The following is a 64879-nucleotide window of genomic DNA, read 5'->3' on the forward strand; positions in this document are numbered from 1 at the left end:
TTCATCACAGCTTCTCCTATGAGGTGAACATGTCTTCATCACAGCTTCTCCTATGAGGTGAACATGTCTTCATCACAGCTTCTCCTATGAGGTGAACATGTCTTCATCAGGGCTTCTCCTATGAGGTGAACATGTCTTCATCAGAGCTTCTCCTATGAGGTGAACATGTCTTCATCAGAGCTTCTCCTATGAGGTGAACATGTCTTCATCAGAGCTTCTCCTATGAGGTGAACATGTCTTCATCACAGCTTCTCCTATGAGGTGAACATGTCTTCATCACAGCTTCTCCTATGAGGTGAACATGTCTTCATCAGGGCTTCTCCTATGAGGTGAACATGTCTTCATCAGGGCTTCTCCTATGAGGTGAACATGTCTTCATCACAGCTTCTCCTATGAGGTGAACATGTCTTCATCAGAGCTTCTCCTATGAGGTGAACATGTCTTCATCACAGCTTCTCCTATGAGGTGAACATGTCTTCATCAGAGCTTCTCCTATGAGGTGAACATGTCTTCATCACAGCTTCTCCTATGAGGTGAACATGTCTTCATCAGGGCTTCTCCTATGAGGTGAACATGTCTTCATCAGAGCTTCTCCTATGAGGTGAACATGTCTTCATCACAGCTTCTCCTATGAGGTGAACATGTCTTCATCACATCTTCTCCTATGAGGTGAACATGTCTTCATCAGAGCTTCTCCTATGAGGTGAACATGTCTTCATCAGGGCTTCTCCTATGAGGTGAACATGTCTTCATCAGGGCTTCTCCTATGAGGTGAACATGTCTTCATCAGGGCTTCTCCTATGAGGTGAACATGTCTTCATCAGGGCTTCTCCTATGAGGTGAACATGTCTTCATCAGGGCTTCTCCTATGAGGTGAACATGTCTTCATCAGGGCTTCTCCTATGAGGTGAACATGTCTTCATCACAGCTTCTCCTATGAGGTGAACATGTCTTCATCAGAGCTTCTCCTATGAGGTGAACATGTCTTCATCAGGGCTTCTCCTATGAGGTGAACATGTCTTCATTCATCTGAGTCTCTGGGTGGTTTGGTTTCCAAGGTGACCATCAACCGCTGACAGGTCAGTTTACCGCTGACGGGGTTCAGGATGAGAACCAGTCGGGTGTAATTCTTGTCAGATTAATGACCAGCCGGGGGACACAAGTCACCAATGTCCCAGCTCGTTTACCGGCCCCGGTAACGGTAAACCTAATTAACGCTGCAAATTGTCAACTGCCTGATCTCCATGGCAACCACAAAAACAGGGTGTGTTGTTGTTGTGTGTGTGTGTGTGTGTGTGTGTGTGTGTGTGTGTGTGTGTGTGTGTGTGTGTGTGTGTGTGTGTGTGTGTGTGTGTGTGTGTGTGTGTTTGTGGATGTGTGTGTAACACAGTGAGACGTTGACAAATGAAGGACTATGTTCACACACACACACTAACACACACAACATGTCACTTAGGGCCCTTCTGCATGGTGTGTGTACAGAGACCAACAAGCCACTGCATCCCCTCATTATGAGTCTAGATGTTTTGTGGGGCCCTACCCTCCATCACAGTCCCTCATGATGAGTCTAGATGTTTTGTGGGGCCCCCACCCTCCATCACAGTCCCTCATGATGAGTCCAGATGTTTTGTGGGGCCCCCACCCCCCATCACAGTCCCTCATGATGAGTCCAGATGTTTTGTGGGCCCCCACCTCCATCACAGTCCCTCATGATGAGTCCAGATGTTTTGTGGGGCCCCCACCTCCATCACAGTCCCTCATGATGAGTCCAGATGTTTTGTGGTGCCCTACCCCCATCACAGTCCCTCATGATGAGTCCAGATGTTTTGTGGGGCCCTACCCTCCATCACAGTCGCCCATCATTGATACTGTGGTTTCCATTCGGGACGTAGACCAGATATGAGAAAACATTAGATGTTAAACTCCCGTGTGGTTTTGATTTTACCCATAATCCTTTTAGAGACTGAAGGAACACAATAACATTTCTGTTGCATGATGGATGAGTTTGTTTCTTTCTCTCAATCTGTCAGTTTTACATTCTGTCTCTCTCTCTCTCTGTTTTTCTATCTGTCAGTTTTACATTCTGTCTCTCTCTCTCTCTGTTTTTCTATCTGTCAGTTTTACATTCTGTCTCTCTCTCTCTCTGTTTTTCTATCTGTCTGTTTTACATTCTGACTATCCCTCTCTCTCTCTGTCTGTTCCGCTTTTTATTCACTCATGTGCCTCTCTCACCCGTACCCCCCCCCCCCCCTCCCGCTCCATCTCTGTGACTTTCACATCCACTCTGCAACCCACCAGCTTGGGGGCAACTTCCTCAAAAGCGGAGAGGACTTCAGAAGATGTTCTTTAATGGTACTAGAACACAATGTGCCTTTAGGGGAAGAAACATTAATACTTCAAAGAAACGCTGTTTGGATATTTACTCTCCTCTGGGGTTCAGATTCAGTTCATCTTTGAACCAGTCAGAAGCAGAATTAGTGAAGAAGCCATCGGCCGTGTCTCAATAGTCTACAGTGGCTTCCTCCCCTCGTCTTCCTTCCTCGACATACCATCCCTTTTGAGAGAGAGAGAGAGAGAGAGAGAGAGAGAGAGAGAGAGAGAGAGAGAGAGAGAGAGAGAGAGAGAGAGAGAGAGAGAGAGAGAGAGAGAGAGAGAGAGAGAGAGAGAGAGAGCGAGAGAGAGACGGTTGCACCTAAACACACACAGCAGATTGGACATCATTGACTATGCAGAGTCAAGATTGATTCATTACCGTCTTTTAACGAGCTCATATAACAAGGACAAAAACACACAAACACACAATTACTTGGCTAATATAAAGTGGACTATCTTTAGTACAGTCATTTAACCATGACAAATGTTACATGGGAGAATGTACAGTAATTAGCATTGGTTAGCAAGCCTATGATGTTGCATGGGAGACTGAACAATAATTAGCATTGGTTAGCAAGCCTGTGATGTTACATTGGAGACTGAACAATAATTAGCATGGGTTAGCAAGCCTGTGATGTTACATTGGAGACTGAACAATAATTAGCATTGGTTAGCAAGCCTATGATGTTACATTGGAGACAGAACAATACTTAGCATGGGTTAGCAAGCCTATGATGTTGCATTGGAGACTGAACAATAATTAGCATTGGTTAGCAAGCCTATGATGTTGCATTGGAGACAGAACAATAATTAGCATTGGTTAGCAAGCCTATGATGTTGCATTGGAGACTGAACAATAATTAGCATGGGTTAGCAAGCCTATGATGTTACATTGGAGACTGAACAATAATTAGCATGGGTTAGCAAGCCTATGATGTTACATTGGAGACTGAACAATAATTAGCATGGGTTAGCAAGCCTGTGGCTGTTACACCCTATTCACTAGCTAGTACACTACTTATGACTATAATATACATTAGTTTAACTAAGGCTGGGTCCTAATGGGTATCAGACATTAAGGCTGGGCCCTAATGGGTATCAGACATTAGTTTAACTAAGGCTGGGCCCTAATGGGTATCAGACATTAGTTTAACTAAGGCTGGGCCCTAATGGGTATCAGACATTAGTTTAACTAAGGCTGGGCCCTAATGGGTATCAGACATTAGTTTAACTAAGGCTGGGTCCTAATGGGTATCAGACATTAAGGCTGGGTCCTAATGGGTATCAGACATTAGTTTTGTCTCACAGTGAGTTATCTAACTGCAGTGTCACCATTCCTCTGTCCTCACAGTGAGTTATCTAACTGCAGTGTCACCATTCCTCTGTCCTCACAGTGAGTTATCTAACTGCTGTGTCACCATTCCTCTGTCCTCACAGTGAGTTATCTAACTGCAGTGTCACCATTCCTCTCTCCTCACAGTGAGTTATCTAACTGCTGTGTCACCATTCTTCTGTCCTCATAGTGAGTTATCTAACTGCAGTGTCACCATTCCTCTGTCCTCACAGTGAGTTATCTAACTGCAGTGTCACCATTCCTCTGTCCTCACAGTGAGTTATCTAACTGCAGTGTAACCATTCCTCTCTCCTCACAGTGAGTTATCTAACTGCAGTGTCACCATTCCTCTGTCCTCACAGTGAGTTATCTAACTGCAGTGTCACCATTCCTCTGTCCTCACAGTGAGTTATCTAACTGCTGTGTCACCATTCTTCTGTCCTCACAGTGAGTTATCTAACTGTAGTTTCACCATTCTTCTGTCCTCACAGTGAGTTATCTAACTGCTGTGTCACCATTCCTCTGTCCTCACAGTGAGTTATCTAACTGCAGTGTCACCATTCCTCTGTCCTCACAGTGAGTTATCTAACTGCTGTGTCACCATTCCTCTGTCCTCACAGTGAGTTATCTAACTGCAGTGTCACCATTCCTCTCTCCTCACAGTGAGTTATCTAACTGCTGTGTCACCATTCTTCTGTCCTCACAGTGAGTTATCTAACTGCAGTGTCACCATTCCTCTCTCCTCACAGTGAGTTATCTAACTGCAGTGTCACCATTCCTCTGTCCTCACAGTGAGTTATCTAACTGCTGTGTCACCATTCTTCTCTCCTCACAGTGAGTTATCTAACTGCAGTGTCACCATTCCTCTCTCCTCACAGTGAGTTATCTAACTGCTGTGTCACCATTCCTCTGTCCTCACAGTGAGTTATCTAACTGCTGTGTCACCATTCCTCTGTCCTCACAGTGAGTTATCTAACTGCAGTGTCACCATTCCTCTGTCCTCACAGTGAGTTATCTAACTGCTGTGTCACCATTCTTCTCTCCTCACAGTGAGTTATCTAACTGCAGTGTCACCATTCCTCTGTCCTCACAGTGAGTTATCTAACTGCTGTGTCACCATTCTTCTCTCCTCACAGTGAGTTATCTAACTGCAGTTTCACCATTCCTCTGTCCTCACAGTGAGTTATCTAACTGCAGTGTCACCATTCCTCTGTCCTCACAGTGAGTTATCTAACTGCAGTGTCACCATTCCTCTGTCCTCACAGTGAGTTATCTAACTGCTGTGTCACCATTCTTCTGTCCTCACAGTGAGTTATCTAACTGTAGTTTCACCATTCTTCTGTCCTCACAGTGAGTTATCTAACTGCTGTGTCACCATTCCTCTGTCCTCACAGTGAGTTATCTAACTGCAGTGTCACCATTCCTCTGTCCTCACAGTGAGTTATCTAACTGCTGTGTCACCATTCCTCTGTCCTCACAGTGAGTTATCTAACTGCAGTGTCACCATTCCTCTCTCCTCACAGTGAGTTATCTAACTGCTGTGTCACCATTCTTCTGTCCTCACAGTGAGTTATCTAACTGCAGTGTCACCATTCCTCTCTCCTCACAGTGAGTTATCTAACTGCAGTGTCACCATTCCTCTGTCCTCACAGTGAGTTATCTAACTGCTGTGTCACCATTCTTCTCTCCTCACAGTGAGTTATCTAACTGCAGTGTCACCATTCCTCTCTCCTCACAGTGAGTTATCTAACTGCAGTGTCACCATTCCTCTGTCCTCACAGTGAGTTATCTAACTGCTGTGTCACCATTCTTCTCTCCTCACAGTGAGTTATCTAACTGCAGTGTCACCATTCCTCTGTCCTCACAGTGAGTTATCTAACTGCTGTGTCACCATTCCTCTGTCCTCACAGTGAGTTATCTAACTGCAGTTTCACCATTCCTCTGTCCTCACAGTGAGTTATCTAACTGCAGTGTCACCATTCCTCTGTCCTCACAGTGAGTTATCTAACTGCAGTGTCACCATTCCTCTGTCCTCACAGTGAGTTATCTAACTGCTGTGTCACCATTCCTCTGTCCTCACAGTGAGTTATCTAACTGCTGTTTCACCATTCTTCTGTCCTCACAGTGAGTTATCTAACTGCAGTGTCACCATTCTTCTGTCCTCACAGTGAGTTATCTAACTGCAGTGTCACCATTCCTCTGTCCTCACAGTGAGTTATCTAACTGCAGTGTCACCATTCTTCTGTCCTCACAGTGAGTTATCTAACTGCAGTTTCACCATTATTCTGTCCTCACAGTGAGTTATCTAACTGCAGTGTCACCATTCTTCTGTCCTCACAGTGAGTTATCTAACTGCTGTGTCACCATTCTTCTGTCCTCACAGTGAGTTATCTAACTGCTGTTTCACCATTCTTCTGTCCTCACAGTGAGTTATCTAACTGCTGTGTCACCATTCCTCTGTCCTCACAGTGAGTTATCTAACTGCAGTGTCACCATTCCTCTGTCCTCACAGTGAGTTATCTAACTGTAGTTTCACCATTCTTCTGTCCTCACAGTGAGTTATCTAACTGCTGTGTCACCATTCTTCTGTCCTCACAGTGAGTTATCTAACTGCTGTGTCACCATTCCTCTGTCCTCACAGTGAGTTATCTAACTGCTGTGTCACCATTCCTCTGTCCTCACAGTGAGTTATCTAACTGCTGTGTCACCATTCCTCTGTCCTCACAGTGAGTTATCTAACTGCAGTGTCACCATTCCTCTGTCCTCACAGTGAGTTATCTAACTGCAGTGTCACCATTCCTCTGTCCTCACAGTGAGTTATCTAACTGCAGTGTCACCATTCCTCTGTCCTCACAGTGAGTTATCTAACTGCAGTGTCACCATTCCGCTGTCCTCACAGTGAGTTATCTAACTGCTGTGTCACCATTCCTCTGTCCTCACAGTGAGTTATCTAACTGCAGTTTCACCATTCCTCTGTCCTCACAGTGAGTTATCTAACTGCTGTGTCACCATTCCTCTGTCCTCACAGTGAGTTATCTAACTGCAGTTTCACCATTCCTCTGTCCTCACATTGAGTTATCTAACTGCAGTTTCACCATTTCTCTGTCCTCACAGTGAGCTGACTAACTGTAGCGTTACCATGCCAACTCTATGACGCAATAATAACTGGTTAGATTCCAGAACCGGTTCTGGTTAGATCATTACCCTGACAACATTGACATCTGGTGGCCAGTCGTTGTCAGTGCACAACCTCTGGTAAAGGAGAGATAGTCATGCATGTTATTACCTGACTGGGTTCATACCTCTGTTCTCCAACAGGGACATCTACCATGCATGGTATTACCAGACTGGGTTCATACCTCTGTTCTCCAACAGGGACATCTACCATGCATGGTATTACCTGACTGGGACCTCTGTTCTCCCAACATGGTTTGACTAGACTGATATAATTTCTAACTGTCGTGTCACAAAAGTCTAAAGGAAGTTTAAAGGAACACTGATTTTAGAACAGAGGTGGGCAACATCCAGCCCACGAGCCTGATACAGAATTGTCCTGGTATTGAAGGACCACAGAAGTTTCTTTAAAAACATGTACTTTACTGCCACCTAGTGGACATGAATTATATTACTTTTCTCCCAACATAATGTAGTTGATTTTGTGTTGCCAAAATGCACCAAAACCCATAAATATGCAGAGTATTTCATTAGAAATAGTAGATTCATTACCTTAACACCTTCAATGTTGAGTTTAAATTAATATAAGTTAGGCTAATCAGTGAGCAGACACACACATCAGCACCCTGCACCTCTACTCCATCCATCTAATCAGGTCTTTATGACCTCACAGAGAGACACATGGAACGGTACTGCATCACAACACACGTTGCCCCTGGATACAGAATGGCTCTAGAACGCACTTACAGAGTCCAGTTGTAAACTGAAAGCCTAGGTACAGTGAGCAGTGTGTAACACTAGTCTGGTACTAGTCTGGCACTTCTCTGGCACTTCTCTGGCACTAGTCTGGCACTAGTCTGGCACTAGTCTGGCACTAGTCTGGCACTAGTCTGGCACTAGTCTGGCACTAGTCTGGCATGGGAACGTGAAGGAAGCAACACTTCCAGAAAGGATCAGATGAGAGACAAGTTCTGCTGTCTTTTTAGGGCTGGATAGAAGTGTAAACAGAGAGGTAAAGAATATCAATATAGATAAATATAGAGTTGTTTAGAGAAAGAGAAAGGTAGTGTTCGATAAAGAGAGGAAAGATGATAGCAGTTTAGAGAGAGAGGAAAGATGATAGTAGTTTAGAGAGGAAAGATGATAGTAGTTTAGAGAGAGGAAAGATGATAGTAGTTTAGAGAGGAAAGATGATAGCAGTTTAGAGAGAGAGGAAAGATGATAGTAGTTTAGAGAGGAAAGATGATAGTAGTTTAGAGAGAGGAAAGATGATAGTAGTTTAGAGAGAGAGGAAAGATGATAATAGTTTAGAGAGAGAGGAAAGATGATAGTGGTTTAGAGAGATGAAAGGTGATAGTAGTTTAGAGAGAGAGGACAGATGATAGTAGTTTAGAGAGAGGAAAGATGATAGTAGTTTAGAGAGAGAGGACAGATGATAGTAGTTTAGAGAGAGGAAAGATGATAGTAGTTTAGAGAGAGAGGACAGATGATAGTAGTTTAGAGAGAGGAAAGATGATAGTAGTTTAGAGAGAGGAAAGATGATAGTAGTTTAGAGAGAGGAAAGATGATAGTAGTTTAGAGAGAGGAAAGATGATAGTAGTTTAGAGAGAGAGGAAAGATGATAGTAGTTTAGAGAAAGAGGACAGATGATAGTAGTTTAGAGAGAGGAAAGATGATAGTAGTATAGAGAGAGGAAAGATGATAGTAGTTTAGAGAGAGAGGAAAGATGATAGTCGTTTAGAGAGAGAGGAAAGATGATAGTAGTTTAGAAAGAGGACAGATGATAGTAGTTTAGAGAGAGGAAAGATGATAGTAGTATAGAGAGAGGAAAGATGATAGTAGTTTAGAGAGAGAGGAAAGATGATAGTCGTTTAGAGAGAGAGGAAAGATGATAGTAGTTTAGAGAGAGGAAAGATGATAGTAGTATAGAGAGAGGAAAGATTATAGTAGTTTAGAGAGAGAGGAAAGATGATAGTCGTTTAGAGAGAGAGGAAAGATGATAGTAGTTTAGAAAGAGGACAGATGATAGTAGTTTAGAGAGAGAGGAAAGATGATAGTAGTTTAGAGAGAGGAAAGATGATAGTAGTTTAGAGAGGAAAGATGATAGTAGTTTAGAGAGAGGACAGATGATAGTAGTTTAGAGAGAGAGGAAAGATGATAGCAGTTTAGAGAGAGAGGAAATATGATAGTAGTTTAGAGAGAGGAAAGATGATAGTAGTTTAGAGCGAGAGAGGAAATATTATAGTAGTTTGGAAAGATGATAGTAGTTTAGAGAGAGGAAAGATGATAGTAGTTTAGAGAGAGAGGAAAGATGATAGTAGTTTAGAGAGAGAGGAAAGATGATAGTAGTTTAGAGAAAGAGGACAGATGATAGTAGTTTAGAGAGAGGAAAGATGATAGTAGTATAGAGAGAGGAAAGATGATAGTAGTTTAGAGAGAGAGGAAAGATGATAGTCGTTTAGAGAGAGATGAAAGATGATAGTAGTTTAGAAAGAGGACAGATGATAGTAGTTTAGAGAGAGGAAAGATGATAGTAGTATAGAGAGAGGAAAGATGATAGTAGTTTAGAGAGAGAGGAAAGATGATAGTCGTTTAGAGAGAGAGGAAAGATGATAGTAGTTTAGAGAGAGGAAAGATGATAGTAGTATAGAGAGAGGAAAGATTATAGTAGTTTAGAGAGAGAGGAAAGATGATAGTCGTTTAGAGAGAGAGGAAAGATGATAGTAGTTTAGAAAGAGGACAGATGATAGTAGTTTAGAGAGAGAGGAAAGATGATAGTAGTTTAGAGAGAGGAAAGATGATAGTAGTTTAGAGAGGAAAGATGATAGTAGTTTAGAGAGAGGACAGATGATAGTAGTTTAGAGAGAGAGGAAAGATGATAGCAGTTTAGAGAGAGAGGAAATATGATAGTAGTTTAGAGAGAGGAAAGATGATAGTAGTTTAGAGCGAGAGAGGAAATATTATAGTAGTTTGGAAAGATGATAGTAGTTTAGAGAGAGGAAAGATGATAGTAGTTTAGAGAGAGAGGAAAGATGATAGTAGTTTAGAGAGAGAGGAAAGATGATAGTAGTTTAGAGAGAGGAAAGATGATAGTAGTTTAGAGAGAGAGGAAAGATGATAGTAGTTTAGAGAGAGGAAAGATGATAGTAGTTTAGAGAGAGAGGACAGATGATAGTAGTTTAGAGAGAGAGGAAAGATGATAGTAGTTTAGAGAGAGAGGAAAGATGTCTGAAAACAAAAATCAAGCAACATGCAACAATTTCAATGAATTTACTGAGTTACAGTTCAAACAAGGAAATCAGACAATTGAAATATATTCATTAGAGCTTAATCTATGGATTTCTCATGACTGAGCAGGAGGGGTGCAGCCGTGGGTGGCCCTGGGAGGGCATAAGACCAACCACTGGGGAGCCAGGCCCTGTCAATCAAAATGTGTTTTTCCCCACTAAAGGGCTTTACTACATATGTCTGGTGAGTGAAGGGCGGAGCTACGGAGGAGAGGCGTTGCGTGACAAAGTGGAGGAAAACAGAGATCTGCGGGCCCTGCCGACACACACACTCAGAGCACACACACACACTGCACTCTTAATGTTGCTTTGGGTTCACTAAGCTATCCAGCTTTCCCTCTTCGCTCTGCCCTCTCTCCTCCTCCTCTCCCACCGTACCTCATCCCCTCTCTCCTCCTCTTCTCATACCATACCTCATCTCCTCTCCTCCTCTCACCTCTCCCACCATACCTCATCCCCTCTCTCCTCCTCTTCTCATACCATACCTCATCTCCTCTCCTCCTCTCCCACCATACCTCATCCCTTCTCTCCTCCTCTTCTCATACCATACCTCATCTCCTCTCCTCCTCTCCCACCATACCTCATCCCCTCTCTCCTCCTCTTCTCATACCATACCTCATCCCATCTCTCCTCCTCTCCCACCGCACCTCATCCCCCTTTCTCCTCCTCCTCTCCCACGTACCTCATCTCCTCTCTGCTCCTCCTCTCCCACCGCACCTCATCCTCTTTCTCCTCCTCCTCTCCCACCGCACCTCCTTTCTCCTCCTCCTCTCCCACCGTACCTCATCCTCTTTCTCCTCCTCCTCTCCCACCGCACCTCATCTCCTCTCTCCTCCTCCTCTCCCACCGCACCTCATCCTCTTTCTCCTCCTCCTCTCCCACCGCACCTCATCTCCTTTCTCCTCCTCCTCTCCCACCGTACCTCATCTCCTCTATCCTCCTCCTCTCCCACCGTACCTCATCTCCTCTATCCTCCTCCTCTCCCACCATACCTCATCCTCTTTCTCCTCCTCCTCTCCCACCGCACCTCATCTCCTTTCTCCTCCTCCTCTCCCACCGCACCTCATCTCCTCTCTCCTCCTCCTCTCCCAACATACCTCATCTCCTCTCCTCCGTCTCATCTCTCTCTCTCCCTATTTCTATTTGCCCCTCTCTCATCTCTGGTCCGCTCTCTCTTTCTCTCTCCCTGTCTTTCTATTTCCAGACCCCCTTCCCCCTCACTGTCCTTCTGTCCCTCAACCCCCTGTCGTTCATCTCTTTCCTATATTTACCCCTCTCCCTCCCTCCATCTCTCTCTCATTCTCTGTGTTTAACCCAAAGCCAGAGGGATCTACTACACCCATTACAAAAACAAGACGCCTGTGTTATAATCATTACCAACTGACAGGTCCATGTTATAATCATTACCAACTGACAGGTCCGTGTTATAATCATTACCAACTGACAGGTTCGTGTTATAATCATTACCAACTGACAGGTCCGTGTTATAATCATTACCAACTGACAGGTCCGTGTTATAATCATTACCAACTGACAGGTCCGTGTTATAATCATTACAACTGACAGGTCCGTGTTACAATCATTACCAACTGACAGGTCCATGTTATAATCATTACCAACTGACAGGTCCATGTTATAATCATTACCAACTGACAGGTCCGTGTTATAATCATTACCAACTGACAGGTCCGTGTTATAATCATTAACAACTGACAGGTCCGTGTTATAATCATTACAACTGACAGGTCCGTGTTACAATCATTACCAACTGACAGGTCCATGTTATAATCATTACCAACTGACAGGTCCGTGTTATAATCATTACCAACTGACAGGTCCGTGTTATAATCATTACAACTGACAGGTCCATGTTATAATCATTACCAACTGACAGGTCCGTGTTATAATCATTACCAACTGACAGGTCCGTGTTATAATCATTACAACTGACAGGTCCGTGTTATAATCATTACAACTGACAGGTCCGTGTTACAATCATTACCAACTGACAGGTCCATGTTATAATCATTACCAACTGACAGGTCCATGTTATAATCATTACCAACTGACAGGTCCGTGTTATAATCATTACAACTGACAGGTCCATGTTATAATCATTACAACTGACAGGTCCGTGTTATAATCATTACAACTGACAGGTCCATGTTATAATCATTACAACTGACAGGTCCATGTTATAATCACTACCAACTGACAGTTCAAATCTTGTTGACTCTTCCTAGATTGTAAAATAGAGAACTGAACATTGTCAGCCCAAGGATATGCTGGTGAGTCAATGTTAATGTCTGAAATGGCAACATATCCCCTAGATAGTGCACTACTTTAGACCAGGGCCCATGTCCTCAATGTTACCATATCCCCTAGATAGTGCACTACTTTAGACCAGGGCCCATGTCCTCAATGTTACCATATCCACTAGATAGTGCACTACTTTAGACCAGGGTCCATGTCCTCAATGTTACCATATCCCCTAGATAGTGCACTACTTTAGACCAGGGCCCATGTCCTCAATGTTACCATATCCCCTAGATAGTGCACTACTTTGACCCGGGCCCATGTCCTCAATGTTACCATATCCCCTAGATAGTGCACTACTTTAGACCAGGGCCCATGTCCTCAGTGTTACCATATCCCCTAGATAGTGCACTACTTTGACCCGGGCCCATGTCCTCAATGTTACCATATCCCCTAGATAGTGCACTACTTTAGACCAGGGCCCATGTCCTCAATGTTACCATATCCCCTAGATAGTGCACTACTTTAGACCAGGGCCCATGTCCTCAATGTTACCATATCCCCTAGATAGTGCACTACTTTAGACCAGGGCCCATGTACTCAATGTTACCATATCCCCTAGATAGTGCACTACTTTAGACCCGGGCCCATGTCCTCAATATTACCATATCCCCTAGTTAGTGCACTACTTTAGACCAGGGCCCATGTCCTCAATGTTACCATATACCCTAGATAGTGCACTACTTTAGACCAGGGACCATGTCCTCAATGTTACCATATCCCCTAGATAGTGCACTACTTTAGACCAGGGACCATGTCCTCAATGTTACCATATCCCCTAGATAGTGCACTACTTTAGACCAGGGCCCATGTCCTCAATGTTACCATATCCCCTAGATAGTGCACTACTTTAGACCAGGGCCCATGTCCTCAATGTTACCATATCCCCTAGATAGTGCACTACTTTAGACCAGGGCCCATGTCCTCAATGTTACCATATCCCCTAGATAGTGCACTACTTTGACTCTAAAACGTTAGACAGTTGATGTCTGAATTGGAAACATATTCCATAGACATGACTAGGTTTCCATGACTACATGACTAGGTTTCCATGACTACATGACTACATGACTAGGTTTACATGACTACATGACTATGTTTCCATGACTACATGACGTTGTTTAAATGCATAATTACTTCCCAGATACAGTGTAAAGACAGCTGTCTTATTTTAGTTATCTTAGCAAATTGGAGCAGGTGCCATACCGTAGTCGGCCTAATTTGCCGCGTGCATACATGAACCAATCAAACGCTTTAACCCCCGAGGGCACTTGATGGCAGGGGGCGAGGGACACACACACACATCTATGTCGAGGGGGGGGGGGGGGGGGGGGGGGCGCACGCTCTCAGGTCGCGTCGTCCTTCCCTCTGTGAGCTTCTCGTGCCTCTTCTTTCTCACGCGATCGCTTAATTCGATAGGAGTTCACTTGAGCGTAGATGGATGGAAGAACAGGAGGAAGAGTTAAATATATATATACCCCCTCTTTTACGCTACTGCTACTCTCTGTTCATCATATATGCATAGTCACTTTAACCATACCTACATGTACATACTACTTCAATCAGCCAGACTAACCGGTGTCTGTATATAGCCTTGCTACTATTATTTTCAAATATATTTTTACTGTTGTTTGATTTCTTTACTTACCTACACACACACACACACACACACACACACACACACACACACACACACACACACACACACACACACACACACACACACACACACACACACACACACACACACACACACACACACACACACACACACACACACACACACACACACACACACACACACACACACACACACACACCTGTTCTTTGCACTGTTGGTTAGGGCCTGTAAGTTAGCATTTCACTGTAAGGTCTACACCTGTTGTATTCGGCGCACGTAACAAATACACTTTGATTTGATATATATTTGAATCTATAGAATCTATATGAAATCTATACATCTTATAAGTGTAAAATATATAATTTTAAATCTATAAAATAGGTTGTAATCTACAGTATATCATACTTAGCCTTTAGTCTATTAATAACTAGTAATTGTATGACCAAATACGCTGAAAGATGAAAAGGAAATCCCACAACTCTCGGAGGACAGTGGAGGTCTAGAAGTGCTTCTTAATTGTTATTAATTAACCTCTTGGTGTTGTCAACATCCGCTGAATTGCAGAGCGCCAAATTCAAATTCAATTACAAAAAATATTTAATTTTCATGAAATCACAAGTGCAATATACCAAAACACAGCTTAGCTTGTTGTTAATCCACCTGGCGTGTCAGATTTTGAAAAAAAAAAGCTTTACAGCGAAAGCAAACCAAGCGTTTGTGTGAGGACATCGATCAGTAGACAAAACATTACAAAGAGCTAGCAGCAAAGTAGCTTGGTCACGAAAGTCAGAAAAGCAATAAAATGTATTGCTTACCTTTGATGTTCTTTGGATGTTTGCACTCACGGACATCCCAGCTATAACAGGGCCCAGTTACACAATAAATGTTTTGTTTTGTTCGATAAAGATTAGTTTTATATCCAAAAACCTCCATTTGGTTGGCGCGTTTTGTTGAGTAATCCACAGGCTCGTGCAGGTCACGACGGGCAGACAAAAATTCCAAATAGTATCCGTAAAGTTCGTAGGAACATGTCAAAGTTTTTTAGAATCAATCCTCGGGTTGTTTTTAACATAAATAATCGACAATATTTCAACCGGACGGTAAACTATTCAATACAAGAGAGAAAGAAAATGTCTTGTTACCAGTGTCGCGCGCAGGAACTAATCTAAGGACATCTGGCAGTCCACTGACGCGATGTGATCAATCTCGCTCATTTTTCAGAATAAAAGCTTGAAACTATGTCTAAAGACTGTTCACACCCTGTAGAAGCCATAGGAAAAGGAATCTGGTTGATATCCCTTTATATGGAGGATAGGCAGGCAATCGACTAGGGAGGTTTCAAAATAAAAGGCACTTCCTGGTTGGATTTTCCTCAGGTTTTCGCCTGCAATATCAGTTCTGTTATACTCACAGACAATATTTTGACAGTTTTGGAAACTTTAGAGTGTTTTCTATCCTAATCTGCCAATTATATGCATATTCTAGCATCTGGGCCTGATAAATAGGCAGTTTACTTTGGGAACGTTACAGTATTTAAAAATACTGCCCCCTAGCTTCGATTAACAGCAGACTAGTGGATATGTCTCTGAGCGTAGTTAGGACATAATGATTAACAGCAGACTAGTGGATATGTCTCTGAGCGTAGTTACAGTAGCATCTCATAACGATTAACAGCAGACTAGTGGATATGTCTCTGAGTATAGTTACAGTAGCATCTCATAACGATTAACAGCAGAATAGTGGATATGTCTCTGAGCATAGTTAGGACATAATGATTAACAGCAGAATAGTGGATATGTCTCTGAGCGTAGTTACAGTAGCATCTCATAATGATTAACAACAGAATAGTAGATATGTCTCTGAGCGTAGTTAGCATCTCATATCGATTAACAGCAGAATAGTGGATATGTCTCTGAGCGTAGTTAGTAGCATCTCATAATGATTAACAACAGAATAGTAGATATGTCTCTGAGCGTAGTTAGCATCTCATAACGATTAACAGCAGAATAGTGGATATGTCTCTGAGTATAGTTAGGACGTAACGATTAACAGCAGAATAGTGGATATGTGTCACGCCCTGGCCTTAGTATTCTTTGTGTTCTGTATTATTTTAGTTAGGTCAGGGTGTGACATGGGGAATGTTTGTGTGTTTTTGTCTCGTCTTGGGTGGTTATATGGTATAGGGGGTGTTGGGTTTAGTGTATGGGGTTGTGTTTAGTGTATGTGTCTAGGTATGTCTATGGTTGCCTGAGTGGTTCTCAATCAGAGACAGCTGTCTTTCATTTGTCTCTGATTGGGAGCCATATTTAAGGCAGCCATAGGCATTATGCGTTTGTGGGTAATTGTCTATGTCATTGTGTAGTGTTTAGTGTCAGCACTATTTTGTTTATATAGCTTCATGGTCGTCAGTTTGTTGTTTTTGTTTCGTCGTTATAATTAAAAAGAATGTATTTTTCACACGCTGCGTTTTGGTCCTCTCTTCCACGTCAAGACGATCGTGACAGAATTACCCACCAAACTGGGACCAAGCAGCGTGATAAGCGGCAGCAGGAACATACACAGGATTTATGGCAATGGGAGCAGGTTCTGGACTATACTACGTGGGAGGAGATCGACAGGTGGGCCATCGACCCAAGGCGAATGCCGGAGCCCGCCTGGGATTCTCTGGAACAGTGCGAGGAGGGATACCGGCGAATGGAGGCAGCACGACGACGCGGTAGGAAGCCTGTGAGTCAGCCCAAGGGCTACAAGGGAGTGTGGCGAAGTCAGGTAGGAGACCTGCGCCAACTCCCCGAGCTTACCGTGGAGCGCAAAAGTACGGGCAGACACCGTGTTATGCGGTAGAGCGCACGGTGTCTCCTGTACGTGTGCATAGCCCGGTGCGGGTTACTCCACCTCCCCGCACTGGCAGGGCTAGTTTGGGCATTGAGTCAGGTGCCATGAAGCCGGCTCAACGCGTCTGGTCTCCAGTGCGTCTCCTCGGGCCGGCATACATGGCACCAGCCTTACGCATGGTGTCCCCGGTTCGCCTACACAGCCCAGTGCGGGTTATTCCACCTCCCCGCACTGGTCGGGCTACGGGGAACATACAACCAGGTAAGGTTGGGCAGGCTCAGTGCTCAAGGGAGCCAGTACGCCTGCACGGTCCGGTATTTCCGGCGCCACCTCCCCGCCCCAGCCCAGTACCACCAGTGCCTACACCACGCACCAAGCCTCCTGTGCGTCTCCAGAGTCCTGTGCGTCCTGTTGCTGCTCCCCGCACTAGCCTGAAGGTGCGTGTCCTTAGCCCGGTACCTCCAGTTCCGGTACCACGCACCAGGCCTACAGTGCGCCTCAGCCGGCCAGAGTCTGCCGTCTGCCCAGCGGCGCCTGAACTGCCCGTCTGCCCAACGCCGTCTGAGCTGTCCGTCTGCCAAGCGCCGCCTGTGCTGCCTGTCTGTACTGAGTCTTCAAAGCCGCCCGTCTGTCCTGAGCCTTCAAAGCCGCCCGTCTGTCCTGAGCCTTCAAAGCCGCCCGTCTGTCCTGAGCCTTCAGAGCCGTCCGCCAGACAGGAGCCGCTAGAGCCGTCCGCCAGACAGGAGCCGCTAGAGCCGTCCGCCAGACAGGAGCCGCTAGAGCCGTCCGCCAGACAGGAGCCGCTAGAACCTTCCGCCAGACAGGAGCCGCCAGAGCCTTCCGCCAGACAGGAGCAGCCAGAGCCTTCCGCCAGCCATGAGCAGCCAGAGCCTTCCGCCAGCCATGAGCAGCCAGAGCCTTCCGCCAGCCATGAGCAGCCAGAGCCTTCCGCCAGCCAGGATCTGCCAGAGCCGCCAGTCAGCCAGGATCTGCCAGAGCCGCCAGTCAGCCAGGATCTGCCAGAGCCGCCAGTCAGCCAGGATCTGCCAGAGCCGCCAGTCAGCCAGGATCTGCCAGAGCCGCCAGTCAGCCAGGATCTGCCAGAGCCGCCAGCCAGCCAGGATCTTCCAGAGCCGCCAGTCAGCCAGGATCTACCAGAGCCACCAAAGCTGGTATTGCAATGGTGGAGGGGGGCCACGTCCCGCACCCGAGCCGCCGCCATAGGAAGGCCCACCCCGGACCCTCCCCTTCTGTGTCAGGTTTTGCGGCTGGAGTCCGCACCTTTGGGGGGGGGGGGGGGGGGTACTGTCACGCCCTGGCCTTAGTATTCTTTGTGTTCTGTATTATTTTAGTTAGGTCAGGGTGTGACATGGGGAATGTTTGTGTGTTTTTGTCTCGTCTTGGGTGGTTATATGGTAAGGGGGTGTTGGGTTTAGTGTATGGGGTTGTGTTTAGTGAATGTGTCTAGGTATGTCTATGGTTGCCTGAGTGGTTCTCAATCAGAGACAGCTGTCTTTCATTTGTCTCTGATTGGGAGCCATATTTAAGGCAGCCATAGGCATTATGCGTTTGTGGGTAATTGTCTATGTCATTGTGTAGTGTTTAGTGTCAGCACTATTTTGTTTATATAGCTTCACGGTCGTCAGTTTGTTGTTTTTGTTTCGTCGTTATAATTTTAAAAAATTTATTTTTCACACGCTGCGTTTTGGTCCTCTCTTCCACGTCAAGACGATCGTGACAATATGTCTCTGAGTATAGTTAGCATCTCATAACGATTAACAGCAGAATAGTGGATATGTCTCTGAGTATAGTTAGCATCTCATAACGATTAACTTCTACCGACTCAGAAACCCGGATCCGGGAGCACCCCCCACCCCCCCACCAGTAAAAAAGCTGAATAGCATAGCTAGCATAGCGTCACAAGTAAATACTAGCATCTAAATATCATTCAATCACAAGTCCAAGATACCAGATGAAAGATCCACTTCTTGTGAATCCAGCAATCATTTCTGATTTGTAAAATGTTTTACAGGGAAGACACAATATGTAAATCTATTAGCTAACCACGTTAGCAAAAGACACCATTTTTCTTTGTCCACCATTTTTTCTCTCCACCAGTAGCTATCACCAATTCGGCCAAATAAAGATATTGATAGCCACTAACCAAGAAAAAACCTCATCAGATGACAGTCTGATAACATATTTATTGTATAGGATAGGTTTTGTTAGAAAAATGTGCATATTTCAGGTAGAAATCATAGTTTACAATTGCACCCACCATCACAACTCGACTAGAATAAATACAGAGAGCAACGTGTATTACCTAATTACTAATCATAAAACATTTCTTAAAAATACACAGCTCACAGCAATGGAAAGACACAGATCTTGTGAATTCAGACAATATTTCAGATTTTCTAAGTGTTTTACAGCGAAAACACAATAAATCGTTATATTAGCATACCACATGTGCAAACGTTACCCCAGCATTAATTCAAGGCAAAGAGAGCAATAACGTTATCACCACCAAAATATATAAATTTTTTCACTAACCTTCTCAGAATTCTTCCGATGACACTCCTGTAACATCATATTACAACATACATATAGAGTTTGTTCGAAAATGTGCATATTTAGCCACAAAAATCGTGGTTATACAATGAGAATAGTAGCCAAACTGGCCAGAAAATGTCGGGCGCCATCTTGGAGAGTGATCTAGTCTAATCTATAACTAATCATAAACTTGACTAAAAAATACAGGGTGGACAGGAATCGAAAGACAAATTAGTTCTTAATGCAATCGCTGAATTACATTTCTAAAATTATCCTTACTGTGCAATACTGGGTCCGCCAAAGCGAAGCTACACAAAAAAAAAATGGCGATATATGCGTTTAACATTTTTCAACAGAACAGCGATTTATCATCATAAATAGTTCTTACTATGAGCTGTTCTTCCATCAGAATCTTGGGCAATGTATCCTTTCTCCGGTCTAATCGTCTTTTGGTCGAAAGATGTCCTCTTGTCCCATCGAAATGGCCACTAACGTTCGGTATGTACAGGAAAAGTGCCCAGCTCTTGGAAGGGCGTCACAAAGAAATGCCTCAAAATCGCACTAAACGGATATAAATTGCTATAAAACGGTTTAAATTAACTACCTTATGATGTTTTTAACACCTATAACGAGTAAAAACATGACCGGCGATATATTACTGGCTAAACCAAAGCTTGGAAAGAGGCCAGTCCGACGTCCATCGTGCGTCAAGCGCAGGGAACAAAAGAAAGGTACATCCGGTCTTTGGCCTTTTATACAGGCCCTGATTGCGCAATCGACTCCATTCAAATTGTCACCACTTACTGACATCTAGAGGAAGGCGTAGGCAGTGTTTGTATCCTCATAGCATTCACAGGGACATTAAAACTGACCTGGGACCAGAGGCCAAGATTTCTGAAATCTCACTCCCTGTCAGGAAAAGTGCTGTAGAATGAGTTCTGTTCCACTCAGAGACATAATTCCAACGGTTATAGAAACTAGAGAGTGTTTTCTATCCAATAATAACAATAATATGCATATTGTACGAGCATGAATTGAGTACTAGGCAGTTTAATTTGGAGACAAATTTATGCTAAGTCGAAACAGCACCCCCTATATTCGCAAGAAGTTAACAGCAGAATAGTGGATATGTCTCTGAGTATAGTTAGGACATAATGATTAACAGCAGAATAGTGGATATGTCTCTGAGTATAGTTAGGACATAATGATTAACAGCAGAATAGTGGATATGTCTCTGAGTATAGTTAGGACATAATGATTAACAGCAGAATAGTGGATATGTCTCTGAGCGTAGTTAGGACATAACGATTAACAGCAGAATAGTGGATATGTCTCTGAGCGTAGTTAGGACATAACGATTAACAGCAGAATATCCTACAACCACGACATTCATAGTCCTTTGAATATCACCTTTTCATACACACTAATATCTCAACCTAACTGTTTCAAACAAAGTGTACACTACTCAGCACACCGCTTTAGTTCACTTACTTACCTTGTACCGTGACCTGAAGACGTTAGCTTAAAAAGTGTGTGAGGGGCTCAGAGATTGGGGTGGGGGGGTAGGAGTGGGGTTTATAGGTCCCTGTTTCTCACCCCTTTGTCCTCGTGACGAGCCGGGTCCTGACAGAGGTCAACGTACCATGAAGGAGGTTAAACAAACGGTCGTTAAGCATTTTAATCCCTCCGACGGATAGAGAGATACAACGATGGAGTGGTTCTACAGATGTGGTATCCTAATTCGAGCCCGTTTACTACAGCAACAGGAAATGTGATTTATTAGGTGAATTGTAATGAATTGACTTTTTTTTGTAAGTGTTTTTAACATTTTTCGTTAGGGCATATCAAAATCAGAAGTATCATCGTGAAAATTACATATTTTAGAAGCGTTTAAAATAAAATCTAATAAACTACAAGTTTTGTATTTCCTGCCGAGCGGGAAAATTCTCATCAAAAAAATAGTGATCAAATTAAGATCCCTACATCTGTATAGTTTTGCTCTGAGGCTATGTCCTAAATGGCACCCTATTCCCTTTGTAGTGCACTACATTTGATTACGGTCTATAGGGCCATGGTCTAAAATGAGTCGTATAGGCCGTATATGAACTATATGAACTAACTCAGATCGGAAGGTTGAGAGTTCGATCCCCGGCCCGAGTCATACCAAACACTGTAAAAATGGGTCCCCGTGCATCTCTGCCTGGGAACTCAGCAGGAAATAGATTGGGGGTAAAGACCTGTAACAGACTAGTGTTCTGTTCAAGGGGTGTACTGGTACATCAAGCTGTCTCACTACAGAAACAGGAGATAGACTAGTGTCCTGTCCAGGGGGTGTACTTGTACATCAAGCTGTCTCACTACAGAAACAGGATATAGACTAGTGTCCTGTCCAGGGGGTGTCCTGGTACATCAAGCTGTCTCACTACAGAAACAGGAGATAGACTAGTGTCCTGTCCAGGGGGTGTACTGGTACATCAAGCTGCCTCATAACAGAAACAGGAGATAGACTAGTGTCCTGTCCAGGGGGTGTACTGTACATCAAGCTGTCTCACAACAAAAACAGGAGATAGACTAGTGTCCTGTCCAGGGGGTGTACTGGTACATCAAGCTGTCTCACTAGAGAAACAGGATATAGACTAGTGTCCTGTCCAGGGGGTGTCCTGGTACATCAAGCTGTCTCACTACAGAAACAGGAGATAGACTAGTGTCCTGTCCAGGGGGTGTACTGTACATCAAGCTGCCTCATAACAGAAACAGGAGATAGACTAGTGTCCTGTCCAGGGGGTGTACTGTACATCAATCTGTCTCACTACAGAAACAGGAGATAGACTAGTGTCCTGTCCAGGGGGTGTACTGGTACATCAAGCTGTCTCACTACAGAAACAGGAGATAGACTAGTGTCCTGTCCAGGGGGTGTACTGTACATCAAGCTGCCTCACTACAGAAACAGGAGATAGACTAGTGTCCTGTCCAGGGGGTGTACTGTACATCAAGCTGTCTCACTACAGAAACAGGAGATAGACTAGTGTCCTGTCCAGGGGGTGTACTGGTGCATCAAGCTGCCTCACTACAGAAACAGGAGATAGACTAGTGTCCTGTCCAGGGGGTGTCCTGTACATCAAGCTGTCTCACTACAGAAACAGGAGATAGACTAGTGTCCTGTCCAGGGGGTGTACTGTACATCAAGCTGCCTCATAACAGAAACAGGAGATAGACTAGTGTCCTGTCCAGGGGGTGTACTGTAATCAAGCTGTCTCACTACAGAAACAGGAGATAGACTAGTGTCCTGTCCAGGGGGTGTACTGTACATCAAGCTGCCTCACTACAGAAACAGGAGATAGACTAGTGTCCTGTCCAGGGGGTGTACTGTACATCAAGCTGTCTCACTACAGAAACAGGAGATAGACTAGTGTCCTGTCCAGGGGGTGTACTGTAATCAAGCTGTCTCACTACAGAAACAGGAGATAGACTAGTGTCCTGTCCAGGGGGTGTACTGTAATCAAGCTGTCTCACTACAGAAACAGGAGATAGACTAGTGTCCTGTCCAGGGGGTGTACTGTACATCAAGCTGTCTCACTCCAATGCTCCTAGGAGCCATTCTGGCTCGTACAAGGCTAGGCTATCTACTCTGGCCAAAAGTAGTGCACTATGTAGGGAATAGGGTTCCATAGGGCTCTGGTCTAAAGTAGTGCACTATATAGGGAATAGGGCACCATTTCAGATTAATCCCCAGACACCAACTGTGTTAAAACTGAACTCAAACAACCTGGACAGCACAGCTGCACTCAGACCTACAGACAACTAGATTAAAGATAATCACATCTCACTAACTGGTATAGGAAATACTGAAGATAATCACATCTCACTAACTGGTACAGGAAATACTGAAGTCAATCACATCTCACACTTGACTGACTGGCTGACTGGCTAACTGATTGACTGACTGACTAGCCGGCTGCCTGGCCGACTGGCCGACTGACCGACTGACTGGCTGACTAATAGACTGACTGGCTGGCTGACTGGCTGGCTGACTGACTGATTGACTGACTGACTGATTGTCTGGCTGACTGACCGACTGACTGACTGACTGGCTGACTGACTGATTGACTGGCTGACCGGCTGACTGGCTGACCGGCTGACTGGCCAACTGACTGACCGGCTGTCTGGCCGGCAGACCGGCCGACCGACTGGCTGACTGGCTGACCGGCTTGCTGACTGGCTGACTGACTGGCATATTGACTGACTGGCTGACTGACCGACTGACTGGCTGACTGACTGCCTGACCGGCTGGCTGGCTGACTGACCGGCTGACTGACTGGCTGACTGACTGACTGGCTGACTGATTGACTGGCTGGCTGACTGACCGACTGACTGGCTGACCGGCTGACTGATTGATTGGCTGGCTGACTGACCGGCTGACTGACTGACTGGCTGACTGGTTAACTGACTGACTGGCTGACTGGCTAAATGACTGACTGACTGGCTGACTGGTTAACTGACTGACTGACCGGCTGACTGACTGGCTAACTGACTAACTGACTGGCTGACTGGCTAACTGACCGGCTGACTGACTGACTGGCTGACTGGCAGATAGAAAGGGACCTGTTGGCACTGGGAAAGGTTAAGGAGCAGGCCTGATTAAACCCGGGTAAGGTTAGACAGAGTAGAAAGGGGCCTGTTGGTAAAGGTAGACAGAGTAGAACGATGCAGGGACAGGGGTTATTCTGAAGGACTGTGGAAGATATAGGGACAGGGGTTATTCTGAAGGACTGTGGAAGATATAGGGACAGGGGTTATTCTGTAGGACTGTGGAAGAGATAGGGACAGGGGTTATTCTGTAGGACTGTGGAAGATATAGGGACAGGGGTTATTCTGTAGGACTGTGGAAGATATAGGGACAGGGGTTATTCTGTAGGACTGTGGAAGATATAGGGACAGGGGTTATTCTGAAGGACTGTGGAAGATATAGGGACAGGGGTTATTCTGAAGGACTGTGGAAGATATAGGGACAGGGGTTATTCTGTAGGACTGTGGAAGAGATAGGGACAGGGGTTATTCTGTAGGACTGTGGAAGATATAGGGACAGGGGTTATTCTGTAGGACTGTGGAAGATATAGGGACAGGGGTTATTCTGTAGGACTGTGGAAGATATAGGGACAGGGGTTATTCTGTAGGACTGTGGAAGATATAGGGACAGGGGTTATTCTGTAGGACTGTGGAAGATATAGGGACAGGGGTTATCCTGTAGGACTGTGGAAGATACAGGGACAGGGGTTATTCTGTTGGACTGTGGAAGATATAGGGACAGGGGTTATATTGTAGGACTGTGGAAGAGATAGGGACAGGGGTTATTCTGAAGGACTGTGGAAGAGACAGGGACAGGGGTTATTCTGTAGGACTGTGGAAGATACAGGGACAGGGGTTATTCTGTAGGACTGTGGAAGATACAGGGACAGGGGTTATTCTGTAGGACTGTGGAAGATACAGGGACAGGGGTTATTCTGTTGGACTGTGGAAGATATAGGGACAGGGGTTATTCTGTAGGACTGTGGAAGAGATAGGGACAGGGGTTATTCTGAAGGACTGTGGAAGAGACAGGGACAGGGGTTATTCTGTAGGACTGTGGAAGAGACAGGGACAGGGGTTATTCTGTAGGACTGTGGAAGATACAGGGACAGGGGTTATTCTGTAGGACTGTGGAAGATACAGGGACAGGGGTTATTCTGAAGGACTGTGGAAGAGACAGGGACAGGGGTTATTCTGTAGGACTGTGGAAGAGATAGGGACAGGGGTTATTCTGTAGGACTGTGGAAGATACAGGGACAGGGGTTATTCTGTAGGACTGTGGAAGAGATAGGGACAGGGGTTATTCTGTAGGACTGTGGAAGATATAGGGACAGGGGTTATTCTGTAGGACTGTGGAAGATATAGGGACAGGGGTTATTCTGTAGGACTGTGGAAGATATAGGGACAGGGGTTATTCTGTAGGACTGTGGAAGATATAGGGACAGGGGTTATTCTGTAGGACTGTGGAAGATATAGGGACAGGGGTTATTCTGTAGGACTGTGGAAGATACAGGGACAGGGGTTATTCTGTTGGACTGTGGAAGATATAGGGACAGGGGTTATTCTGTAGGACTGTGGAAGAGATAGGGACAGGGGTTATTCTGAAGGACTGTGGAAGAGACAGGGACAGGGGTTATTCTGTAGGACTGTGGAAGATACAGGGACAGGGGTTATTCTGTAGGACTGTGGAAGATACAGGGACAGGGGTTATTCTGTAGGACTGTGGAAGATACAGGGACAGGGGTTATTCTGTTGGACTGTGGAAGATATAGGGACAGGGGTTATTCTGTAGGACTGTGGAAGAGATAGGGACAGGGGTTATTCTGAAGGACTGTGGAAGAGACAGGGACAGGGGTTATTCTGTAGGACTGTGGAAGAGACAGGGACAGGGGTTATTCTGTAGGACTGTGGAAGATACAGGGACAGGGGTTATTCTGTAGGACTGTGGAAGATACAGGGACAGGGGTTATTCTGAAGGACTGTGGAAGAGACAGGGACAGGGGTTATTCTGTAGGACTGTGGAAGAGATAGGGACAGGGGTTATTCTGTAGGACTGTGGAAGATACAGGGACAGGGGTTATTCTGTAGGACTGTGGAAGATATAGGGACAGGGGTTATTCTGTAGGACTGTGGAAGAGATAGGGACAGGGGTTATTCTGTAGGACTGTGGAAGATACAGCGACAGGGGTTATTCTGTAGGACTGTGGAAGATACAGCGACAGGGGTTATTCTGTAGGACTGTGGAAGATATAGGGACAGGGGTTATTCTGTAGGACTGTGGAAGATACAGGGACAGGGGTTATTCTGTAGGACTGTGGAAGATACAGGGACAGGGATTATTCTGTAGGACTGTGGAAGAGATAGGGACAGGGGTTATTCTGTAGGACTGTGGAAGAGATAGGGACAGGGGTTATTCTGTAGGACTGTGGAAGATACAGGGACAGGGGTTATTCTGTAGGACTGTGGGAGAGATAGGGCGTTCTGAGGCTTGATAATGATAGGCAGAGTTTAAAGAGGACTGCTTGTGGTGGCCGGCTGGCCGGGTAAAGGACACGCCAGGCTGGATGAGGATCAGGGAGGATCATGGGGGGGGGGAGCGGGAATAGAGAGTGAGGGGAGAGGTTGGAGAGGGGTAGGGGGAGAGGGAAGAGCGGGAAGAGGGGGAAGAGAGGGGGAGGCTGGGAGAGAGAAGGGAGGGAAGAATGGGAAGAGAGGGGGAGGCTGGAAGAGAGAAGGGAGGAGAGTAGGGGGAAAGCAGGGGAGGATGGGGGAGAGAATGGAGGAGAGTAGGGGGGAAGCAGGGGAGGCTGGGGAGAGAATGGAGGAGAGTAAGGGGAAAGCAGGGGAGGCTGGGAGAGAGAAGGGAGGAGAGTAAGGGGAAAGCAGGGGAGGCTGGGGGAGAGAAGGGAGGAGAGTAGGGGAAAGCAGGGGAGGCTGGGGGAGAGAAGGGAGGAGAGTAGGGGTGAGCTGGGGAGGCTGGGAGAGAGAAGGGAGGAGAGTAGGGGAAAGCAGGGGAGGCTGGGGGAGAGAAGAGAGGAGAGTAGGGGAAAGCTGGGGAGGCTGGGAGAGAGAAGGGAGGAGAGTAGGGGGGAAGCAGGGGAGGCTGAGAGAGAGAAGGGAGGAGAGTAGGGGGGAAGCAGGGGAGGCTGGGAGAGAGAAGGGAGGAGAGTAGGGGGGAAGCAGGGGAGGCTGAGAGAGAGAAGGGAGGAGAGTAGGGGGGAAGCAGGGGAGGCTGGGAGAGAGAAGGGAGGAGGGTAGGGGGGAAGCAGGGGAGGCTGGGAGAGAGAAGGGAGGAGAGTAGGGGGGAAGCAGGGGAGGCTGGGAGAGAGAAGGGAGGAGAGTAGGGGGGAAGCAGGGGAGGCTGGGGGAGAGAAGGGAGGAGAGTAGGGAGAAAGCAGGGGAGGCTGGGAGAGAGAAGGGAGGAGAGTAGGGGGGAAGCAGGGGAGGCTGGGGGAGAGAAGGGAGGAGAGTAGGGGGGAAGCAGGGGAGGCTGGGGGAGAGAAGGGAGGAGAGTAGGGGGGAAGCAGGGGAGGCTGGGAGAGAGAAGGGAGGAGAGTAGGGGGGAAGCAGGGGAGGCTGGGGGAGAGAAGGGAGGAGAGTAGGGGGAAAGCAGGGGAGGCTGGGAGAGAGAAGGGAGGAGGGTAGGGGGGAAGCAGGGGAGGCTGGGAGAGAGAAGGGAGGAGAGTAGGGGGAAGCAGGGGAGGCTGGGGGAGAGAAGGGAGGAGAGTAGGGGGGAAGCAGGGGAGGCTGGGGGAGAGAAGGGAGGAGAGTAGGGAGAAAGCAGGGGAGGCTGGGAGAGAGAAGGGAGGAGAGTAGGGGGGAAGCAGGGGAGGCTGGGGGAGAGAAGGGAGGAGAGTAGGGGGGAAGCAGGGGAGGCTGGGGGAGAGAAGGGAGGAGAGTAGGGGGGAAGCAGGGGAGGCTGGGAGAGAGAAGGGAGGAGAGTAGGGGGGAAGCAGGGGAGGCTGGGGGAGAGAAGGGAGGAGAGTAGGGGGAAAGCAGGGGAGGCTGGGGGAGAGAAAGGAGGAGAGTAGGGGGGAAGCAGGGGAGGCTGGGGGAGAGAAGGGAGGAGAGTAGGGGAGAAGCAGGGGAGGCTGGGGCTGTCTGCCATCAGAGCAGGGGGTGGTGGTCCACGTGCCACATCGGTGAGACGGCCCAGTGTACACAGAGAAATATGAGCTAAATAGTCTGGTAATACACACAGACCAAGAGAGACAGAAACACACACAGACAGGGAACAGATTAACATTAGGGCTCTGGTCTACTATACAGGGAACAGGTTAACATTAGGGCTCTGGTCTACTATACAGGGAACAGGTTAACATTAGGGCTCTGGTCTACTATACAGGGAACAGGTTAACATTAGGGCTCTGGTCTACTATACAGGGAACAGGTTAACCTGTTCCCTGTATAGTAGACCAGAGCCCTAATGTTAACCTGTTCCCTGTATAGTAGACCAGAGCCCTAATGTTAACCTGTTCCCTGTATAGTAGACCAGAGCCCTAATGTTAACCTGTTCCCTGTATAGTAGACCAGAGCCCTAATGTTAACCTGTTCCCTGTATAGTAGACCAGAGCCCTAATGTTAACCTGTTCCCTGTATAGTAGACCAGAGCCCTAATGTTAACCTGTTCCCTGTATAGTAGACCAGAGCCCTAATGTTAACCTGTTCCCTGTATAGTAGACCAGAGCCCTAATGTTAACCTGTTCCCTGTATAGTAGACCAGAGCCCTAATGTTAACCTGTTCCCTGTATAGTAGACCAGATCCCTAATGTTAACCTGTTCCCTGTATAGTAGACCAGAGCCCTAATGTTAACCTGTTCCCTGTATAGTAGACCAGATCCCTAATGTTAACCTGTTCCCTGTATAGTAGACCAGAGCCCTAATGTTAACCTGTTCCCTGTATAGTAGACCAGAGCCCTAATGTTAACCTGTTCCCTGTATAGTAGACCAGAGCCCTAATGTTAACCTGTTCCCTGTATAGTAGACCAGAGCCCTAATGTTAACATTAGGGCTCTGGTCTACTATACAGGGAACAGGTTGTCATTATGGATGCAGGCTGAATCAGAGCAGCTATAGTTGGTTAAACATGTGGACAGGTCTACAGAACAAGGTCTTGAATAGATCACACACGAACACACACACACACCCACACACACACACCAGCACGCACACACACACACCAGCACACACACACCTAAAACCGAAGCTGAAAACAATTATTGGAATTGTTCAGGAAATAACTTTTACAACAACTACCAACATATGTGCACTATATAGGGGATAGGGTGCCATAGGGCTCTGGTCTAAAGTAGTGTACTATATAGGGAATAGGGTGCCATAGGGCTCTGGTCTAAAGTAGTGCACTACGTAGGGAATATGGTGTCATTTGGGACGCAGGCATTCCCCTGGTTTGGTGAGAGTGCAGGTAGGTTATAGTGTTGTGTTTCATCTCAATGACTTCCCGTTACATTGGATCGGATAAGTTAACAACTTTAATTTAACATAGGCCTTTATTTTTTATGTATTTTTTGAAGTACAGGCCTGTATGGGAACGATGATTAAACCTAAAAGATATTTTGGACGAATTACAATAAAATATTTTTTTTAAATCACGAGATCCCACTTGGCACAGACGTCATTTCAACGTCTAATTTTGATTTACGTTTCAACTTTTCAACTATTGTGAATTCGATGTGAAACTGCAACAACAAACAAAAAAAATCACAATGTCATTGAATTTAGGTTGAAAGTTAGCGAAACAAATTGGAAATGAATTTACCTTGATGACTTTGTGCAAATCCAATGGGTTGTCCACGTTGATTCAACGTCTTCACGTTAATATATTTGGTTGGAATGACGTGGAATCAAACTTTGATTCAACCAGTTTTTTGCCCAGTGCGGATAGGACGGATGACGAGTCCGCCTATTAAAAGACGCAGGCTAGACTTAGTAGGCGAAGTGGTTGATTTCAACATTCAAATTCAAGGTATTTCGAGTGATAAAGGCATAACCATAATAACCATAATTCCTTAGCAAGCTCATCTTTAAATCTAACGGAGTGAAACAACGCGGCGTCTATCAAGGACACCGGACAGGTTTCTCCGCTCGTAAATGATCAGACGTTAGGCTACACATGAAATGACAAATCCGACTTGACAAAACCGTAACATTTTACAAATATTTAGCACAAAGAATAAACCTACAAAACAGGCCAAGTATTTTTATTTTTAATCAACAATGTGATTAATTCCAGCACGAAAAAAAAAAAAGAACATTCAACATTGTTTTATCGAATATAGTCCCAATGCGGCATGACTGCGGGAATGTTTTTACAATGATGACCGAGAGAAAACGTGTGCATTGGATTCCATAAATAAGTCGTGCTACTCTTTGTGTTATTGATTTACTTAATTATTTTATTTTCTGTGGAGGAATTCAATAAACTATTATAGAATCAACTGGACTATATGACGACATAAACAAATTATGTTCCATAAGGTTTGATAAAAAAAAAAAAAAATGTGCCACAAATTCTCATTAATTTCTTACGATATGTTAATGTTCAACACAAAAGACGGGTTGAAATTACAAAGGACGTGGAAATTCAGTGGGCCCATATGACTATATTTGGGGGGTTGTATTTTTGAGCTGCATTAATAAACAATGTAAGAAATGCATTGTATGTCTAAGCTGTTTGCGCTCAAGTTTTGAACAATGCAGCATTTCATTTGTTCACCAAAGCAGGCTTTCAATACTTCACGTAAATAAATAAAAGTAGCCTAAGTAAATAAATAAATTCACTCAGACTGGTAACTCATAAAATATATAAAATAACGTAATTACAATTGTATCGGCTAATTTGTATTTGTTTTTCTTCCCTTGTAGAACAAAGATTAAGAGACCAGTGCCCCTGGGGGGGGGGGGGGGGGGGGGGGGCAGTGCCCCTGTGACAAGAATTTTGGACAGTGGCAACGATGATGATTATGAACATGGTCTTTTGCCTGCTAATGCAGTGAAGACAACGATATGACAACAATAACGTCTAATGTAACTGGCCCCTCTAACAGTACAACTGGCCCCTCTAACAGTACAACTGGCCCCAGCTTGCCCCCCCCCAGTTGAAATGGTCCAGAACCGCCACTGATCCACCCTTCTACGCACTAAGAAGAGACCCCAAAATCCACCCACCCTTCTACACACTAAGAAGAGACCCCAAAATCCACCCACCCTTCTACGCACTAAGAAGAGACCCCACAAATCCACCCACCCTTCGACGCACTCAGTCCAACCCCCCACCCCAAAAATACAAGACGTCATCAACAACGAACCGCGCAGCTACTAGGGCCTTGACTCCAACCAGACGTGACAGGTCCGTGACCTCTCTGTGCACCGGGGTCATAGTACCGTTTCATTCACGTTATTGAGTGTCGTGTGAAGAGGAGCGCGCTCTCTGATCCGTGGTCAAAGGCTAACTCTGGCCTATAGGTACTATGAGAGAGTGAGATGGAGAGAGAGAGATAGAGAGAGAGGCGAGGTGAGGAGAGCCAACGGTCCCTGTAAAGGTCATCACTGCTGCTGACTCCATTGAGAGAGAGAGAGAGAGAGAGAGAGAGAGAGAGAGAGAGAGAGAGAGAGAGAGAGAGAGAGAGAGAGAGAGAGAGAGAGAGAGAGAGAGAGAGAGAGAGAGAGAGACGCGGTGAGGAGAGCTGGTAAAGGTCATCACTGCCGCTGACTCCATTGAGATAAATCATAAAGACATAATAAAAGCGTGTCTGGTTGCCATGTCACCCAGAAGGGTAAAAGCGGACATCAGCGATCATTTTAATATTCCTATAAAGGATTATGAAACTGTGTTTTTCATTTAGGAAAGTCAATATTACCTTGAACCATAATTCATGCACAATAACATGGATAGCTCAGAACACTGGCCACTCGATGAGCTGGATTACATACACGTAAAAGTCTACACATATTCAGTGTTATTTAATATTAATTATAGGCGATCTCGGCTGTTCTTGAATACCTGAGTATTGTAACATCATTTTATATTTCAGTCATTTAGCAAACGCTCTTATCCAGAGCGACTTACAGGGGACATTAAATCGGGTTAGTGTCTTGCTCATGGGCACATCGACACATTTTTCCCATCTCGTCGTCTACGAGGATTCGAACCGCTTCCTAACAGAATTCCTCTCATTCCGATCCCGGGCTATGGTTTGTAGGCCTACTCTTTTTAATTGAACTCGTGTTTTAAGCCTCCGTGTTTTGTCTGTAATATTTATGTCAGTAGGGTATAGGTCTTAAACACCTTTCTTTTCCGTGTCCAGCCCAACATGAAATCCAAATGATGTCGGATGTGTTGTAGGCTTTAGGACCGAAGTTGAAAGCAAAGCATTAGGCCCATAGCCGTAATTCTTACACGATAATACGAATTTACATTGTGAAAGTATGTTTTCTTTATTTAACCTTTATTTATTTATTTAATTTAGTTAAGAACAAATTCTTATTTACAATGACAGCCTACACCGGTCAAACCCGGACGACGCTGGGACAATTGTGCACCACCCTATGGGACACTCAATCACCGCCTTGATGTGATACAGCCTGGATTCGAACCAGGGACTGTAGTGACGCCTCTTGCACTGAAATGCAGTGCCGTTAGACAGCTGCGCTACTCGTGAGCCGGAGAGAAATAATGACGACTCAAAAAACAAAATGTCACACGTCCTCGGTTAGCAGAACTTCCCTTCTCTATGTGATTGGGAGATGTCTTAAATAATACACTCCGACGGCAGGAAGACGACTGCCGACAGTGAATTCTATTTTCCTCGATATGCTCGAAAATATAAATTTTACCGGTCACTTATTGGAAATATTAACCTATAGCCGACATTTAGTATGGTCTTCCTAACTATGGTTTAATAACATACAGTCAAGATGACAGGGTCTTCCTAACTATGGTTTAATAACATACAGTCAAGACGACAGGGTCTTCCTAACTACGGTTTCATAACATACAGTCAAGACGACAGGGTCTTCCTAACTATGGTTTAATAACATACAGTCAAGATGACAGGGTCTTCCTAACTATGGTTTAATAACATACAGTCAAGACGACAGGGTCTTCCTAACTATGGTTTAATAACATACAGTCAAGATGACAGGGTCTTCCTAACTATGGTTTAATAACATACAGTCAAGATGACAGGGTCTTCCTAACTATGGTTTAATAACATACAGTCAAGATGACAGGGTCTTCCTAACTATGGTTTAATAACATACAGTCAAGATGACAGGGTCTTCCTAACTATGGTTTAATAACATACAGTCAAGATGACAGGGTCTTCCTAACTATGGTTTAATAACATACAGTCAAGATGACAGGGTCTTCCTAACTATGGTTTAATAACATACAGTCAAGATGACAGGGTCTTCCTAACTATGGTTTAATAACATACAGTCAAGATGACAGGGTCTTCCTAACTATGGTTTAATAACATACAGTCAAGACGACAGGGTCTTCCTAACTATGGTTTAATAACATACAGTCAAGATGACAGGGTCTTCCTAACTATGGTTTAATAACATACAGTCAAGATGACAGGGTCTTCCTAACTATGGTTTAATAACATACAGTCAAGATGACAGGGTCTTCCTAACTATGGTTTAATAACATACAGTCAAGATGACAGGGTCATAACATAGTGCACTAATAATACACAAACAGAATGTAGAGAGAAAATAACAAAACATATTTAGCCTTTACTTGTCTACTCACACAGAAAAGCGCACACGGTAAGTCTACATTAATTAGTCTATAGAGCTGGAAAATATTGCCCAAAAATCCATATTGCGGTAAATTGCCTGAATTGAAGCGATAATGATAAATAGAACGATACGTTTATAACTTTAATACGCACTACAGTTTTTTTTAAATGGTATTATCTACTACTAGTAGTTTGATGGTTGTAGACATACATTTTGTCCCATTTAACAAGCGCCCATATTAGCACTCGCGTCATTTCTCTAGTGAAGGCTTCTTATCTGTAAGGAATGGTATCAACAAAATACCAGCGATAAATGATCAGGTTGGTTTGTGTCGATCATTAGCAGTTTATCGTCCCAGCTCTACAATAGAACCAATTAACGCTTTACGCAGAGATATACGCAGAGATGTACGCAGAGCTTTACGCAGAGCTTTACACAGAGCTTTACGCAGAGCCATACGCAGAAGCCATACGCAGAGCTATACACAGAGATATACGCAGAGCTATACACAGAACTTTACGCAGAGCTATACGCAGAACTATACGCAGAGATATACGCAGAGCTATACGCAGCGCGTTTTCGTCAACAAGAAAATGGACTCAAAGTAGTTTTTTATTTTTATTTTTTAACTATGATGCTTTTGAAGTCCTTATTTTTAGAGCCGACATGACAAGCAGCATATTGCGTTTTCCCGGTTAGCCAATAGGCGGCGGTGTATGTACAGTAGTAGATACGGACGGCTCTTCCTCTCCGCATACAGCGCTGTGGAACGTGGAACCATACGGGACCCGCGAGGAGGATGACTGTGCTCTCTATCTCTTCCTGTATTTTCATTTGCCTCCTAATTGACCCAAATAAAGGCTCGTTCACTGACTGACTGGGGGGGGGGGGGTTCTCCCTGGCCCCGGAGGTGCTCGCGCGCAGGCACACACACGCGCGCACTCAGCAATAGCTGAGGGGAGGCGAGAGGCGAGTCCCGGTCAGACAGAGTAATTCTCGGCTCCGTCCCAAATGGTACGCTATACCTTTTTATAGTGCATACCTTTGACCAGGGTCTGTAGGGTTGTGGTCAAAAGTAGTGCACTGTGTAGGGGATAGAGTGCCATTTGCCACGGAAGGCTCTCTCCTCTCCTGGAGTAATCCCATTTGATATTGTGCTTGTCCAATCAGCGGATACCCTCCGCTCGTCAACGGTTTGACTTGACTCGCTTCCCGCTGTAGGCTACTACCTCTCCGGTCTCTGCCCGGTGCTGTGCTGGCGCCACCGAGCTCCAGGGCCGCGCTGGTAACGAGTTCCACGTTTCGGTGAGGATTTATCATTTATAAACAGCGGTGAATGGAGAAACCCGTTTGAGATGGTGCTTTTAATCTCTGACCGGGACACACGTCAACAACGAAAATAACCGTTTTGTTTTGCGGGGTAATAGAACACACGTGCTCGTCGTCAACTGTGTGGACGGGTTGGACGGACGCAGGAGGACCCGTCGTGATTGTTTTGTTCCAGTGGCCAGGAAATGTGCATATTTTTTTCAACTAAAAACATCATGCACGACAAGGCGCCAGACACTCAGGCTTCGACACCGTCAAAAGTCTCCTCGTTTTACATCGAAAACCTACTCGGCTCGAGGAAGAATGGAGAGTCAACGTCTTTCAACCGACAGGTCAACAACAACAACAACAGCCAGTATAGTAGCAGGACCGCGGAGGAGAATGTGGAGAGGAATGAGATGGTCTACCCTAGCCGAGTCTTAGCGGGACATCCCAGCCAAGTGGCCGGTCAAGTGGCAGTCTGCTCCGGCCTCGGCGCCGAAGATTCCCCCCGGAGAGACTCGCAGTTAGAATGGTACAGAGCAGCCGCAGCCGTTAACGTCAAACCACTCAGTCTCAAAAGGTCCAGCAGTAAGTAGCCTATGTCTTTATTTTATTGGATAAATAGTTGTGTTTAATTGTTTTTAAACCGCATAATCGAATCTACGGTATGAGTTACATTGTAAATAAAACGCCCAAAGAGCCATCGTTTAAATGTGACTGCATGGGCAATACAGTAATCTGTCTGTATTCCGTTAGATACATAGTCATATAATTATCTCTGACTGCATGATCGAAGCTGGTAGGATAGTCTATATTGTGTATATAAAAAAACAGCTTCTCATTGCGATCGAAGGGTTTGAATGGGCCAGTTATATTTGGCTATAACAACACGAGGTTTTAGGCCTGTATCCGACATCTAGGGCCTAAAACATCTCACAATAACCTTTATTTAATCAGTCCCATTGAGGTACAAAAAAAAACAACTATTTTTACCAGGGAGACCTGCCAAGGCGGTTTAACCACATTTCGACATGCATGTCGCGTAAGTAAACACCTGGGCCAAGAACATCTCACAATATGTTACGTCTATATCGTGTGTCGTGATAGTCCTATCGCGCATCACGGCTAAGCCTATATCTCTAATTACGCACTCTGCCTGTCACCGTGGTTACGGATCGCAAATGGCACCCTATTCCCTATATAGTGCACTACTACTGATAGAGGGAAGTGTTATCTGGTCCTGTCTGGTCAGCCAGTCTACTGATAGAGAGAAATGTTCTCTGGTCCTGTCTGGTCAGCCAGTCTACTGATAGAGGGAAGTGTTCTCTGGCCCTGTCTGGTCAGCCAGTCTACTGATAGAGGGAAGTGTTCTCTGGTCCTGTCTGGTCAGCCAGTCTACTGATAGAGGGAAGTGTCCTCTGGTCCTGTCTGGTCAGCCAGTCTACTGATAGAGGGAAGTGTCCTCTGGTCCTGTCTGGTCAGCCAGTCTACTGATAGAGGGAAGTGTTCTCTGGTCCTGTCTGGTCAGCCAGTCTACTGATAGAGGGAAGTGTTCTCTGGTCCTGTCTGGTCAGCCTGTCTATTGATAGAGGGAAGCATCCTCTGGTCCTGTCTGGTCAGCCAGTCTACTGATAGAGGGAAGTGTTCCCAGGTCCTGTCTGGTCAGCCAGTCTACTGATAGAGGGAAGTGTTCTCTGGTCCTGTCTGGTCAGCCAGTCTACTGATAGAGGGAAGCATCCTCTGGTCCTGTCTGGTCAGCCAGTCTACTGATAGAGGGAAGTGTTCTCTGGTCCTGTCTGGTCAGCCAGTCTACTGATAGAGGGAAGCATCCTCTGGTCCTGTCTGGTCAGCCTGTCTACTGATAGAGGGAAGTGTTCTCTGGTCCTGTCTGGTCAGCCAGTCTACTGATAGAGGGAAGTGTTCTCTGGTCCTGTCTGGTCAGCCTGTCTACTGATACAGGGAAGCGTCCTCCGGTCCTGTCTGGTCAGACAGTCTACTGATAGAGGGAAATGTCCTCTGGTCCTGTCTGGTCAGCCAGTCTACTGATAGAGGGAAGTGTTCTCTGGTCCTGTCTGGTCAGCCAGTCTACTGATAGAGGGAAGTTTCCTCTGGTCCTGTCTGGTCAGCCAGTCTACTGATAGAGGGAAGTGTTCTCTGGTCCTGTCTGGTCAGCCAGTCTACTGATAGAGGGAAGTCTTCCCTGGTCCTGTCTGGTCAGCCAGTCTACTGATAGAGGGAAGTGTCCTCTGGTCCTGTCTGGTCAGCCAGTCTACTGATAGAGGGAAGTGTTCTCTGGTCCTGTCTGGTCAGCCAGTCTACTGATAGAGGGAAGTGTTCCCTGGTCCTGTCTGGTCAGCCAGTCTACTGATAGTGGGAATCGTCCACTGGTCCTGTCTGGTCCACCAGTCTACTGATAGAGGGAAGTGTTCTCTGGTCCTGTCTGGTCAGCCAGTCTACTGATAGAGGGAAGTGTTCTCTGGTCCTGTCTGGTCAGCCAGTCTACTGATAGAGGGAAGTTTCCTCTGGTCCTGTCTGGTCAGCCAGTCTACTGATAGAGGGAAGTGTCCTCTGGTCCTGTCTGGTCAGCCAGTCTACTGATAGAGGGAAGTGTTCTCTGGTCCTGTCTGGTCATCCAGTCTACTGATAGAGGGAAGTGTTCTCTGGTCCTGTCTGGTCAGCCAGTCTACTGATAGAGGGAAGTGTTCTCTGGTCCTGTCTGGTCAGCCAGTCTACTGATAGAGGGAAGTGTCCTCTGGTCCTGTCTGGTCAGCCAGTCTACTGATAGAGGGAAGCATCCTCTGTTCCTGTCTGGTCAGCCAGTCTACTGATAGAGGGAAGTGTCCTCTGGTCCTGTCTGGTCAGCCAGTCTACTGATAGAGGGAAGTGTTCTCTGGTCCTGTCTGGTCAGCCAGTCTACTGATAGAGGGAATTGTTCTCTGGTCCTGTCTGGTCAGCCAGTCTACTGATAGAGGGAAGTGTCCTCTGGTCCTGTCTGGTCAGCCAGTCTACTGATAGTGGGAAGCGTCCACTGGTCCTGTCTGGTCCACCAGTCTACTGATAGAGGGAAGTGTTCTCTGGTCCTGTCTGGTCAGCCAGTCTACTGATAGAGGGGAGTGTCCTCTGGTCCTGTCTGGTCAGCCAGTCTACTGATAGAGGGAAGCGTCCTCTGGTCCTGTCTGGTCAGCCAGTCTACTGATAGAGGGAAGTGTTCTCTGATCCTGTCTGGTCAGCCAGTCTACTGATAGAGGGAAGTGTTCTCTGGTCCTGTCTGGTCAGCCAGTCTACTGATAGAGGGAAGTGTCCTCTGGTCCTGTCTGGTCAGCCTGTCTACTGATAGAGGGAAGCGTCCACTGGTCCTGTCTGGTCCACCAGTCTACTGATAGAGGGAAGTGTTCTCTGGTCCTGTCTGGTCAGCCAGTCTACTGATAGAGGGAAATGTTCTCTGGTCCTGTCTGGTTAGCCTGTCTACTGATAGAGGGAAGTGTTCTCTGGTCCTGTCTGGTCAGCCAGTCTACTGATAGATGGAAGTGTTCTCTGGTCCTGTCTGGTCAGCCTGTCTACTGATAGAGGGACGTGTTCTCTGGTCCTGTCTGGTCAGCCAGTCTACTGATAGAGGGAAGTGTCCTCTGGTCCTGTCTGGCCAGCCAGTCTACTGATAGAGGGAAGTGTTCTCTGGTCCTGTCTGGTCAGCCAGTCTACTGATAGAGGGAAATGTTCTCTGGTCCTGTCTGGTCAGCCAGTCTACTGATAGAGGGAAGTGTCCTCTGGTCCTGTCTGGTCATCCTGTCTACTGATAGAGGGAAGTGTTCTCTGGTCCTGTCTGGTCAGCCTGTCTACTGATAGAGGGAAGTGTTCTCTGGTCCTGTCTGGTCAGCCAGTCTACTGATAGAGGGAAGTGTTCTCTGGTCCTGTCTGGTCAGCCTGTCTACTGATAGAGGGAAGTGTTCTCTGGTCCTGTCTGGTCAGCCAGTCTACTGATAGAGGGAAGTGTTCTCTGGTCCTGTCTGGTCAGCCAGTCTACTGATGGAGGGAAGTGTCCTCTGGTCCTGTCTGGTCAGCCAGTCTACTGATAGAGGGAAGTGTTCTCTGGTCCTGTCTGGTCAGCCAGTCTACTGATAGAGGGAAGTGTTCTCTGGTCCTGTCTGGTCAGCCAGTCTACTGATAGAGGGAAGTGTTCTCTGGTCCTGTCTGGTCAGCCAGTCTACTGATAGAGGGAAGTGTCCTCTGGTCCTGTCTGGTCAGCCAGTCTACTGATAGAGGGAAGTGTTCTCTGGTCCTGTCTGGTCAGCCAGTCTACTGATAGAGGGAAGTGTTCCCTGGTCCTGTCTGGTCAGCCAGTCTACTGATAGAGGGAAGTGTTCTCTGGTCCTGTCTGGTCAGCCAGTCTGCTGATAGAGGGAAGTGTTCTCTGGTCCTGTCTGGTCAGCCAGTCTACTGATAGAGGGAAGTGTTCTCTGGTCCTGTCTGGTCAGCCAGTCTACTGATAGAGGGAAGTGTTCTCTGGTCCTGTCTGGTCAGCCAGTCTACTGATAGAGGGAAGTGTCCTCTGGTCCTGTCTGGTCAGCCAGTCTACTGATAGAGGGAAGCGTCCACTGGTCCTGTCTGGTCCACCAGTCTACTGATAGAGGGAAGTGTTCTCTGGTCCTGTCTGGTCAGCCAGTCTACTGATAGAGGGAAATGTTCTCTGGTCCTGTCTGGTTAGCCTGTCTACTGATAGAGGGAAGTGTTCTCTGGTCCTGTCTGGTCAGCCAGTCTACTGATAGAGGGAAGTGTCCTCTGGTCCTGTCTGGCCAGCCAGTCTACTGATAGAGGGAAGTGTTCTCTGGTCCTGTCTGGTCAGCCAGTCTACTGATAGAGGGAAATGTTCTCTGGTCCTGTCTGGTCAGCCAGTCTACTGATAGAGGGAAATGTTCTCTGGTCCTGTCTGGTTAGCCTGTCTACTGATAGAGGGAAGTGTTCTCTGGTCCTGTCTGGTCAGCCAGTCTACTGATAGAGGGAAGTGTCCTCTGGTCCTGTCTGGCCAGCCAGTCTACTGATAGAGGGAAGTGTTCTCTGGTCCTGTCTGGTCAGCCAGTCTACTGATAGAGGGAAATGTTCTCTGGTCCTGTCTGGTCAGCCAGTCTACTGATAGAGGGAAGTGTCCTCTGGTCCTGTCTGGTCATCCTGTCTACTGATAGAGGGAAGTGTTCTCTGGTCCTGTCTGGTCAGCCTGTCTACTGATAGAGGGAAGTGTTCTCTGGTCCTGTCTGGTCAGCCAGTCTACTGATAGAGGGAAGTGTTCTCTGGTCCTGTCTGGTCAGCCTGTCTACTGATAGAGGGAAGTGTTCTCTGGTCCTGTCTGGTCAGCCAGTCTACTGATAGAGGGAAGTGGTCTCTGGTCCTGTCTGGTCAGCCAGTCTACTGATAGAGGGAAGTTTTCTCTGGTCCTGTCTGGTCAGCCAGTCTACTGATAGAGGGAAGTGTTCTCTGGTCCTGTCTGGTCAGCCAGTCTACTGATAGAGGGAAGTGTTCTCTGGTCCTGTCTGGTCAGCCAGTCTACTGATGGAGGGAAGTGTCATCTGGTCCTGTCTGGTCAGCCAGTCTACTGATAGAGGGAAGTGTTCTCTGGTCCTGTCTGGTCAGCCAGTCTACTGATAGAGGGAAGTGTTCTCTGGTCCTGTCTGGTCAGCCAGTCTACTGATAGAGGGAAGTGTTCTCTGGTCCTGTCTGGTCAGCCTGTCTACTGATAGAGGGAAGTGTTCTCTGGTCCTGTCTGGTCAGCCAGTCTACTGATAGAGGGAAGTGTTCTCTGGTCCTGTCTGGTCAGCCAGTCTACTGATGGAGGGAAGTGTCCTCTGGTCCTGTCTGGTCAGCCAGTCTACTGATAGAGGGAAGTGTTCTCTGGTCCTGTCTGGTCAGCCAGTCTACTGATAGAGGGAAGTGTCCTCTGGTCCTGTCTGGTCAGCCAGTCTACTGATAGAGGGAAGTGTTCTCTGGTCCTGTCTGGTCAGCCAGTCTACTGATAGAGGGAAGTGTTCCCTGGTCCTGTCTGGTCAGCCAGTCTACTGATAGAGGGAAGTGTTCTCTGGTCCTGTCTGGTCAGCCAGTCTACTGATAGAGGGAAGTGTCCTCTGGTCCTGTCTGGTCAGCCAGTCTACTGATAGAGGGACGCGTCCACTGGTCCTGTCTGGTCCACCAGTCTACTGATAGAGGGAGTGTTCTCTGGTCCTGTCTGGTCAGCCAGTCTACTGATAGAGGGAAATGTTCTCTGGTCCTGTCTGGTTAGCCTGTCTACTGATAGAGGGAAGTGTTCTCTGGTCCTGTCTGGTCAGCCAGTCTACTGATAGATGGAAGTGTTCTCTGGTCCTGTCTGGTCAGCCTGTCTACTGATAGAGGGACGTGTTCTCTGGTCCTGTCTGGTCAGCCAGTCTACTGATAGAGGGAAGTGTCCTCTGGTCCTGTCTGGCCAGCCAGTCTACTGATAGAGGGAAGTGTTCTCTGGTCCTGTCTGGTCAGCCAGTCTACTGATAGAGGGAAATGTTCTCTGGTCCTGTCTGGTCAGCCAGTCTACTAATAGAGGGAAGTGTCCTCTGGTCCTGTCTGGTCATCCTGTCTACTGATAGAGGGAAGTGTTCTCTGGTCCTGTCTGGTCAGCCTGTCTACTGATAGAGGGAAGTGTTCTCTGGTCCTGTCTGGTCAGCCAGTCTACTGATAGAGGGAAGTGTTCTCTGGTCCTGTCTGGTCAGCCTGTCTACTGATAGAGGGAAGTGTTCTCTGGTCCTGTCTGGTCAGCCAGTCTACTGATAGAGGGAAGTGGTCTCTGGTCCTGTCTGGTCAGCCAGTCTACTGATAGAGGGAAGTGTTCTCTGGTCCTGTCTGGTCAGCCAGTCTACTGATAGAGGGAAGTGTTCTCTGGTCCTGTCTGGTCAGCCAGTCTACTGATGGAGGGAAGTGTCCTCTGGTCCTGTCTGGTCAGCCAGTCTACTGATAGAGGGAAGTGTTCTCTGGTCCTGTCTGGTCAGCCAGTCTACTGATAGAGGGAAGTGTTCTCTGGTCCTGTCTGGTCAGCCAGTCTACTGATAGAGGGAAGTGTTCTCTGGTCCTGTCTGGTCAGCCAGTCTACTGATAGAGGGAAGTGTTCTCTGGTCCTGTCTGGTCAGCCAGTCTACTGATAGAGGGAAGTGTTCCCTGGTCCTGTCTGGTCAGCCAGTCTACTGATAGAGGGAAGTGTTCTCTGGTCCTGTCTGGTCAGCCAGTCTACTGATAGAGGGAAGTGTTCTCTGGTCCTGTCTGGTCAGCCTGTCTACTGATAGAGGGAAGTGTTCTCTGGTCCTGTCTGGTCAGCCAGTCTACTGATAGAGGGAAGTGTCCTCTGGTCCTGTCTGGTCAGCCAGTCTACTGATAGAGGGAAGCGTCCACTGGTCCTGTCTGGTCCACCAGTCTACTGATAGAGGGAAGTGTTCTCTGGTCCTGTCTGGTCAGCCAGTCTACTGATAGAGGGAAATGTTCTCTGGTCCTGTCTGGTTAGCCTGTCTACTGATAGAGGGAAGTGTTCTCTGGTCCTGTCTGGTCAGCCAGTCTACTGATAGATGGAAGTGTTCTCTGGTCCTGTCTGGTCAGCCAGTCTACTGATAGAGGGAAGTGTTCTCTGGTCCTGTCTGGTCAGCCTGTCTACTGATAGAGGGAAGTGTTCTCTGGTCCTGTCTGGTCAGCCAGTCTACTGATAGAGGGAAGTGGTCTCTGGTCCTGTCTGGTCAGCCAGTCTACTGATAGAGGGAAGTTTTCTCTGGTCCTGTCTGGTCAGCCAGTCTACTGATAGAGGGAAGTGTTCTCTGGTCCTGTCTGGTCAGCCAGTCTACTGATAGAGGGAAGTGTTCTCTGGTCCTGTCTGGTCAGCCAGTCTACTGATGGAGGGAAGTGTCATCTGGTCCTGTCTGGTCAGCCAGTCTACTGATAGAGGGAAGTGTTCTCTGGTCCTGTCTGGTCAGCCAGTCTACTGATAGAGGGAAGTGTTCTCTGGTCCTGTCTGGTCAGCCAGTCTACTGATAGAGGGAAGTGTTCTCTGGTCCTGTCTGGTCAGCCTGTCTACTGATAGAGGGAAGTGTTCTCTGGTCCTGTCTGGTCAGCCAGTCTACTGATAGAGGGAAGTGTTCTCTGGTCCTGTCTGGTCAGCCAGTCTACTGATGGAGGGAAGTGTCCTCTGGTCCTGTCTGGTCAGCCAGTCTACTGATAGAGGGAAGTGTTCTCTGGTCCTGTCTGGTCAGCCAGTCTACTGATAGAGGGAAGTGTCCTCTGGTCCTGTCTGGTCAGCCAGTCTACTGATAGAGGGAAGTGTTCTCTGGTCCTGTCTGGTCAGCCAGTCTACTGATAGAGGGAAGTGTTCCCTGGTCCTGTCTGGTCAGCCAGTCTACTGATAGAGGGAAGTGTTCTCTGGTCCTGTCTGGTCAGCCAGTCTACTGATAGAGGGAAGTGTCCTCTGGTCCTGTCTGGTCAGCCAGTCTACTGATAGAGGGACGCGTCCACTGGTCCTGTCTGGTCCACCAGTCTACTGATAGAGGGAGTGTTCTCTGGTCCTGTCTGGTCAGCCAGTCTACTGATAGAGGGAAATGTTCTCTGGTCCTGTCTGGTTAGCCTGTCTACTGATAGAGGGAAGTGTTCTCTGGTCCTGTCTGGTCAGCCAGTCTACTGATAGATGGAAGTGTTCTCTGGTCCTGTCTGGTCAGCCTGTCTACTGATAGAGGGACGTGTTCTCTGGTCCTGTCTGGTCAGCCAGTCTACTGATAGAGGGAAGTGTCCTCTGGTCCTGTCTGGCCAGCCAGTCTACTGATAGAGGGAAGTGTTCTCTGGTCCTGTCTGGTCAGCCAGTCTACTGATAGAGGGAAATGTTCTCTGGTCCTGTCTGGTCAGCCAGTCTACTAATAGAGGGAAGTGTCCTCTGGTCCTGTCTGGTCATCCTGTCTACTGATAGAGGGAAGTGTTCTCTGGTCCTGTCTGGTCAGCCTGTCTACTGATAGAGGGAAGTGTTCTCTGGTCCTGTCTGGTCAGCCAGTCTACTGATAGAGGGAAGTGTTCTCTGGTCCTGTCTGGTCAGCCTGTCTACTGATAGAGGGAAGTGTTCTCTGGTCCTGTCTGGTCAGCCAGTCTACTGATAGAGGGAAGTGGTCTCTGGTCCTGTCTGGTCAGCCAGTCTACTGATAGAGGGAAGTGTTCTCTGGTCCTGTCTGGTCAGCCAGTCTACTGATAGAGGGAAGTGTTCTCTGGTCCTGTCTGGTCAGCCAGTCTACTGATGGAGGGAAGTGTCCTCTGGTCCTGTCTGGTCAGCCAGTCTACTGATAGAGGGAAGTGTTCTCTGGTCCTGTCTGGTCAGCCAGTCTACTGATAGAGGGAAGTGTTCTCTGGTCCTGTCTGGTCAGCCAGTCTACTGATAGAGGGAAGTGTTCTCTGGTCCTGTCTGGTCAGCCAGTCTACTGATAGAGGGAAGTGTTCTCTGGTCCTGTCTGGTCAGCCAGTCTACTGATAGAGGGAAGTGTTCCCTGGTCCTGTCTGGTCAGCCAGTCTACTGATAGAGGGAAGTGTTCTCTGGTCCTGTCTGGTCAGCCAGTCTACTGATAGAGGGAAGTGTTCTCTGGTCCTGTCTGGTCAGCCTGTCTACTGATAGAGGGAAGTGTTCTCTGGTCCTGTCTGGTCAGCCGGTCTACTGATAGAGGGAAGTGTCCTCTGGTCCTGTCTGGTCAGCCAGTCTACTGATAGAGGGAAGCGTCCACTGGTCCTGTCTGGTCCACCAGTCTACTGATAGAGGGAAGTGTTCTCTGGTCCTGTCTGGTCAGCCAGTCTACTGATAGAGGGAAGTGTTCTCTGGTCCTGTCTGGTTAGCCTGTCTACTGATAGAGGGAAGTGTTCTCTGGTCCTGTCTGGTCAGCCAGTCTACTGATAGATGGAAGTGTTCTCTGGTCCTGTCTGGTCAGCCTGTCTACTGATAGAGGGACGTGTTCTCTGGTCCTGTCTGGTCAGCCAGTCTACTGATAGAGGGAAGTGTCCTCTGGTCCTGTCTGGCCAGCCAGTCTACTGATAGAGGGAAGTGTTCTCTGGTCCTGTCTGGTCAGCCAGTCTACTGATAGAGGGAAATGTTCTCTGGTCCTGTCTGGTCAGCCAGTCTACTGATAGAGGGAAGTGTCCTCTGGTCCTGGCTGGTCATCCTGTCTACTGATAGAGGGAAGTGTTCTCTGGTCCTGTCTGGTCAGCCTGTCTACTGATAGAGGGAAGTGTTCTCTGGTCCTGTCTGGTCAGCCAGTCTACTGATAGAGGGAAGTGTTCTCTGGTCCTGTCTGGTCAGCCTGTCTACTGATAGAGGGAAGTGTTCTCTGGTCCTGTCTGGTCAGCCAGTCTACTGATAGAGGGAAGTGGTCTCTAGTCCTGTCTGGTCAGCCAGTCTACTGATAGAGGGAAGTGTTCTCTGGTCCTGTCTGGTCAGCCAGTCTACTGATAGAGGGAAGTGTTCTCTGGTCCTGTCTGGTCAGCCAGTCTACTGATAGAGGGAAGTGTTCTCTGGTCCTGTCTGGTCAGCTAGTCTACTGATGGAGGGAAGTGTCCTCTGGTCCTGTCTGGTCAGCCAGTCTACTGATAGAGGGAAGTGTTCTCTGGTCCTGTCTGGTCAGCCAGTCTACTGATAGAGGGAAGTGTTCTCTGGTCCTGTCTGGTCAGCCAGTCTACTGATAGAGGGAAGTGTTCTCTGGTCCTGTCTGGTCAGCCAGTCTACTGATAGAGGGAAGTGTTCTCTGGTCCTGTCTGGTCAGCCAGTCTACTGATAGTGGGAAGTGTTCTCTGGTCCTGTCTGGTCAGCCAGTCTACTGATAGAGGGAAGTGTTCTCTGGTCCTGTCTGGTCAGCCAGTCTACTGATAGAGGGAAGTGTTCTCTGGTCCTGTCTGGTCAGCCTGTCTACTGATAGAGGGAAGTGTTCTCTGGTCCTGTCTGGTCAGCCAGTCTACTGATAGAGGGAAGTGTTCTCTGGTCCTGTCTGGTCAGCCAGTCTACTGATAGAGGGAAGTGTTCTCTGGTCCTGTCTGGTCAGCCAGTCTACTGATAGAGGGAAGTGTTCCCTGGTCCTGTCTTGTCAGCCAGTCTACTGATAGAGGGAAGTGTTCTCTGGTCCTGTCTGGTCAGCCAGTCTACTGATAGAGGGAAGTGTTCTCTGGTCCTGTCTGGTCAGCCTGTCTACTGATAGAGGGACGTGTTCTCTGGTCCTGTCTGGTCAGCCAGTCTACTGATAGAGGGAAGTGTTCTCTGGTCCTGTCTGGTCAGCCAGTCTACTGATAGAGGGAAGTGTTCTCTGGTCCTGTCTGGTCAGCCAGTCTACTGATAGAGGGAAGTGTTCCCTGGTCCTGTCTTGTCAGCCAGTCTACTGATAGAGGGAAGTGTTCTATGGTCCTGTCTGGTCAGCCAGTCTACTGATAGAGGGAAGTGTTCTCTGGTCCTGTCTGGTCAGCCTGTCTACTGATAGAGGGAAGTGTTCTCTGGTCCTGTCTGGTCAGCCAGTCTACTGATAGAGGGAAGTGTTCTCTGGTCCTGTCTGGTCAGCCAGTCTACTGATAGAGGGAAGTGTTCTCTGGTCCTGTCTGGTCAGCCAGTCTACTGATAGAGGGAAGTGTTCTCTGGTCCTGTCTGGTCAGCCAGTCTACTGATAGAGGGAAGTGTTCTCTGGTCCTGTCTGGTCAGCCTGTCTACTGATAGAGGGAAGTGTTCTCTGGTCCTGTCTGGTCAGCCAGTCTACTGATAGAGGGAAGTGTTCTCTGGTCCTGTCTGGTCAGCCAGTCTACTGATAGAGGGAAGTGTTCTCTGGTCCTGTCTGGTCAGCCAGTCTACTGATAGAGGGAAGTGTTCTCTGGTCCTGTCTGGTCAGCCTGTCTACTGATAGAGGGAAGTGTTCTCTGGTCCTGTCTGGTCAGCCAGTCTACTGATAGAGGGAAGTGTTCTCTGGTCCTGTCTGGTCAGCCAGTCTACTGATAGAGGGAAGTGTTCTCTGGTCCTGTCTGGTCAGCCAGTCTACTGATAGAGGGAAGTGTTCCCTGGTCCTGTCTTGTCAGCCAGTCTACTGATAGAGGGAAGTGTTCTCTGGTCCTGTCTGGTCAGCCAGTCTACTGATAGAGGGAAGTGTTCTCTGGTCCTGTCTGGTCAGCCTGTCTACTGATAGAGGGAAGTGTTCTCTGGTCCTGTCTGGTCAGCCAGTCTACTGATAGAGGGAAGTGTTCTCTGGTCCTGTCTGGTCAGCCAGTCTACTGATAGAGGGAAGTGTTCTCTGGTCCTGTCTGGTCAGCCAGTCTACTGATAGAGGGAAGTGTTCTCTGGTCCTGTCTGGTCAGCCAGTCTACTGATAGAGGGAAGTGTTCTCTGGTCCTGTCTGGTCAGCCTGTCTACTGATAGAGGGAAGTGTTCTCTGGTCCTGTCTGGTCAGCCAGTCTACTGATAGAGGGAAGTGTTCTCTGGTCCTGTCTGGTCAGCCAGTCTACTGATAGAGGGAAGTGTTCTCTGGTCCTGTCTGGTCAGCCAGTCTACTGATAGAGGGAAGTGTTCTCTGGTCCTGTCTGGTCAGCCTGTCTACTGATAGAGGGAAGTGTTCTCTGGTCCTGTCTGGTCAGCCAGTCTACTGATAGAGGGAAGTGTTCTCTGGTCCTGTCTGGTCAGCCAGTCTACTGATAGATGGAGAGGTTCAATGAGTGTCTGTCTGTCTGTCTGTCTGTCTAAAATAGTGTACTAGATAGGGAATAGGGCCCTGGTCTAAAATAGTGTACTAGATAGGGAATAGGGCCCTGGTCTAAAATAGTGTACTAGATAGGGAATAGGGCTCTGGTCACTAGTAGTTCACTATATAGGGAAAAGGGCCCTGGTCACTAGATGTGCACTATATAGGGAATAGGGCTCTGGTCACTAGTAGTGCACTATATAGGGAATAGGGTTCTGGTCACTAGTAGTTCACTATATAGGGAATAGGGCTCTGGTCACTAGTAGTTCACTATATAGGGAATAGGGCTCTGGGCACTAGTAGTTCACTATATAGTGAATAGGGCTCTGGTCTAAAGTAGTTCACTATATAGGGAATAGGGCCCTGGTCACTACTAGTTCACTATATAGGGAATAGGGCTCTGGTCACTAGTTGTTCACTATATAGGGAATAGGGCTCTGGTCACTAGTAGTTCACTATATAGGGAATAGGGCTCTGGTCACTAGTAGTTCACTATATAGGGAATAGGGCTCTGGTCACTAGTAGTTCACTATGTAGGGAATAGGGCCCTGGTCACTAGTAGTTCACTATACAGGGAATAAGGCTCTGGTCTCTAGTAGTTCACTATATAGGGAATAGTGCTCTGGTCACTAGTAGTTCACTATATAGGGAATAGGGCTCTGGTCACTAGTTGTTCACTATATAGGGAATAGGGCTCTGGTCACTAGTAGTTCACTATATAGGGAATAGGGCTCTGGTCACTAGTAGTTCACTATATAGGGAATAGGGCTCTGGTCACTAGTAGTTCACTATGTAGGGAATAGGGCCCTGGTCACTAGTAGTTCACTATACAGGGAATAAGGCTCTGGTCTCTAGTAGTTCACTATATAGGGAATAGTGCTCTGGTCACTAGTAGTTCACTATATAGGGAATAGGGCTCTGGTCACTAGTAGTTCACTATATAGGGAATAGGGCTCTGGGCACTAGTAGTTCACTATATACTGAATAGGGCTCTGGTCACTAGTAGTTCACTATATAGGGAATAGGTTTCTGGTCACTAGTAGTTCACTATATAGGGAATAGGGCTCTGGTCACCAGTAGTTCACTATATAGGGAATAGGGCTCTGGTCACTAGTAGTTCACTATATAGGGAATAGGGCTCTGGTCACTAGTAGTTCACTATATAGGGAATAGGGCTCTGGTCACTAGTAGTTCACTATATAGGGAATAGGGCTCTGGTCACTAGTAGTTCACTATATAGGGAATAGGGCTCTGGTCACGAGTAGTTCACTATATAGGGAATAGGGCTCTGGTCACTAGTAGTGCACTATATAGGGAATAGGGCTCTAGTCACTAGTAGTGCACTATATAGGGAATAGGGCTCTGGTCACTAGTAGTTCACTATATAGGGAATAGGGCTCTGGTCACTAGTAGTGCACTATATAGGGAATAGGGCTCTGGTCACTAGTAGTTCACTATATAGGGAATAGGGCTCTGGTCACTAGTAGTTCACTATATAGGGAATAGGGCTCTGGTCTCTAGTAGTTCACTATGTAGGGAATAGGGCCCTAGGTCAGAAGTAGTTCACTATATAGGGAATAGGGTTCTGGACACTAGTAGTTCACTATATAGGGAATAGGGCTCTGGTCACTAGTAGTGCACTATATAGGGAATAGGGCTCTGGTCACTAGTAGTTCACCATATAGGGAATAGGGCTCTGGTCACTAGTAGTTCACTATATAGGGAATAGGGCTCTGGTCACTAGTAGTTCACTATGTAGGGAATAGGGCCCTAGGTCAAAGGTAGTGCACTATTTAGGGAATTGTACTTTTCAGAATGGGTAGGCACCCTGACCACCTTGGTTATCTCTCCATCAGTTATCTCTCCATCAGTTATCTCGACACCCTGTTATCTCTCCATCAGTTCTCTCTACACCATGTTATCTCTCCATTGGTTATCTCTCCATCAGTTCTCTCTCCGTCCTATTACTCTTTAAGCTCAAAGATTAACTATAGCTATAGGCCTATATTTTAACCCTTTGATTTTTGGCCAACTTCTGTTCTCAGCAACAGCCTATTTAAATCATTCTGACTTTGATGCCATGTGTCCATATTCGATTCACATTTTAATAATGTTGTATTTTTTTCCACAGATCCCACAGAGGACAGTAGATGCTCAGATGCCCGTTGCTGCTCCCACTCAGCCAGCGACCGAGACTCCGTCTCTCCCGCGGTGTCAGAAGAACTCACTGAAGGCAGCAACAAAACGGGACGGAAAACGGCAGACAGCAGCCTGACCGACGACAACGACGAGACGCAGAATGCCTTTGACGATCAGTCGGACCCGGAAGCCCCTCTGGACCAGAGCTCTATCCGGAAGAAGAAAAGTAGAACCGTTTTCAGTCGGAGTCAGGTGTTTCAGTTGGAGTCGACGTTCGATACGAAACGGTACCTCAGCAGTTCTGAACGGGCAGGTATCGCGGCCTCTCTCCACCTAACGGAAACGCAGGTGAAAATCTGGTTCCAGAACCGACGGAATAAATGGAAGAGACAGCTGGCGGCGGATCTAGAGGCCGCAAACGTTTCCCGCTCGTCCCGACGGATAGTCAGAGTTCCGATTCTATATCACGAAAGCAACACGCCCTCGACGTTGCGTTTCAACATCGACGTGTCCCAGGTCTCCCCACCGTTGATGAATTTCTCAAACCCTATGAACTATCCCTTCTCTTCGTTCGCTCACTCCGTGAGTTTACTACGCTCGCAAATGACCGGGTTGGTGTAAAGACCAATTATCGAACTTTCATTTTTTTTTGTTCACGTCATATCATCATTTATTCAATTATTGAAGATAGGGGAATCGTGCAATAACAATACCTGCAATGGCCGCTGAAAACCAAACAAGTTAATTAAACAGTGTGAAGAAATGGCCTCAGACTCACAAATGATCGCGGTGTTTTTTAATGTTGTAATTGTAGTACTTTACATATCTACTTGTATTATATTATCACCACACTAGATAATTATAGTGTTGTGCCGGCCCACATTGGTATGTTTTTTAATACACACTTATTTGTACAAAGACTTTTATATCCAAAGCCAGTTTCTAACGTCACTTTTTCCCCCCACACAATATATCTCTAAATAAACGAATCACAAGATATGAGTGAAGTGTGTGTGTGTGTGTTTGTCTCTGCTGTTGTCCTGTGTGTCCTCCGGCAACGTGTTTGGGGTCAATTTCGTGCTATTTTGACTAAAATCCAGAGTTGAACCTGCGTGAGATTCGATTGATCAACTGTAGCCTAAAGTTGATCAATCCATGTGAAATTGTAAAGTCATTTGATTGTAATTTTGATCGGAATTGACCCAATCTTTTTGGCTCCTCCATGACTATAGACTACACATATAGACTACTACATTTTATGTCGCCAGTTTTACTTCCGTCGAATAGACGCCAACGAGGACAGAATAAGTAGCATGCAGCTAATGGCTATTTCGGACACATATCAGCGTATTGGCCTTCACTTAAAACACAAGTTCATTCGAAAAGTTACAAAATGAAGTGTGTAGCCTAAATCTGTAGGGGAGCGGAGAAGAAAACAAAAATGCCTTTTTGAAAGCTATATATTTAAAAAAAGAAGCTCCCGACACGTTTCCATGTTTTACCCCAGCGGGAAAACAACATTTGACTTCATAGAATTATGTTTTAACATGGCCATGCCCGGCATGCAGACCCAACATGCTCTCTGCCCTGCAACTGAACTGCCCTCCTCACTTTAGGACGGAAAAAACATCCGTCTCTCCATTACAGGAAATATGGTATGATGTCATCCTTCATATTTATAAACACGCGCGGGGGTCATCGAAAGGACGTTGGTGAGAACAAATGAATTATAGGCACTGTTACATAACATGACATCACGCTACTACAACACCAGGCCCGAGCTGGCTGGCAGCTGGCAAGTTGTGAATGTGGGCCTCGGTAGACTACACGACTCTATAAGAAACAGTTGAATAATATATAGTTGGTTTATAGATCTATATGGTAGGCCTCATATTTCTAGATGGCCCGTAGTAGGCTACTGTATAAGAAACAGTTGAATAATATATAGTTGGTTTATAGATCTATATGGTAGGCCTCATATTTCTAGATGGCCCGTAGTAGGCTACTGTATAAGAAACAGTTGAACAATATATAGTTGGTTTATAGATCTATATGGTAGGCCTCATATTTCTAGATGGCCCGTAGTAGGCTACTGTATAAGAAACAGTTGAACAATATATAGTTGGTTTATAGATCTATATGGTAGGCCTCATATTTCTAGATGGCCCGTAGTAGGCTACTGTATAAGAAACAGTTGAACAATATATAGTTGGTTTATAGATCTATATGGTAGGCCTCATATTTCTAGATGGCCCGTAGTAGGCTACTGTATAAGAAACAGTTGAACAATATATAGTTGGTTTATAGATCTATATGGTAGGCCTCATATTTCTAGATGGCCCGTAGTAGGCTACTGTATAAGAAACAGTTGAACAATATATAGTTGGTTTATAGATCTATATGGTAGGCCTCATATTTCTAGATGGCCCGTAGTAGGCTACTGTATAAGAAACAGTTGAACAATATATAGTTGGTTTATAGATCTATATGGTAGGCCTCATATTTCTAGATGGCCCGTAGTAGGCTACTGTATAAGAAACAGTTGAACAATATATAGTTGGTTTATAGATCTATATGGTAGGCCTCATATTTCTAGATGGCCCGTAGTAGGCTACTGTGGCCAGGTCGCAGTTGGAAATTAGAACTTGTTCTCAACTGGACTACCTGGTTAAATAAAGGTGAAATAAAAAATAAAACTATGATTATATTTTATTTACAACACAGGTAGACGTTTTATTCAGAGGATTCACGGACTCACTAAAGTAGCCTGTTTTATAATCCGAACTAATAGGCCTTAATGTGTAGATTATAGCTTTACTGTTTAACAACGCTTTAACTTTGTTGTCATAAATATGTATTTGTTATTATTAAACATTCAGTAGGCTATTGCCTGTATGTGGGAGACGCCGCTCCTTCGGGAGAAGGATACATGAGATAACTTATTTAGGAGTAAACACATATTTAGGAGTACAACAACACAATGCTGACGATATTCATCACAATCAAATCCCATCGAAGACGATAGACGTTTTTGCATTTGGGAGAATGTATGGCCGCGCGGTTTTCCCGGGTAAAATAACGTACACTAATTCAAAATCCTTCTGCTATGGTTTATCTGTAAAATGGACAAAACATATCGTCACGATTATCATCTCAACAAACAATACAATAGAAGGTTATAGGCCTGGACTTTATTCTGGACATTAAACAGTCTTCAATATGCTCAATATCATATGGATAAAAGTAGCCTACCCTAAACACATTCTAGGTCTATATAAATAAGTGGCGCAGCGGTCTAAGGCACTGTATCTCAGTGCTAGAGGTTTCACTACAGACACCCTGGTTCGAATCTAGGCTGTATCACAACCGGCCGTGATTAGGAGTCCCGTAACTCGGCGAACAATTGGCCCATCGTCGTCCGGGTTTTGCCGGTGTAGGCTGTCATCGTAAATAATAATTTACAGGCCTAGTTAAACAGGCCTCTGTTCTCCACTATAGAGTGTAGTCTTCTGGCATAATATTGATTATAGGCCCATACCTCATAGCCTTGTGCAAAACACAGTGGCGTAAAAATACTTCAAAGTACTACTTAAGTAGTTATTTTGGGGAGGTTTCTGTACTTTACTTGACTATTTATATTATTGACAACTTTTACTTCACTACATTCCTAATGAAAATAATGTATTTTTAACTCTTTACATTGTCCCTGACACCCAAAAGTACTAGTTACATGTTGAATGCTTAGCAGGACAGGAAAATGGTCCAATTCACACACTTATCAAGAGAACATCCCTGGTCATCCCTACTGCCTCTGATCTGGAGGACTCACTAAACAGCAATGCTTCGTTTGTAAAATATGTCTGGGTGTTGGAGTGTGCCTCCTGGCAATCCGTAAATCAAATAAAATGGTGCCGTCTGGTTTGCTTAGTAAAAGGAATTTGAAATGATTTATACTTTTACTTTTACTTTCAATACTTAAGTATATTTTATCAATTGCAATTATTTTTACTATTTAAGTATATTTAAAACCAAACCCTTTTAGACTTTTACTCAAGTAGTATTTTATTGGGTGACTTTCACTTTTACTTGACGTATTTTCTATGAAGGTATCTTTACTATGACTCAAGTATGACGTTTGGGTATTTATCCACCGCTGGCTGAATATAGAAGCCTGAAGCGTTCTATTCTATGTGTTCTATTCTATGTGTTCTATTCTATGTGTTCTATTCTATGTGTTTTATTATATGTGTTCTATTCTATGTGTTCTATTCTATGTGTTCTATTCTATGTGTTCTATTCTATGTGTTCTATTCTATGTGTTCTATTCTATGTGTTTTATTATATGTGTTCTATTCTATGTGTTCTATCAGTTAACGATTTTAGAAGATGCAAATAAATAAAAAATCGTTAACTAAGAAATTGCAATGCGGGTCTAAATGAACTGGAACTTGTTACACATAGAAATAGACCGAGGCTATTTTAACTTACAGTAAATGTTGTGTTCAATATGTTATTCCATCTAAATTAATGTAAATACTATTTATAATATATTTATATTGGTATTTCTCTTGTATTTTACTTTACTTACAGCTCATCGAAAAGGCCTCATTAAAACGTGAACTTCATTAAAACGCTGAAACCCCGTCATCCACCTCCCCTTCTACCAACGACAAAACCTCTGGTGGACATCGGGTTTGGACCCAGCCAGCACCAGGTGTAAAAAGGATGTATTAGGTAACCTACCTTCTAAGGCAGAACTGCTGGGTCTATAGCTAGACATTATACTTTAACCAACCCAAAGCCATGAGTGCAGAATAATAAAATAGCCTATTCCTCAAATGCAGAACACCTCAAATTAAATTATTTATAATGATCCCTTTCCATTCTTCATTTCCTTTTTTAAACCAGCCTTTATACCAGATGCCAGGCTCAAAAAAAGAAGGGAAAAAACGATAACATTCTATTCCCCTCTCTCTTTTCCCCTCCCCTTGACGCAATTGGCCCCTCGCAGGCACTCCTCTTGTCCAATGGACGAGGGCGCACCAACGTTCCCTCCGGTCCGTGGAAGTAACAAGCGAGGCAGAGAGAGAGAGAGGCGCGCCGTGAAAGCCCCAGTCCAATCCCCTCATCATCCTCGCATGGAGCGTGGAGCGTCAAGACGTCGTTAAGAAGAGAGAAAGAGAGTTCCAAGTTCCACTTCTAGAGCGCAGGAACCTTTGGTTCCCAAAGTCCTTGCGGGAGAAAAGAGACTATTTCACTAAATGATGAGCAAAGTGGACGCGCCATGCAGGCCGACTGCCGCGTCTCTCAAATTCACCATAGACAATATTCTGAACCTGCAGACAAACTCGAGCGGTAACGGTAGGAAGACAGTTGACAGCTGTCATTCCGGTAGCAGGCTACAGAATAGCACGGGACTGTACTGGTTCGATGACCATCAACGGAGAATGGACCCTGCGACAAGGCTACATGATGAAGGTAGGCAACTGTTGCCTTATATGGCAAAATATGAATGTTAAACAATGCACTATAGCGGAATAAATTGAATTTTTTGTAGCCTGATTCAACACAACGGGCCTAATGCTTTTGTATGTGTAGCATAATATTGTAGCCTGATAAACTGTCAGCGTCATGCTATACATATTGCGGAATACAATTTCTGTCCCATTTCCGTTCTCAGAGCCGGATAACGACTGTAGCCCAACCGGAGGACCCAAGGCCGTCGCTATCACCCGGGAAGACTCGTTACAGATCACCGACAATTGCTTCGAAAGCGGAGACAGCGGCGACGACTGCTCCTCGACGCATCACACCGGGGACGGTGATAGCGGCGGCAAGAAAACACAACTGACAACCAAGAAAAAAACTCGCACCATCTTCTCCAAGAGACAGATCTTTCAGTTAGAATCTACTTTCGATATGAAGCGGTACCTTAGCAGCGCCGAGCGCGCCTGCCTCGCCAGTTCTCTCCAGTTAACGGAAACGCAGGTCAAAATCTGGTTCCAGAATCGAAGGAATAAATTGAAAAGACAGATTTCATCCGCGCTAGATGGTCCCAGCGGGGATTTCTCCGACGCGGGTCCGGGGAAGGCTCTGCAGCTCCCGGCCTTGTACAAAGACAGTAACCTGCTAGGAAGATGTTTGATGCCGATACCCCTGCCCATCGTATACCCTGGCAGTAGCACGCCTTATTTATGTTTTTCCAATGCCAGCAAGTACTTTAGTCTATTCGAAGGAGACGTTGTCCTGTAGACAAGACCGAGTCTGTTTAAAGGAGACGTTGTCCTGTAGACAAGACCGAGTCTGTTTAAAGGAGACGTTGTCCTGTAGACAAGACCGAGTCTGTTTAAAGGAGACGTTGTCCTATTTAGACTTGGCCTAGTCTGTTCGAAGGAGGCGTAGAGTTGGGCCTATATACTTTTCTGCATCGACGCCATAAAGACACTGTTTACAAGGTGGATATATCATGCCAATTTCAGCTTCCGCATTTAGCGATTTTTTTACCCCATCCTCATCTTGGTAAAAACGTAAGGTCGTGTCTGGCCCGTGTAGGCCTTTAAAGGCTACTTGTAAGGATAGCCTGTTGACCTAAGGCCTAACTCAATCCTACTTGTCACATCGATAGCCTGTTGACCATAAGGCCTAGCTCAACCCTACTTGTCACATCGATAGCCTGTTGACCTAAGGCCTAGCTTAATCCTACTTGTCACATCGATAGCCTGTTGACCCTAAGGCCTAGCTTAATCCTACTTGTCACATCGATAGCCTGTTGACCTAAGGCCTAGCTTAAACCTACTTGTCACATCGATAGCCTGTTGACCTAAGGCCTAGCTTAAACCTACTTGTCACATCGATAGCCTGTTGACCCTAAGGCCTAGCTCAATCCTACTTGTCACATCGATAGCCTGTTGACCTAAGGCCTAGCTTAAACCTACTTGTCACATCGATAGCCTGTTGACCTAAGGCCTAGCTTAATCCTACTTGTCACATCGATAGCCTGTTGACCTAAGGCCTAGCTTAAACCTACTTGTCACATCGATAGCCTGTTGACCCTAAGGCCTAGCTCAATCCTACTTGTCACATCGATAGCCTGTTGACCCTAAGGCCTAGCTCAATACTACTTGTCACATCGATAGCCTGCGCCAATTGTATTTATTGACAAGACATCAACAATGTTGATATAAAAGTAAAGAACATATTTACAGGATATCCTATCACACAAAGACATGCAGAACAACTCCCTATTCCGTTTTATGTTATAATACTAGATACTTGTTTTTGTACGCAGAGTACCAGCGTAGGCCTAAAACAGTGGGTCTAATAATCATTTATTAAATTATTATTATTATTATTATTATTAACCTGTTATTAACAACAGCCTTTTCCAGCAGCCTAAACACGGCCAAAGATGGTATTATATTTGCATGCATGTACTGTATTATAATCCATTTTCAATTAATTAAAATAACTATGTATTTAAAATTAATGGAATGGGATTTTTATTTTTTTACGCATGTTTAAAGTTTATTTCAATTAGAAGTATAACATTCTTATTTCTTCCCAAATCGGGGTAACACTACATTATTGACTGAATCTGTCATTAAAAATGTTTTTATGTATATAAAAAAATACTAATCGTTTGGTACAAAGGTTTATGTAAACTATGTTTTGCTGTGCTGAGCCTTAAAGCCTTCAGTTGTAGGACATATGGGGAACGGATGTGACGCATTTTGGAGTTGTTTTACAAATCGTATTTACTCTTAACACCGTTTAATGTAGAGACGTCGACAATATCACACAAACAACTAACAACGTGTCTGCTAACTATTAGTACGGTTCCAGAAACCCGTGATGAATGTGGATTTTACACAATTCTGGAATACAAACACAGAATTCACATTTCATAATAAATATTATGAAACCGAAGACAATAGGCTTATTGTTGTAACACGCTTGGCGTGTAACTAATCTCAAGACACAGCATGTGAATCTGATTATCGACAACGACGAGAGAGAGAGAGAGAGAGAGATTATCCTGCTTTGTGGAATATCACTGATTGCAGTCAAGTGCTTTAAGCACCAGGCTTCTTAAGAGAAATGTATGCGAGTTTATCATAAATACGTTGTAAAATGTTAAACGTGCCTTCTGAAGTAGGTCGTATGTACGAAAGATTTGTTGCAAAAGGGCCTGTGTGCCTATTGTGTTCCTCTGCTTGCGCACAATATTTAACACTTGACATATACTTTGCGAGTATTTACCCATAAAAGTACACCATTACAACTCGTATATTGCAGGACTATCGGCTTTGGAATCTGCAACAGCACATCTATAGTCTTAACGCGTAAAGGTGTATTCCGCCCTCCAAATATACAGCGTTATTAAATATAAAATGATGCTGTAACCTATTCTACAAGGACAGTGGGCTAAATTCAGCGAAACAATACGGCCCGTATTGAATTCATTTGACATGTATAATGTGCCCAAGTGAGGCCCCATAGATGTACTTTTATACACAAACACATTTCATCAAAACAGCATGATGTTACAACAAGGAGTGTCCGTTTCATCAGCGCACATTCATTTAGCCACGAAGATGTAGAATTAGAACGACCAGAACGGCCGTGACATTCTAATTCTATTCCATTTCATCAGCGCACATTCATTTAGCCACGAAGTTGTAGAATTAGAACGACCAGAACGGCTAAATAGTAGCCGTGACATTCTAATTCTATGCCTTTAATAAGCCTCGTCATTCACACTTAGCGTCGTGACCCACAGTCTTGGTTAAAACGCCTTGCGCCGCAGTCTCCACGCAGGGAAACGGCGAACAGACGGAGCTGCTCGAGCCCTGACCGAGGGCGCACTATAGGTCCGCTCGGGTTATCCGCCCCTGTCCGCCAATATCCGCGAGACACTCTAGGGTCTCCCATGGGAACGCGCCTGCGCACTTTCACCATCAATTAATAACGACCTCTTTATTTGGCCTAGGTATGTTCTTTGTAAGGCCTACCTACACAGGTAACTATGCCAGGTGAATATACATTGTGACTAAATGTAAAATGAGAACACGACATAAGGAGAATAAGGGACAGACATAGTCTGTAATAAAGTGTGATGTTTTGAAATGTGAGCAGTTGAATAATTTGACATGGGATTAGACATTTAATCATTCCGTTGAATTAAAACCACTACAGGATCGGTGGGTCTCCCACCGGGAAGGTTGAGCTAACGTAGGCTAATGCGATTAGCATGAGGTTGAAAATAACTAAGAACATTTCCCAGGACATAGACATATCTGATATGGGCAGAAAGCTTAAATTCTTGTTAATCTAACTACACTGTCCAATTTACAGTAGCTATTACAGTGAAATAATACCATGCTATTGTTTGAGGAGAGTGCACAGTTATGAACCTGAAAATGTATTGATACACCAGTTAGGCACATTTGGGCAGTCTTGATACTATTACCACTAGGCAGGTAGCCTAGTGGGGCGGCAGGTAGCCTAGTGGGGTGGCAGGTAGCCTAGTGGGGTGGCAGGTAGCCTAGTGGGGTGGCAGGTAGCCTAGCGGGGCGGCAGGTAGCCTAGCGGGGCGGCAGGTAGCCTAGCGGGGCGGCAGGTAGCCTAGCGGGGCGGCAGGTAGCCTAGCGGGGCGGCAGGTAGCCTAGCGGGGCGGCAGGTAGCCTAGCGGGGCGGCAGGTAGCCTGGCGGGGCGGCAGGTAGCCTAGTGGTGTGGCAGGTAGCCTAGCGGGGCGGCAGGTAGCCTAGTGGGGTGGCAGGTAGCCTAGCGGGGCGGCAGGTAGCCTAGTGGTGTGGCAGGTAGCCTAGCAGGGCGGCAGGTAGCCTAGTGGGGTGGCAGGTAGCCTAGCGGGGCGGCAGGTAGCCTAGTGGTGTGGCAGGTAGCCTAGTGGGGCGGCAGGTAGCCTAGCGGGGCGGCAGGTAGCCTACTGGTTAGAGTGTTGACTAGTAACGATAAAGGTTGCACGAGCGAATCCCTGAGCTGACGAGGTAAAAATCTGCCGTTCTGCACCTGAACAAGGCAGTTAACCCACTGTTCCTAGGCCGTCATTGTAAATAAGACTTTGTTCTTAACTGACTTGCCTAGTTCAATAAATACAAGTTAAATGTCAGGTACATCTAGGTGTAGATCTACAGAACGTACACACACACACACACACACACACACACACACACACACACACACACACACACACACACACACACACACACACACACACACACACACACACACACACACACACACACACACACACACACACACACACACACAGCCGAAGAGGAGAGTGAAAATGGACTAAAATGCGCTTGTCTCCATCTCCACTCGGGCATAATTAGGCAATTTGAGGCAAGTTACTTTTACAGGGTGGAATCCCAAAATAAAATGTATGAAGTGATAAAAAAACGAATTTAGCTAGTTGTGCAAGACATTTAGCTAGTTGTGCAAGACATTTAGCTAGTTGTGCAAGACATTTAGCTAGTTGTGCAAGACATTTACCTAGTTGTGCAAGACATTTAGCTAGTTGTGCAAGACATTTAGCTAGTTATGCAAGACATTTAGCTAGTTGTGCAAGACATTTAGCTAGTTGTGCAAGACATTTAGCTAGTTGTGCAAGACATTTAGCTAGTTGTGCAAGACATTTAGCTAGTTGTGCAAGACATTTAGCTAGTTGTGCAAGACATTTAGCTAGTTGTGCAAGACATTTAGCTAGTTGTGCAAGACATTTAGCTAGTTGTGCAAGACATTTAGCTAGTTGTGCAAGACATGTAGCTAGTTGTGCAAGACATTTAGCTAGTTGTGCAAGACATTTAGCTAGTTGTGCAAGACATGTAGCTAGTTGTGCAAGACATTTAGCTAGTTGTGCAAGACATTTAGCTAGTTGTGCAAGACATTTTATAGGTAAAAGGATGAGTAGCGAATCGCTTGTAAAAGATTGAATGTTTTTCTCCTATGAGAAAACTAAAGCTGATTCAAAGGGTGTGTGAGCAGATATCAAAACTCTTTCGTGAAGGACTCAGGTAGGATACACATGACTATCCTCGGGGAAAAGGTGACTGTCGAGGAGGGGAGGACAAGTCTTCTGTTCATGACTATCCTCGGGGAAAAGGTGACTGTCGAGGAGGGGAGGACAAGTCTTCTGTTCATGACTATCCTCGGGGGAAAGGTGACTGTCGAGGAGGGGAGGACAAGTCTTCCGTTCAACATACTAATGAACTGACATCTCCTCCACCACTCGACCACTTATCGGTTTCCGGGTCACGGAGGAGAGACTTTTTCCAAAATAAGAAAAGGCCAGGGTTTTTCAAAAAGAGAGAGAAATCTATGGAAAACACCCACACACCACCTGTTGTTGATTAGAAGAGGTATCATTAAGAGGTATCATTAAGAGGAATCCATAAGAGGTATTTTTAAGAGGTATCCATAAGAGGAATCATTAAGAGGAATCATTAAGAGGAATCATTAAGAGGATTCATTAGGAGGAATCATTAAGAGGAATCCATAAGAGGTATTTTTAAGAGGTATCCATAAGAGGAATCATTAAGAGGTATCATTAAGAGGAATCATTAAGAGGAATCATTAAGAGGAATCATTAAGAGGAATCATTAAGAGGAATCATTAAGAGGAATCATTAAGAGGATTCATTAAGAGGAATCATTAAGAGGAATCATTAAGAGGAATCATTAAGAGGATTCATTAAGAGGAATCATTAAGAGGAATCATTAAGAGGAATCATTAAGAGGATTCATTAAGAGGATTCATTAAGAGGAATCATTAAGAGGAATCATTAAGAGGAATCATTAAGAGGTATCATTAAGAGGAATCATTAAGAGGATTCATTAAGAGGAATCATTAAGAGGATTCATTAAGAGGAATCATTAAGAGGAATCATTAAGAGGATTCATTAAGAGGAATCATTAAGAGGATTCATTAAGAGGATTCATTAAGAGGAATCATTAAGAGGAATCATTAAGAGGTATCATTAAGAGGTATCATTAAGAGGAATCATTAAGAGGAATCATTAAGAGGTATCATTAAGAGGATTCATTAAGAGGTATCTTTAAGAGGTATCATTAAGAGGTATCATTAAGAGGTATCTTTAAGAGGTATCATTAAGAGGTATCATTAAGAGGCATATTTAAGAGGAATCTTTAAGAGAATCTTTAAGAGGTATCATTAAGAGGTATCTTTAAGAGGTATCATTAAGAGGTATCATTAAGAGGTATCTTTAAGAGGAATCATTAAGAGGTATCATTAAGAGGTATCTTTAAGAGGTATCATTAAGAGGTATCATTAAGAGGCATATTTAAGAGGTATCGGTGGCAGATAGGAACGGCTGTCTGACACCTCTTATTGATTGATGTAACCTTCACTATTTATCCTCTAGCTCCACTCTCTTCCCTCTCTACTGTCCTGACCTTCACTCTTTCTCCTCTAGCTCCACTCTCTTCCCTCTCTACTGTCCTGACCTTCACTCTTTCTCCTCTAGCTCCACTCTCTACCCTCTCTACTGTCCTGACCTTCACTCTTTCTCCTCTAGCTCCACTCTCTTCCCTCTCTACTGTCCTGACCTTCACTCTTTCTCCTCTAGCTCCACTCTCTAACCTCTCTACTGTCCTGACCTTCACTCTTTCTCCTCTAGCTCCACTCTCTTCCCTCTCTACTGTCCTGACCTTCACTCTTTCTCCTCTAGCTCCACTCTCTTCCCTCTCTACTGTCCTGACCTTCACTCTTTCTCCTCTAGCTCCACTCTCTTCCCTCTCTACTGTCCTGACCTTCACTCTTTCTCCACTCTCTTCCCTTTCTCCCCCCCTCTCTTCCCCCTCTTCCTCCTTTCCACCCATCTCTCTTCCCCCTCTTCCTCCTTTCTCCCCCCCTCTCTTCCCCCTCTTCCTCCTTTCCACCCATCTCTCTTCCCCCTCTTCCTCCTTTCTCCCCCTCTCTTCCCCCTCTTCCTCCTTTCTCCCCCTCTCTTCCCCCTGTTCCTCCTTTCTCCCCCCTCTCTTCCCCCTCTTCCTCCTTTCCACCCCCTCTCTTCCCCCTCTTCCTCCTTTCCACCCCCTCTCTTCCCCCTCTTTCTCCTTTCCACCCATCTCTCTCTCGCTCCTTTCCACCCATCTCTCTTCCCCCTCTTCCTCCTTTCTCCCCCCTCTCTTCCCCCTCTTCCTCCTTTCCTCCCATCTCTCTTCCCCCTCTTCCTCCTTTCTCCACCCATCTCTCTTCCCCCTCTTCCTCCTTTCCTCCCATTTCTCTTCCCCCTCTTCCTCCTTTCTCCCCCCTCTCTTCCCCCTCTTCCTCCTTTCCACCCATCTCTCTTCCCCCTCTTCCTCCTTTCTCCCCCTCTCTTCCCCCTCTTCCTCCTTTCTCCCCCTCTCTTCCCCCTCTTCCTCCTTTCTCCCCCTCTCTCCCCCTCTTCCTCCTTTCCACCCCCTCTCTTCCCCCTCTTCCTCCTTTCCACCCCCTCTCTTCCCCCTCTTTCTCCTTTCCACCCATCTCTCTTCCCCTTCTTCCTCCTTTCCACCCATCTCTCTTCCCCCTCTTCCTCCTTTCTCCCCCTCTCTTCCCCCTCTTCCTCCTTTCCACCCATCTCTCTTCCCCCTCTTCCTCCTTTCTCCACCCATCTCTCTTCCCCCTCTTCCTCCTTTCCTCCCATTTCTCTTCCCCCTCTTCCTCCTTTCTCCCCCCTCTCTTCCCCCTCTTCCTCCTTTCCACCCCCTCTCTTCCCCCTCTTCCTCCTTTCTCCCCCCTCTCTTCCCCCTCTTCCTCCTTTCCACCCATCTCTCTTCCCCCTCTTCCTCCTTTCTCCCCCCTCTCTTCCCCCTCTTCCTCCTTTCCACCCATCTCTCTTCCCCCTCTTCCTCCTTTCTCCCCCTCTCTTCCCCCTCTTCCTCCTTTCTCCCCCCTCTCTTCCCCCTCTTCCTCCTTTCTCCCCCCTCTCTTCCCCCTCTTCCTCCTTTCCACCCCCTCTCTTCCCCCTCTTCCTCCTTTCCACCCCCTCTCTTCCCCCTCTTCCTCCTTTCCACCCATCTCTCTTCCCCTTCTTCCTCCTTTCCACCCATCTCTCTTCCCCCTCTTCCTCCTTTCTCCCCCTCTCTTCCCCCTCTTCCTCCTTTCCACCCATCTCTCTTCCCCCTCTTCCTCCTTTCTCCACCCATCTCTCTTCCCCCTCTTCCTCCTTTCCACCCATCTCTCTTCCCCCTCTTCCTCCTTTCTCCCCACCTCTCTTCCCCCTCTTCCTCCTTTCCACCCCCTCTCTTCCCCCTCTTCCTCCTTTCTCCCCCCTCTCTTCCCCCTCTTCCTCCTTTCCACCCATCTCTCTTCCCCCTCTTCCTCCTTTCCACCCATCTCTCTTCCCCCTCTTCCTCCTTTCCATCCATCTCTCTTCCCCCTCTTCCTCCTTTCCACCCATCTCTCTTCCCCCTCTTCCTCCTTTCTCCCCCTCTCTTCCCCCTCTTCCTCCTTTCCACCCCCTCTCTTCCCCCTCTTCCTCCTTTCTCCCCTCCTCTCTTCCCCCTCTTCCTCCTTTCCACCCATCTCTCTTCCCCCTCTTCCTCCTTTCTCCCCCTCTCTTCCCCCTCTTCCTCCTTTCCACCCATCTCTCTTCCCCCTCTTCCTCCTTTCTCCCCCCTCTCTTCCCCCTCTTCCTCCTTTCTCCCCCTCTCTTCCCCCTCTTCCTCCTTTCTCCCCCCTCTCTTCCCCCTCTTCCTCCTTTCCACCCCCTCTCTTCCCCCTCTCCCTCCTTTCCACCCCCTCTCTTCCCCCTCTTCCTCCTTTCCACCCATCTCTCTTCCCCTTCTTCCTCCTTTCCACCCATCTCTCTTCCCCCTCTTCCTCCTTTCTCCCCCTCTCTTCCCCCTCTTCCTCCTTTCC

The 64879-nt window shown here is 46.2% G+C and overlaps 2 protein-coding genes across 2 annotated transcripts; both read left to right on the forward strand.

The window, feature by feature from the left end:
* The first annotated feature begins 34709 nt into the window (after positions 1–34709).
* On the forward strand, positions 34710–50994 carry LOC139579569 (homeobox protein HMX1-like). The gene is made up of 2 exons (XM_071408322.1): positions 34710–35725; positions 49985–50994. Exons 1-2 carry the CDS (start codon positions 35341–35343, stop codon positions 50611–50613), a joined length of 1014 nt encoding a protein of 337 aa, XP_071264423.1. The 5' UTR covers positions 34710–35340; the 3' UTR covers positions 50614–50994.
* A 4014-nt stretch (positions 50995–55008) lies between these two features.
* LOC139579570 (homeobox protein HMX3-B-like) lies at positions 55009–59118 on the forward strand. The gene is made up of 2 exons (XM_071408323.1): positions 55009–55470; positions 55673–59118. Exons 1-2 carry the CDS (start codon positions 55254–55256, stop codon positions 56242–56244), a joined length of 789 nt encoding a protein of 262 aa, XP_071264424.1. The 5' UTR covers positions 55009–55253; the 3' UTR covers positions 56245–59118.
* Positions 59119–64879: the final 5761 nt, after the last annotated feature.

The sequence above is a fragment of the Salvelinus alpinus genome, chromosome 6 (genome assembly GCF_045679555.1).
Source record: "Salvelinus alpinus chromosome 6, SLU_Salpinus.1, whole genome shotgun sequence".
NCBI classification, from domain to species: domain Eukaryota; kingdom Metazoa; phylum Chordata; class Actinopteri; order Salmoniformes; family Salmonidae; genus Salvelinus; species Salvelinus alpinus.

Coding starts and splice junctions, on each gene's coding strand:
- LOC139579570 (XM_071408323.1), top strand. CDS start 55,254: ATGATGAGCAAAGTGGACGCGCCATGCAGGCCGACTGCCGCGTCTCTC. Junction 55,471..55,672: donor GACAAGGCTACATGATGAAG/GTAGGCAACTGT, acceptor TTCCGTTCTCAG/AGCCGGATAACGACTGTAGC.
- LOC139579569 (XM_071408322.1), top strand. CDS start 35,341: ATGTGCATATTTTTTTCAACTAAAAACATCATGCACGACAAGGCGCCA. Junction 35,726..49,984: donor CAGTCTCAAAAGGTCCAGCA/GTAAGTAGCCTA, acceptor TTTTTTCCACAG/ATCCCACAGAGGACAGTAGA.